The 72,089-nt window shown below is 39.7% G+C and overlaps 2 protein-coding genes and 1 long non-coding RNA gene across 6 annotated transcripts in view; all 3 read left to right on the forward strand.

Annotated features, from left to right (window-relative positions):
* The first annotated feature begins 4,469 nt into the window (after positions 1-4,469).
* LOC123514004 (kynurenine/alpha-aminoadipate aminotransferase, mitochondrial-like) lies at positions 4,470-39,341 on the forward strand. 4 transcript variants are annotated; one of them, XM_045271544.1, is made up of 11 exons: positions 4,470-4,711; positions 12,047-12,114; positions 12,236-12,404; positions 13,216-13,405; positions 15,166-15,297; positions 17,313-17,462; positions 34,460-34,639; positions 34,782-34,908; positions 38,562-38,611; positions 38,748-38,906; positions 39,145-39,341. In XM_045271544.1, the coding sequence occupies exons 1-11, from the start codon at positions 4,653-4,655 to the stop codon at positions 39,214-39,216; spliced, it is 1,356 nt and encodes a 451-aa protein (XP_045127479.1). In that variant the 5' UTR covers positions 4,470-4,652; the 3' UTR covers positions 39,217-39,341. The 4 variants fall into 4 exon arrangements, with proteins under 4 accessions (XP_045127479.1, XP_045127482.1, XP_045127480.1 ...); XM_045271545.1 differs by lacking the exon at positions 4,470-4,711 and adding an exon at positions 4,846-4,930; XM_045271546.1 differs by lacking the exon at positions 4,470-4,711 and adding an exon at positions 8,408-8,458.
* Positions 39,342-59,500: 20,159 nt separating this feature from the next.
* On the forward strand, positions 59,501-62,038 carry LOC123514173 (galactosylgalactosylxylosylprotein 3-beta-glucuronosyltransferase I-like). The gene is made up of 4 exons (XM_045271823.1): positions 59,501-59,716; positions 60,412-60,545; positions 60,854-60,930; positions 61,871-62,038. Exons 1-4 carry the CDS (start codon positions 59,691-59,693, stop codon positions 62,036-62,038), a joined length of 405 nt encoding a protein of 134 aa, XP_045127758.1. The 5' UTR covers positions 59,501-59,690.
* A 6,021-nt stretch (positions 62,039-68,059) lies between these two features.
* The window catches only part of LOC123514101, an 8,664-nt gene continuing 4,634 nt past the window's right edge, over positions 68,060-72,089 (forward strand). Inside the window, exon 1 of the long non-coding RNA XR_006677516.1 lies at positions 68,060-68,644. This is a non-coding gene — a long non-coding RNA (uncharacterized LOC123514101). The remainder of the gene's footprint in view (positions 68,645-72,089) is intronic.

A 72,089-nucleotide genomic window follows, 5' to 3' on the forward strand; every position in this document is an offset into this window, starting at 1 on the left:
GTAGGCTCGAATCGCCTTGATACGTTGCCATTTGTCGAGTGGTTTAAAGTTACCTACATGTCACCATGGTACCCAGAATCTAGGTGGTTACACCAAAGATGCGCTTGGTTGGTGATATGGGCCCTAATATGGGTACCACTAGAAATAAAATTGCCTGCACCACTTATGGGTGGAAGCTTAACAGCGCTTCCAGTACTCTTTAAGTTACCCACATGCGCTATCAAAAAAAAAAAAAAAAAAAAATAGGAATGTGGAAGAAAACGGGTGAGATTTAGGGCCCACTACAGCGGCACTCCCTGATGTGTCCCTTCTCCCTGTCAGGGTCTTCCGTTTCTTCTTTCTTTCCTTTTTCTTTCTATTATCCAAAATTGGTTTAGTGTTCTTTTGCGTATCCTCATTATCTTTATATTAAGTTCCCATGTCCTATTTTAACTATTTCAACAGGTTAAAGTGGAAACTGTTAAAAGGTTTTCATAGATGTAACGAATCTTGTGGTAGTTCCTAACGGACAATAAAAAGTGTTATATTGTTACTAAACTTTTCAATGTCCTACGTCAAATATCACAAACAAACTCTAGTGGATATTGTTGAGGTTTTCGAGGATATTTCTAGTTATTCTAGTGACAAATGTAAAATAGAAAATGGATTGCCTTGTAACGTTTCCTTTCAATTACTGATAGCAGACTCTAGTGGATATTGTCAGAACTTTTTCAGAAGGTAATTCAAATTTCCGTAACAATTCAACCCTTTTGCTGTCCTGCTCGTTTTTTTTTTATCTTACCATTACCAAAACAGAACGAAGACACGGCAGTAAAAAGGTCACAAAGTTATGGTAATTTTGACTTTCAAGCTACAAAAATATTTACGAGAGAACAAAAATAAGGCCAAAATGTTATTTCCATGTAGAAGCAGATAGCCAGATATCTTTACGTCAAAAAATAACACCATAGAAGGTAAACTTACGATCATTTGATTATACTACGAAAGTTTCAAGTTGAACGACCTTCACTTTTTGTGTTTGTTTGTGTCAGAGAGTGAACCGAACCATAATGGCATTATCAACACTACTGGCAGACACAGATACACCAATCGTTTCATAACAGAACACTACCATACATAGGACCCGACTCCCCAAACTATCTTGCTCACGACACTGCTATTACACCTGACAACCACCTCACACTTAACATTGGCATAGAAATACAGACATGTTGGGATGGATTAGTGGTGACTGAGATGGACTGAGATTGGCTGGATGCACTGCAGGGAGAGATTTGGATGGACTGAGAGAGGCTGAGATGGACTGGGAGAAGATTAGGATGGAATGAGAGTGGCTGTTATATGCCGATATAACAGCGGCCTTCGAACGACTCGGCAATCAGCATAAAGGCTAAGTGTAGCTACAGAGTAGGCTTCCTTTGGGAAGATGTGAGGACGAGGCGAGTCGCTTTGGATGATAGCCCGGTTACGCCAGGACAGTTGCTAGGCGTCCTCCTGAGGAATCCATTTATTGATGGCCTGGGAGACATACAGCTGACGATCCACGTGAAACAAACACGTACGGCCAACTTGCAAGAGATGCTGGCACATGTACTGAGTTTAGAGTCAATGCTAACCAGCAGGATGCGGCCAGCGGCTTCTGCGGTGCACATCCGCCGCACGCAACACACTCTACGGGAAGGGTCCTTCTGCTGGAGATACTGGAGATGCGGTAATTGGGGGATCGCTTGTATGATTGCTCCAAGCACTCCTCGCCAGATATGAGCAGCCGTCCGCTACAACTCTGGGCGGAGGACACTTTCGTTGGAGTCAGGCCGATTGTCATCGCCCCGTCAGCCATGGATGATGGACCAGCGGGAAGAGGCCACTATAGGTCGGTCGTGCTAGCATCCGAGTCCTGTGCACAGACTGACACTGGTCAGGGGCAGTACTAGGCTGGGGGACCGGGGCCATCACCAGCCGTTACCATACCAGACCCAGTCCCACTGAATTACTGCACTTTATACTCTGATATTAGCCGAAAAGCAGAGAAGCGATGAATCATCACTGTTCCCCTGCCGCCGCCACCTCTGTCCTCGGCATGAAAGTAGAGGGTGAGGGACGTGTCACTTCACTGTACCTAAAGACTGCGGCAGACGATCTTTAGGAAGGAAATTGTCGCAGTGCTGTTGGTCAGCAAACGATGTGTGGAGTAACGACAGGCATTATGGTGGACTATGTGGTCCCGTTGGGGAATGGGAGGGATAAAGATTAGTGGCGGAGAAGCAGCGCAGCGGCTGCGGGATGACGGCGATGGCGCGTCTTGGAACCAGCCGAAGCCGAAGGAAGAGTCCGAAGCGATGGCAGTGTGTTCCTGTACACTGTGAGAAATGCTGCAAAAGAGAGTGGAACGTTTGGCGCTAAGAGGTTAATTTATGCCATATGCACAGAGTGAAGCCGAAGACAGAAGGAAATGAGCCGTACAGCCGTTCGTAATATTCACCAGCTGCCTCTCTCAAGAGATCGGACACAAGCGGCATTAGACCTGAAGGATTTCAAAAAAATGATTAAGGTAAAATTGCATAGAAACCACGTTGTTACCTTATACTTACGATATATATATATATATATATATATATATATATATATATATATATATATATATATATATATATATTTATTTATTTATATATGCCTGTAACTGTTTAAATATACATTGCAGTTGTTTATTTTTGGAACTGTTAGTCGTCATATTGTAATGTAACTGCTAATGATAGACAAACAGAAATCTCTGATCATATATGAAGAAAAAACATTGCAAAAATAAACTGATAATATAACTTATTATGAAACCATCAGAAGAGGACTTATGGGGCCAGTTACACACACACACTCTCTCTCTCTCTCTCTCTCTCTCTCTCTCTCTCTCTCTCTCTCTCTCTATATATATATATATATATATATATATATATATATATATATATATATATATATATATGTGTGTGTGTGTGTGTGTGTGTGTGTGTGTGTGTGTGTGTGTGTGTGTGTACCATTATCGCTATGGTGCACAATATATACATGTATATATATATATATATATATATATATATATATATATATATATATATATATATATATATATATATATATATATATATATGTGTGTGTGTGTGTGTGTGTGTGTGTGTGTGTACCATTATCGCTATGGTGCACAATATATATATATATATATATATATATATATATATATATATATATATATATATATATATATATATATATATATATTGTGCCCCATAGCGATAATGGTACACACACACACATATATATAGATAGAGAGAGAGAGAGAGAGAGAGAGAGAGAGAGAGAGAGAGAGAGAGAGAGAGAGAGAGAGAGAGAGAGTGTGTGTAACTCTGTATGTGTGTGTGTGTGTGTGTGTGTGTGTAACTGGCACCATAAGTCCTCTTCTGGTGGTTTCATAATAAGTTATATTATCAGTTTATTTTTGCAATGTTTTTTTGTTCATATATGATCAGAGATTAAATTCTGTTTGTCTATCATTAGCAGTTACATTACAATACGACGAGTAACAGTTCCACAAATAAACAACTGCAATGTATATTTAAACAGTTACAGGCAGAGTTACCATGATTTCTGCCGAAACCATGAATTTTCTCCTGCTGTCATAAAACCCCAGCAAAACATGTAATGTTGTCAAACCTATCGACATATACAGTATGTACCTATACTGAGTTTAATAACTATAGGCTACATGTAATGTATGAAGATGACTGCAGTTATAATTTGAAATACTGAGTCATTATCTGTTTCTACCATAACATATTTCTCTGGCGCATGGTGTGTAGTACGACTTAAAACAGTAAAAAATAGATCTTATTAGCACCTATAACAATTATAAATGTGCCGCCAATCGTAATCATTCAAAATTTGCTTCAAGTATGTATAGCTATTTAGAAAATAATCCTGATTTCCATTAATTCCGAGGGAGCTATTGACAAAATCTAAAGGCTACCAATTTTTAGAGAACCAATAAGCTACACATGTGAAATGAGTGAGCATACAATCTTTGCAGTCTGTAAGTCAGGGTTCTCAACCTGGGGTTCACAAACCTCTAGGGGTTGATCTAATAATATTCTTTGCCGTACCATTGCATATTGAGTTAGTGTTAGCCACTAGATTTAGATTAACATTCCATACATGGGTAGCTACTTTAATGGCTGATCTAATATCTTTTGAGATACCATGCATTGCCTATTGAGTTAGTGTTAATCACGAGATTTATACTAACATTCCAGGTACTTTAATAGCTGATCTAATAATATCCTTTGCAGTATATATCATTGCATATTGAGTTAGTGCAGTCACTAAATTAACCTTCTGTTCGATGTCAGATTACAAGGGGGTTCGGGTAGATAGATGGCCTTATAATTCAAGGGATTCATAACGAGAAAAAGGTTGAGAATCCTTAGCTGCTCTGAGTTCAGTGTAGCGAGGATATTGTCCCTTGAATTAACAAAAATAGCTGTAGCGGCAACTTTACGTACTCAACTGTTCTTCCCAGGCCCAACCCGGGCCCCACAGGCCCACACCCTAGTCCCAGTTAAGTGACTGACTGCCAGCTGTATTGGCACGGGAAGTCGGGCTGCTGGCAAATGTGCCAGCCAGCGCCCGCCTGTACCTGTGGTTCTACCTTCTTCACAGCACATGTCACGTAAGGAGCTTGTCACTTTATCAACACAGGAAACCTATTACATTTGCGTATCAAACTGCTGATAAACACTACATGTGTGATAAAAGAGCTTTGTGAGAACTGCTTGTTTCTCTGTTTACTTCGTTCCCTATGACCTGATAAGCAGGGTCCATGTCCTTCACGTCAGGACTGCTGGAGCAGTGTTACGAGTTGTCTATGGAGTTTGTCAGACTGGCAAAGGTCTGTAGCAGTATAGTTTCTAGGTGCTGTGCGAGATCAGCGTTTCTCTATATGTAGGAACGAATGTCTGTGCCAGGGTAACTGTATGGGGTCTTGTCGGTGTGACTCAGGCGTAGTAAGCCCGAAGTACTAAAGTAGGTAGCAGTTACTAAGCGCCGGTGAAGCAAAGCTTGAACTTTCAGTGGTGATGTCTTGTGGCAATTGTTAATCGAACATCATCCATGCCGTAACAAGAGATTCGTAGCTTTGATTTTGCAGTTGTATGGATTAAGATGGATGACTACCGAAGGAAAAGACTTCACAACAAACAGACGGACAATACAGTTTTGTTTCGGATATAACTAGATGTTTCTTAATACTCTTGTCAATGTTTTTTGCAGATTACTCTTCATTTTGTCCACCACTCATTCCACCATAAGGGACATGTATTTCATGACAAAAATTGATTACTAATTTGTAAAAATCCAACAATATATTGCAGAAAAACATGGTTTATTTTGTCTTTGCAAATAAGAAAATATGCATACATAGGCAAATACACTATGTACGGTGGGCTAAGAGAGGGAATGTTGATCTGATGAAGCAGATTCATATTTGGAATGGCCAATATCAACAATTGTATTACAAATTTTTGAAACTATCATTTTACACCATATTCCTCACACACGAGTTTTACATTTATGAATTTTTATTATCAATTCAAGTTGTTGTGCTACTGTTAAATTCATTTTTTTAGACTTTTCTACTTTTCCTGCAGATGGTAGCTATGAGTATAGGTAATTATGATAATTCAAACAACACCTATAAAAGGGTAAAAACCACGGAGCAATGAACTAAGTGTTGTTACGTTGAAGTATACAAACATAACTAAAACAAACTCATTATAACCCAACAAACAAACTAAACCTAAACTGACTAAATCTAACCAAGCCAAACCAGTAAAAGTACAGAATAGGACCTTCCCCTTTTCCTCCATCCCACCCCTCCCCAATCTGCTCCAGCAAGCTCCGGGGACTGTGAGGAATCATGGGGTTTTAGGGGGGAGCCAAAAGAGGCGAGATATGGTGATCCGAGAAAAATCTAAGAACAAAAACAACCATCTTTTAAGGAAAAATTTGGAAAATGTAAAAATTAATAGATAATTTTTGCTGAAATTATTATATCCTAACATAATAACCCTCTAGGATAGTAACCTAACCCTAACATAAACCTGCCCTTGCGTTTTTCTAGCCGGGGATGGCTATTCCCCCCTGCACCCCTCCCTCTAGGACACTAACCTAACGTATTCTAGCCAGGGGGGCTGTGCCCCCCCCCGCACTCCCCTATAGGACACTAACCTAACCTAACGTATCCTAGCCGGGGTAGGCTGCGCCCCCCTGTAGACCACTAACCTAAACTACCGTATCCTAGTTTTGGGGATGCTTTTTCCGCCCCACTGGTTCTCTTATAACTTCACACAATATGCCCTATCTCTACCAATACCCCTCCTCACAATACCTTACCGAAAGGTTGAAGGTCCTGGCTGTGGGACATCCTCTTCTCGATAGTCGTTAAGTTCACTGTCGTCCACGGGGACAGCAGGAGTGATGATTTCCCAGTAATCATATTCGCAATCTTTACAACTAATGTCAATGGTGGCCATGGCTGAACTACACACACAAATGTCTCTGTGCACCTGTCTGCCCAGCTATGCCCCGCCTACAAATACCTATGGCAAATTCCCATTGGTGCAGCTCGTGGTGTTAAAGAGGTGGTGGCACGTCATTGGATAAAAGAACTATGGACACAATAAGAATCCTATTCAGCAGTTACCCACAAACCCCAGCTCTAAACAAATGCAGGTCAGTGTAGAGCTCATTTCCGAGTGTGATGGAGCTCAGTGGCTCGCCGCAGCTTGCTGGACTTAGAGAAAACTCGACGAACACCGCACATTCCCGGACCTATTGCAGCGTTATTATTCATTTGCGGCAGGTTGTGTACTTACTGAAAATGTTGGAAATAGTAAGAACAACAAATCATCTAGAGTTTATTGTACGAAACTGTAACAACCAACCAAATCATTGTGAACTTATTTTCTGCAGGCACCGGAATATTCATTTAATTATTATGGCCTTACAAAAGCCGTCCCCACATTAAAAACATCACAGACATATTGTATAGTAAGTACTCTATCACCTTGCATGGTTGTTTCAATGATTAGAAAGGAGGTGCCATTCTTGACCTTTTCTGCCAAATTAATCAAAACCTTAAATGCTACCTTAATAGAGAATTTTCAGAACTAGTGGTTGTTACCAGGTGGCAGCACAATACACGTCCCCTTCACTGTCACAGAGATGCAACAAGTCAATATGATATATTTTTCTACATAATTCTTAAGTAGTGACACAGTCAAAATCAAACCTTATTCATAAACAAATGTATATTAGTTGATTTTCTTGTGAATTGGCATTGAGGCTTATTTGGTCATATCCACATTTCCAAAAGAGTACACCCTTGATTGGAAGTATATTAATCAAGTTGACAGTAAACATGAAAACAACATGTCTGTGTCACTTAAAAGTCCAACCACATAGCTCAACATGCTAGTTAATGGAAACAACAATTCTAATTAAGAATAGGCAACTCGAGTATCCTGGTGAGAGAGTTGCTGTCTAACCCAACCTGGGCTGCCCACCTGTTTAACTTGACAAACACATTGTGGGACAAATAGTTAATTCCTACTGTAATGACCATGCCACAATGCCATGAAGAGGAGGAAAGCTTCACATATTTCTCTCTTCTCACTCTGCAGCTGTCCAGTGATATGCTTACTTTTGCTTGATTGTTTTGCTGCTTATTGATCTTGATGAAAGCAAAGCTAAAGTCCCCACGAAAATAACTAGACACATATATCATGATGTTATTGAGTAAGCTTGGTCATACTATATAGTACAGTCAAAGTTTTTACCTTTTTCATTGTCCAAATCAATAGACTTTAGACTTGTAATATGTCATATTTAAGATATTGGTAGCAGTATTACAAGATAATTACAAAAGAATATTTGTTTTGACTAACTTCTCCCAAAATCATCCATACAGGATATTTAAAAGTAGATACAGAATGTCAACAGTAACATAATAATCAATATTCCATGCATCTGTATGCACCTGGGATTTAATACAACAATAATTTAGCTCATGTCAGCAGGGGACATGTAGCAGCAGTTACATCTGGTGGATTAGTTCTGAAAACTTCCCATTCTGTTTTTACTGTGTCTTCATTTAGTCATTTGCATCAAGGACACTTTACAGGATGGCATGCTCTGGTATAAATGTAAAAAAATTCTTGATTTTTCTTTGAATTTTGTAACACCCTAGAAATGCTTAATGGAGCAACTGTTGCACTGGGACATCTTGCAAGACTGATTCAAATTTGCCATCCGTCTTCCTACTGAAGGAATTGGATCAGTGTGATGTCCACTCCTGATTGATCCTGCTTTTCAGTGTGAACCATTTGATCCATTGACTGTCTGGCATCTGCATATAAAGGTCTAATCTAAATTGCACTGGTAGCTATAGTGGTTTCATATATTTTTGTTTATTTTACCTTTATATTATTATGTATTTTCTTTTTTTCAATTTTTGGAAAAAGGCTGGAAATTAATGCTCATGTTGCCATTAGTTTTAAAGGTTGTGGCATTGACTATGATATAGTCTGTGTATTTCTTTACTTAGCTACCTATTAAAAATTAAAGCAGAGTATTTCACTAATTGAGTTATTTAATAATTACTAAGCAAGAGTGAGGTTATCTCACTTTAGAAAATGATTTGAGGAGGAGGTAGTAAAAACCTACCGAAATGATAATTTACTCCTAATGAGGTCTAATAGCACTAGTTCCTGGGGTGCTGTGAACCTTCCATTAAAGCTAGTTGTGATCTCGTTGATCATCTCCCTTTGTTTTTCACAACTCAAGGGGGCAGTCACAGCCTGCCCTATTAAGACAACTCTCCTTCACACAAAATTATATGCACTCACCACACATACACCCTTCACTTCAAATTCAAAATTATAAAATGGTGACTCCAAACCCAGCCTCGCAGTCCCCTTCTGGGGACCAGAAATGTCCCCAGGTGAAACTCCACTCTTGATAACGACCCCAAATGTCTTGACACCTCCCTCAACTTTTTCTATATTAACTTCTGCAACATTTGCAGTCTTAGATCTAATTTTCAATCTGGAACACCACCTCTCCTCTGCTTAACCTCATCTTCTTTTCCTCACTGAAACACAGCTGTCGGAGGCAAGTGACAGTAGCCCGTTCTCTGTTCCCTCCTACTTTCTCTATTCTCATTTTCGTTCCAAAGCTGGATGTTGTGTCTATGTGCGCAACGACTTAACTTGCTCTCGTGCCCACTCTCTCGAATCTTCCGAGTTTTCCACCATCTGGTTTCGACTCAACAGTCACTCTCTAACTAAATTCATCTGTGCTATCTATCTCTCCCTTAACTCCTCTGATTAAAGTAAATTCTTTAACTATTTAACTTCCAAAGTGGAGGACATTCTGTCCCGCTACCCTTTTGCAGAGATTTCCATTCTTTGAGATTTCAATGTTCACCACCAGCTTTGGCTTTCGTCTCCCTTCACTGACCATCCTGGTGAACTAACCTTCAACTTTGCTATCCTCCATGACCTAAAGCAACTGGTGCAAATACCCTGCTCGTATTCCTGACCATCTTGGAGACACCCAACATTCTTGATCTCTTCCTCACCTCTAATCCTTCTGCTTATGCTGTCACCCTTTCATCTCCATTGGGCTCCTCCAATCACAATCTCATTTCTGTATCTTGTCCTATTTCTCCAATCCCTCCTCAGGATCCCCCAAAATGGAGGTGCCTCTGGCATTTTGCCTCTTGAGGAGGTATTATGCTGACTTTCTCTGGAATGATTACTGTACCTGTGTCAGAGACCCATCTTGTTGTGCTGAACGCATAACAGAGGTGATAGTGTCTGGCATGGAGGCGTACATTCCTCATTCTTTTTCTCAACCTAAACCTTGGTTTAAGACAGCCTGTTCTCATACTATACGTTATAGAGAGGTTGCCCACGAAAGGTATTTGAGCCTTCCATCTCTTGCATCTCATGCACTTTATATTTCTGCCCAGAATCATCCCAAGTCTGTTCTTCAACTTGCCAAACATTCCTTCATAAATAGAAAATGTCAAAATTGTTCATACTCAAACTCCCCTTGTGACTTCAGGCATCTACCCAAATATATCTCCAATAACTTCATTTCTTCATCTTTCCTTCCTTTATTTCCTGATGGCACCACTGCCATCTCTTCTGTTTCTAAAGCTGAACTTTTCTCTCAAACCTATACTAACAGCTCCACCTTGGATGATTCTGGGCTTGTCCTTCCCTTTCCTCCCCCCTCTGACTATTTCATGTCTTCAATTAAAATTCTTTGTAATGATATTTTCCATGCCCTCGCTGGCCTAAACCCTTGAAAGGCTTATGGACCTGATGGGGGTCCCTTCTATTGTTCCCAAAAGTTGTGCTTCCATGCTTGCACCTTGCCTGGCCAAACTCTTTCAACTTTGTCTATCAACTTCCTTTTCTTCTTGCTGGTATTTTCTCTCTCTCTCTCTCTCTCTCTCTCTCTCTCTCTCTCTCTCTCTCTCTCTCTCTCTCTCTCTCTCTCTCTCTCTCTCTCTCTCTCTCTCTCTCTCCATGTGGGCATTTCAAAGGAGTTTTTGGGCTACAGGGGATACATTCAGCCTGTTCCTTAAAAGGTTGACCGTTCTAATCCCTCAAACTACCACCCTATAGCTTTAATCTCTTGCTTGTCTAAAGTTTTTGAATCAGTCCTCAATAGGAAGATTTTTAAACATCTATCACTTCACAATCTTCTATTTGATCGCCAGTAGGGCTTTTGTCAAGGTCGCTCTACTGGTGGTGATCTGGCTTTCCTTACTGAGTCTTGGTCATTCTCTTTTAAATATTTTGGTGAAACTTTGACTGTTGCATTAGACATATCAAAAGCTTTTGATAGAGTCTGGCACAAAGCTTTGATTTCAAAACTGCCCTCCTATGGTTTCTATCCTTCTCTCTCCAACTTAATCTCAAGTTTCCTTTCCGACCATTCTATTGCAGCTGTAGGTTCTATTGCAGCTGTGGTAGATGGCCACTGCTCTTCTAAATCTATTAACAGTGGTGTTCCTCAGGATTCTGTCCTATCACCCACTCTCTTTCTATTATTCATTAATGACCTTAACCAAACTTCTTGCCCTATCCACTTCTACGTTGATGATACCACCCTACATCTTTCCACGTCCTTTTGAGAGACGACCAACCCTTCAGGAGGTCAACAGATCAGGCAGGGACGCAACAGAACGCCTGAGTTCTGATCTTTCTAAGATTTCTGATTGGGCCAGAGAAAACTTAGTAGTTTTCAATGCCTCAAGAACTCAATTCCTCCATCTGTCAACTTGGCACAACCTTACAGACAACTATCCCCCCTTCTTCAATGACACTTGACCATCTTGCCAAAACAGCTTCTGTGAAGTTAGGCATTCTGAGGCATCTTCACCAGTTTTTCTCGCCCCTCCAACTACTTACTCTGTACAAGGGTTTTATCTGCCCCTGCATGGAGTGCTCTTCGCACGTTTGGGGGGGTTTGACTGTCTTCAGCCTCTTTCTCACCGCCGAAATGTTGCATCCCTTTCTATCTTTTATCGCTATTTTCATGGTAACTGTTCTACTGATCTTGCTAACTGCATGCCTCCCCTTCTCCTGGGGCCTTGCTACACAAGGTTTTCTTCTTTCATTCCTATTCTGTCCAACTCTCTAATGCAAGAGTTAACCAGTACTCTCAGTCATTCATACCTTTCACTGATAAACTCTGGAATTCCCTACCTGTTTTTGTATTTCCACCTTCCAACGGCTTGTCTTCTTTCAAGGAAGAGGTATCAAGACATTTGCTCCTTAATTTTGGCTAATGCTTTTCTTTCTGCTAGAGAACCAGCACCCAAGTGAGCTTTTTTTTTTTTTTTTTTTTTATCTAGCTTTTGGCTGGCCCTCTCTTCTACATAAAAAAGATGTATGTACAGTAATCTTCAGTGAAAGATTTTGTATTTCAGGATGAAGTACTCAAGATTTTTAACTCAGGTGTCAAGGAACCGCCAGCCGTCTCTCATAAGAGAAATGAGTAAGTTTAGTGATCAAGGATATTGGTCCTCCTTTTTGAACAGTTATGAGTTGAAAAAGCACTTGAAAGATTTAAAGCATGAATAGTACTCTTCAAATGACACTTGTGGTGAATGTTACAGCAAATCTGTTGGTACAAGCTTCCCCTGAACTGGTGTTTATGGCTGGAGGTCTTCCCAATGCACAGATGTTCCCCTTCCAAGCTGGCTCCATCACCCTAAAGGATGGCCGTGCCCTCACCATCCATCCAAAGCTGATGATGGACTGCCTTCAATATAGCCCAACTCCAGGGTAAGTTAATGATGCAACAAGCTCATTGACTGAAGGAATGGTGCCTTTAGGTACTCTTTTGTAACTTAGGATTTACATCTCTGGGATACTGTTACTATCCTTGATTGTGAGTGTGTGTGTGGGGGATGTAGATGTGCATTGTAGTTTTGTAGTGTGTTGTTTTTCTTCCCCCTCCACTCTCTCTCTCTCTCTCTCTCTCTCTCTCTCTCTCTCTCTCTCTCTCTCTCTCTCTCTCTCTCTCTCTCTCTCTCTCTCTCTCTCTCTCTCTCTCTCTCTCTCTCTCTCTCTCTCTCTCTCTCTCTCTCTCTCTCTCTCTCTCTCTCTCTCTCTCTCTCTCTCTCTCTTCATGATTGATGAAATGTGCTGTAGGAATGTAACAAATACCAAACAGCCTTGTTCTCATAGGTTGTGAATCTGAACTAATTTTATTCACAGATGTCTTACTAAAAGGTAATGAAACTTACAATTCTTAACCTTTTCAACTCTATAATCCAATGATGATTTATATAGTAATATAGCAAAGTGTTGAGCTCTGAACATTGCAGTCTTGTTTGGTACAATTTAAGACCTTTGGTATGCTGACAACAATGAAAAATATCCTTTGCTTCAAGGTTTTTGGAATACTGGATGAAATTTTATAGGCCTGTGTATTACTTTCTGTGTTTTGAATATGCACCCTTTGGTTGCTTTCGATAACACTTGATTTGAAAGCCACATATGAAAAGAAAAGATGAAATAGGTAAAATGTCAGACACAAATCTACTTATGCTAAGAGGACAAAGACCGTGATTGCATAAAAATTGATCTTCAGTTATCCACCACTGGTCAAGCAACTCAAGACCCTCACTCAACAGCTTCACTCGCCACCACGATGGGCTGAAATGGATCTGATTGTTACAGCTGGTAGCCAAGATGGATTGTGCAAAGCCTTGGAAATGATGATATCTCCAGCAGACTACATTGTCACTCAGGAACCTTGTTACACTGGCACCCTATCAATAGTAAGGACAAACCAGTCTGACCTTTTGTTGTATGTCTTTCAAAATAACAAATCATTACTGTTTGGGATTGAAGATATCTTAAAGATGCATTTGTGGTAGATCTCCAGTGGTCTGGCTACACTGGATTATTAGTTTAGAAGCATTTTACCACTGTGCTCCATGAGTATCATAACATGCAGTGGAAAATAATTTGAGATGATTTTCTTATTTATCTATGTTCTTACAAGGTGTTCCTGTCAGGAGGATGTCAGCTTGTTTTACACATACAATGAGATCTGATAGATTAGCTTGGCATGTAAGTTTGGCTATTTATTCACACACACACACACACACACACACACACACACACACACACACACACACACACACACACACACACCGTATAGTGTAGTGGTTAGCATGCTCGACTCACAATCGAGAGGGCCGGGGTCGAGTCCCGGTAAGCGGCGAGGCAAATGGGCAAGCCTCTTAATGTGTGGCCCCTGTTCACCTAGCAGTAAATAGGTACGGGATGTAACTCGAGGGGTTGTGGCCTCGCTTTCCCTTGTTGTGTGTTGATGTGGTCTGAGTCCTACTCGAAGATCGGTCTATGAGCTCTGAGCTCACTCCGTAATGGGGAAGACTGGCTGGGTGACCAGCAGATGACCGAAGTGAATTATACACACACACACACACACACACACACACACACACACACACACACACACACACACACACACACACACACACACACACACACACACACTGAAGAAAAGATGATTCAACATATGGATCAGCTTCTATATCTGTATAATGAATAAGATAGGATTGTGAACAAGAGCAAAAACAACTGTAGAATATGAGATTGGGAGTGAATGGCTAAGGGTATGAAGGAAACTAAGAAAACTAGGGGGAAAATTTTTTTTTTATAAGCCATGCGTTGAATATTATAGTATGACAATTCTTTCCGACCTTGATGTGCAGTGAGGCCAGGTCTTATCCCCTCCCAAAGGGCTTTCAAATAGCATTTTAGATTCTGTCTATAAGTGCTATGCATTACTAACTATTTGATTAAGTAAATTAACTTATAATGGGTGAATAGGATTATCAATGAAAACTGTTATTTAAGAATAGCACTTTTTTTGAAAGAGTAAGAAATGACATGTTTCCTTGTTTACTCCTATCTTGGTTATGCTTTGTCACTTTCCTCTGTAAATTAAGTGCAAGATGGTACAGTGGTACAGTGGAACCATGCGTGCTTTGGGATCCTAGAGGTCTCCAAGCGCACAGGTTCGAATCCTGTCCATGGTCTGAGTGTAGGTTGGGCTTCCTCACTCGGGACAACGGTTTCCTAGCGGGTGGGCTTTAAGATAGGAGGTACCCTAAAAAGTATCCCCTTTAGCCCATAAATTCCCGTGAAAAGCCCACATGGTATAAAAAAAAAAAAAAAAAAGGTTCATTGGTATGATGATAGTTTGTTATAAAGTTTTGGATGCAGAGCATAATGCAGTTTAGTACCAATCTTTATGAATATGGTTTAATAGTATGCAAAATTAATAAAAGTTGAAGTTGATAAAACACCAACTGTAAATAAAATAATGAGACAACTAAATCAAGGGAAAAAGAAAGAATGGTTATCAACATAAAATGGCTTATTGCCAGGAATGTAGATTGATATTGTTCAATTACTGTAAGTACATTTACATTATCAGGCATAAAAGTTTGAATTCTCAGTCCAAAGGATTGATTATTATTCAATAACATACTGTCCATTCCAACAGCTGAACCCATACAAGCCACAGTATTTGCCAGTATGTGGGGATCAAAATGGCATGTGTCCTGAAGCCTTGAAAGCAGCACTTTCAAAATGGAAGCCAGAGGAAGTGCAGGATGCAGAGAAAGATGTTCCCAAGGTGAGTTATGCATTTCACTTATAAAACAGATTTACACATTAATGTAGCTTGAAGAGCTGTAAACCTCTTTGAAAAGGGCAACTTTTAGACAAGTGTTACAGATAAAGTTCTGTCTCATCATTTTCATAACTAAACAGGTGCCAAGACCTTGTATGTGCAAGAAACATAACTAAAGTGAAACCCTGCCATTCATTCACCTCACTAATTGTACAGCTTGTCATTCATCCAACTTGTTCATGTAAAATTCTACTTGTCATTCATACATTTGCCCTAAGATTCAGACATCATCATCATGCTACTGGCAACGCCACATGGTCACTTCAGGTCAGTCTCATGCTAGCTTCTGTACACTAAGCATCAACTATGCTTCAAAAATTTTTATGCTATTTTAGTGATATTCATTCTTACTTTTATTGATAATCCAGCCATGAATCCAAGAAGTATTTTTTTGTGATTGTCGTTGTTGTTATTATTACGATTATTATTATTATTATAATTATTATTATACATGTCACAATGAGTGGGCTTTTGATACACAGTAAATGTAAGATCATTAACTTGGATAACCAGAATATCAAGAAATGGGAGTGAATTGTTATTCTCCCATTCAATTTTGAAATTAATGGAAGGTACCAATTTGGGAAAAATTAATTTGTTTCTCTCACCAACGGTAAAATGGTGAGCTTTCAAAATTGAATGGGAGACTAACAATTCACTCCCATTTCTTGATATTCTGGTTACCCAAGTTAATGATCTTACATTTACTGTGTATCGAAAGCCTACCCATTGTGACATGTATATTCACTATTTCTCCTACCATAATGATGACATAAAATCATTTGTTATTTCTACCATGTTCCTTAGAGTGTTACGAATCTGTAACCCCCAATACCTAGACAGTGAGAACTCAAATATTTGGTCAATCTTTCAAAAATTACAGTATCCTGATTGGTTCATAAAGAAAGGTTATCTTAAGGCTAGAAAGACGTATTTTGCTCCTAGTTCCCACCCAGACAATACCAAACCATATTTATGTCTACCGTATGTTAAAATCCTTGAGAGTATTAAGCCAGTCAGCAGAGATCTTGATGTAAATATAGCTTTTAAGTACACATCCACAATCAAATCTATCCTTTTTCACAATAATTTGATTGTTAAAGCTGAAGGAGGTGTATATAAAATTCCTAGTAAAGATTGCAACTTAGTTTATATAGGAGAAACAGGCAGATCCTTGGAAGTGAGGTTAAAAGAACACAAGAGAAGTGTAAGGAATTGTCACACTAATAATGCCAATTTTATCCATGCTTTTGATAATGACCACTCAGTTGATTGGGATTCCAGTCAAATGTTATTCAAATGTAACAATTTCAAAAAATGCAAGATTTTAGAATCAGTTTGTATACAGAACCATAAGAATAATAATCTAAATGAAGGCATGTTTAAGCTAGATCCATTAATGGGGACACTGGTGACTAAATCCCTACCAGATCTAGGGATTAGTGGTAAAGACAGGTCAGATCCTGGTAGGGTTTGAGTAGGGTGGAGCTCACAGGTGGGGTTGGCCAATCACACCGTGCCACATTACTCTTATCCTCTGTCCCTCCCCCTTCTCTTGGTTCAGTTCCCTTGTATTTTTCATTCTACCTTGTGCTGCTGAAGATGAAGGCAATGGCCTTCGAAACGTCCAGAATAAATCCTTCGTCTACAACTGTGGGTTTACTGACACGTATTGATGTGTAGTCCCCAGCTAGTTTGGCTGTGTCCAGAATGTCTGAGTTTCCAGTTATGCATTTTCTTACTGCTTTCACAGTTATGATGTTGGTTCTCTCTCTCTCTCTCTCTCTCTCTCTCTCTCTCTCTCTCTCTCTCTCTCTCTCTCTCTCTCTCTCTCTCTCTCTCTCTCTCTCTCTCTCTCTCTCTCTCTCTCTCTCTCTCTCTCTCTCTCTCTCTCTCCATTTCTTCACTACTTCAATATGTGCTGTATACATGTGTTGAAACTGCTTTCTTTCCTGCAGGTGTTGTATGTGAACCCTAATGCCTGCAATCCGACTGGTGTGTCTTTGCCAGCGGACAGGCGACAGGAAATATACAAAATTGCATCTGACTACAATCTCATTATTTTAGAGGATGATCCATACTACTTTGTACAGTTTGGTGATAGGAAGGTAAGAATGGGTTTGTTTATTGGCAAACCACCTCTTTTAATGTTATTTGCTTTTGTTTCATTTTTTCATGACTGATTTACATGTTAGATTGTGTTAAAGAGACATTCTTGGACATCTTGTTGGATCACACTCACATGAGGGTAGGATTGCTAATTTTCCTAAATGTCACACACACACACACACACACACACACACACACACACACACACACACACACACACACACACACACACACACACACACACACACACACACACACACACACACACACAGACGTGCCTCCTGCGCAAGAGCGGCATCTAACTAACACTCCACACGCTAAGCAATGTGCTTGAGTGAGAATAGTTATTGCTATTGAGGGGCGACCAGAGCGAGTGAACGAGTGTACAGAGTGAACGTAGCCTGGTGGCGTGTACATGGGAGTGATCGGAGGTGGGAGAACCTCCACACTCCAAACGACAGAGCGGGAACCCACAAAGGCCAGCCATAGCAGCCGCCAACGCATCCAACCACACACGTAACTACCAGGCCTGGCCCCCAGTGACCACACACCCACATGTTCCCAGGAAAAGTAAGAAAAAATGGATAGACCGGTAAGGAATAAATTACCAAATTCAAAATATGTTGATGAGGCCCAGGGAGCAAAGCCGAAAGTGGCCAGTCAAAGCATGAGTCCAGCTTCAACAGGGGCAACATTGCAAGGTAGATTGGTGATGTTGGAGAAGAGATTTGAGGAGTTAGTGAAGGAATTAAAAGTTCAGAGGAGTGAGGAGGAGCAGGATAGAGAATTCGCAAGGCTTTGAAGGAAAGAGTTAAGAGACTGGAGGAAAATGAAAACGATTGGTGGATGAGAATGCACATTTGAAGGTGGAGGTTGAAAAATACAAGAGACGGTTGGAGGAGAAAATGGATAGAGTAGTAAAGGAGAAAGATGACTTTAAGGAAATGATTAGTGAGCAGAATGAAAGGTTTGAAAGGGAATGGGAACTGAAGAAAACACAATGGACTGAGTCGAGGGAAGCAGAGATGGTTGGATTACAAGAAATAATTAAAGATCAGTTGAAGGAAGACAAAAAAGAAAGGTCCAAGGAACTGGTTAATGTAATGAAGAATAAGGAAACATTGATAAGGGAAATAGCAGAAAAGAAGAAGAGTGTGTTAATATTTGGGATGAAAGAACAAAATATAACATATAAGCCTAAGAGAATTAAGGAAGAATTGAAAACGGTAAGAGATCTGTTCAAAAATCTAAATGATGATGAAAAAAAAGACCTACAAGAAGAAGTGGAAGAGATCCATAGACTGGGTCCGTATAAGGAGGGAGTGAGCAGACCGATTAAAGTAGTACTGAAGTCACAACAATCTGCGGAGGATGTCCTATATAGAACATCAAAGTTAAGAGAGATAGAAGGTTGTAAAGAGGTGTTTGTGAGAAAGAATAGAAATGAGGAAGAGAGGAGAAGATATAAGGAATTGGTGGAAGAGGCGAGAAGGAAAAATGATGAGCGGTCTGAGGAGGAAAGAGAAAAGTTTTTTTGGAGAGTTATAGGAGAGAGTCAGAAAGTGGTATGTGGAAAGAAGGAATACGGAGGAACCCCTAGAGGAGCAGTGGGTGGACCGTAATGTATACTAATATAGATGGGATACTGTCAAGTAGATTGGAATTGCAAGACTATATGATGGTGGAGAAGCCTGATATAGTGTGTTTGACTGAGACAAAATTGCATGAAAAACAAAGATAAATTTGGATAATAAATATAATATATGGAGAAAGGATAGGGAGAGTAAAGGTGGAGGAGGAGTTATGATTATGACGAAGAAATAAATAAATGTGGATAAGGTTTGGTATGGGAAGAACAACGCAGAAGTGATAAGCATAAGGATAAAAAGTGATGGAAAAGAATTAATAATCATGGTGACCTATGTACCTCCTAAAACAAATTCTTGGACATTAAGGAATACGACAATATGATCAAGGATACTTTACAGAGTTTGGAAAGTGTATTATCTGGAAAAAGAAAGGTGATACTAGTAGGAGATTTTAATTGTAAGGAGGTGGATTGGGAAAATCTAGTAAGTGGTGTTGGAGAGGAAGCATGGGAGAGAGATTTCTTAATCTAATGATGGAAAATATGATGGAACAGAGGGTGAAGGAAAATACTAGATATAGAGGAGATGATGAACCGGCTAGACTGGATTTGGTGTTAACAAGAGAAGTGTACCTATGTGGAGATATACAATACAAGTGTCCTTTGGGAAAGAGTGATCATGTGGTTATGGAAATGCAGATAGCAACAACACAGCGAAGGAAGGACGAGACATACAGGAGTGGTAGATTGAATTATAGAAAGATGGACACAGAAAGTTTGAAAAATTATTTCAGAAAATTAGATTGGGAGGAGATGTTACAAATCAGAGAAGTGCAAAAGAAATATGAGATTTTTATGAAATATTATAAAGAAGGAGTTATGAAATTTGTACCAAAGTATAAACCGAGAGAGGAAGGAAGAAAGGATTGGTTTAATGCAACTTGTGTTAAGGCTAAGGAAAAGAGAGATGTGGCTTGGAAAAGATGGAAAAGAGCAGGAATATACTAAATAAGGAGAATTATAGAGTGGCGAGAAATGAGTATGTGAGGGTAAGGAGGAGGAAGAAAGAAAATTTGAAAAGATATTGTAGACAAGAGTAAGGAACATCCAAAATTGTTTTACAGGTTCATAAATGGTAAACTTAAAAGAGAGAGTCCATTGAAAGATTAAAAGGAGAGCAAGGGATAGTAGATGACCCTAAGAATATAGCGGAATTGCTAAATAATAGGTTTCAGCAAGTATTTACTGAAGAAACAATGTTTGTAAAGCCACAGAATGTACAAGGAAATGTGCACATGGAGGACATTAAGATACCTAAAAAGGAGTTATATAAAATGTTGGAGGAACTTAAAGATGATAAAGCGATGGGACCAGATGAAGTTTCAGGAAAATTATTGAAGGAGTGTAGAGAAGAATTGATTGATCCATTATATGATATTATAAGGTGTTCATTAGAAACAGGGAAGTACCAGTAGAGTGGAAGAGAGCTGAAGTGGTGCCCATTTATAAGGGAGGCAGTAAGGAAGAGCCTCTTAACTATAGACCTGTGTCTCTAACAAGTGTGGTCGGTAAGATTTGTGAGAGGGTGATAAAGAAATATTGGATACGGTTCCTGGAGGATCATAAGTTATTATCGGATCATCAATTTGGCTTCAGGAAAGGGAGGTCATGTGTAACAAATCTACTGAGCTTTTATTCAAGAGTGGTTGACAAAATACAGAGAGAGAGGGATGGATGGACTGTGTATATTTGGATTTAAAGAAAGCTTTTGACAAGGTACCTCACGAGAGACTGTTATGGAAAGTAGAGATTTATGGAGGACTGAAAGGAAAAGTGTTAAAGTGGATGGAAAACTACTTGAGATGGAGGGAGATGAGAACGGTAATAAGGGATGCAAAGTCGGACTGGTTGGTGGTGGAGAGTGGAGTCCCACAAGGCTCAGTGCTGGCACCAATACTTTTCCTGGTATATATTAATGACATGCCAGAGGGAGTAAACAGTTATATTAATTTGTTTGCGGATGATGCGAAGTTGTGTAGGTGTGTGAAGAGTGAAGAAGATTGTGAAATTTTACAGGCAGACCTGGATAAGATTTGGGAGTGGAGCAAGAGGTGGCAAATGGAATTTAATCTGAGCAAAAGTCATGTGATGGAGATGGGAAGAGTGGAAGACGGCCAAGAGGGTCATATAAGATGGGTGAAGAAGTAGTGTTGAAAAAGGTGGAAAAGGAAAAGGATTTGGGAGTGATAATACAAGACCATGGGCAGTTTGAGGCTCATATTGATAAGATGTTTGGAGAAACGTATAATTTGATAAAAATATTGGATTAGCCTTCCATTATATGGATAAAGATATGATGAAGAAATTAATTAGTATGGTAATTAGACCAAGATTGGAATATGCTGGAGTGGTTTGGTCCCCTTATAAAAAGAAGCATATAAGGAAGTTGGAGAGATTGCAGAGAATGGCAACAAAATGGTTCCGGAATTGGCAGAAATGACCTATGAGGAGAGATTAAAAGAAATGAATTTGCCTACCTTGGAACAAAGAAGAGAAAGAGGAGATTTAATACAGGTTTATAAACTGTTGAATGGACTGGATGAAGTGGATAATGAGCAAATGATGTTGAGAGAGGAAAACTTAAGTAGAACTACAAGATCGCATAGTAAAAAGATAGCCAAGGGAATATGCTTGAAGGATGTGAAAAAATATAGTTTCCCACAAAGATGTGTGGAGGTGTGGAATGGTTTGAGTGAGGAGGTGGTGTCAGCAAGGAGTGTGCATAGTTTTAAAGGAAAGTTGGATGTGTGTAGATATGGAGACGGGGCCACACGAGTATGATACCCAGGCCCTGTAAAATTACAACTAGGTGAATACACACACACACACACACACACACACACACACACACACACACACACACACACACACACACACACACACACACACACACACACACACACACACACACACACACCAGAATGTCTGAGTTTCCAGTAAATCAAGTGGAGTTTGGGGAAGGAAAATCAGAAATATTGTATATTAAGATACATATTAATAAAAAGGAGTTAACAATCATTGGAACATATGTACCACCAAAAAAAAATTCATGGGCCAATCAAGAATATAAAGACATGATAAATTACACAATAAGGAGTCTTACGAGAATCATTAAAGAAATGAGAAAAGTGATATTAGTAGGAGATTTCAACTGTAAGGAGGTGGACTGGGAAAATTATGAAAGTGGTATGGGGGAAAAAGCCTGGGGAGACAGATTCCTGAATCTAATGATAGATAATATGATGGTCCAAAGAGTAAAGGAAAACACAAGATTCAGAGGAAACGATGAGCCGATGAGATTGGACCTAGTTTTTACAAGGGATATACAAATGAACGATGATATAAGATATAAGTGCCCATTGGGAAAGAGTGACCATGTAATATTAGAAATGGACATAGAAGAGGGATAGGAAGATAGAGACGAATCATACAAAGGAGACTGATTAAATTACAGAAGGGCTGATATTGAGAACTTCAAGAGCTATTTTAAAAACGTAAACTGGGAGGAGATGGAAAACTCAGAGACGGTGCAAGAGAAGTATAACTTATTTTTGGAAATATACAAAACAGGAGTCAGGGAATATGTCCCGAAATATAGACCTAAAGAAGAAGGAAAGAAAGATTGGTTTAATGCAAGGTGTGCTAGGGCAAAGGAGAAAAGAGATGGAGCATGGAAAAGGTGGAGGAGAAACAGAAATCCAGAAAATAAGGAAAACTTCAAAACAGCAAGAAATGAATATGCTAAGGTGAGAAAGGAAGAAGAAAGGAACTATGAAAAGGACATTGTCGAAAAGTATAAGGAATAACTGAAATTGTTCTACAGATTCATAAATGGAAAAATAAGGCAAAAAGAAACAATAGAAAGGTTAAAAGGAGAGGACGGGATGGTGGAAAACCCAAAAAGTATGGCAGAACTGTTAAATAGTAATTTTCAGGAGGTATTTACTAAGGAATCCAAATTTGAAAGACCACAGGGTAATAGAGAGAGTGTCCATATGAAAGAGATTAAAGTAACCAAGCTTGAAATAAAAGAGTTGATGACGGAATTAGATGAGAAGGCAATGGGACCAGATGAAGTCTCAGGCAGAATGTTAAAGGAATGTAGGGAAGAACTAGCAAGTCCTATATACAACATCATAAAATGCTCAATAGAAAATGGAACAGTACCAGTAGAATGGAAAAGAGCTGAGATGCTTCCCATATATAAGAGTGGAAGGAAGGAAGAACCTCTAAATTACAGACCAGTATCACTAACTAGTGTAATATGCAAGATGTGTGAAAGAGTAATAAAGAAACAATGGATTGAGTTTCTTGAAGACAACAAATTATTATCAAATAGCCAATTTGGTTTTAAAAAAGGTCGGTCGTGTGTAACAAATTTATTGAGTTTCTACTCTAGAATAGTTGATAAAATACAAGAGAGAGAGAGGGATGGATTGACTGTATTTATTTAGATTTAAAAAAGGCGTTTGATAAAGTGCCACATGAAAGATTACTATGGAAATTAGAGGAGAAGGGTGGCTTAAAAGGAAGCACATTGAGATGGATGGAAAATTACTTGAGGGGAGAGAAATAAGGATGGTAGTTAAAGATATGAAGTCCAAGTGCAGAGCAGTAGACAGCAGAGTGCCACAGGGGTCAGTATTGGCGCCAATACTTTTTCTCATATACATAAACGACATGCCAGAGGGAGTGAACAGCTACATAAATCTGTTTGCATACGATGCGAAACTGTGCAAAGTCATAAAACAAAAAGAGAATTGTGAAATACTGCAGGAAGACTTAAACAAGATCTGGAAATGGAGTAAAAAATGGGAGATGGAATTCAGTGTGGACAAAAGCCATGTCATGGAAATGGGATAAAGTGAAAGACGACCAGTGGGAATCTATAAAATGGGAGATGGAGTAGAACTAGAAAAAGTAAAAAAGGAAAAGGACTTGGGAGTGATGATGGAAGAAAACACTCAACTGGTGAGCCATATTGATAGAATTTTCAGAGGGACATATAATTTGCTAAGGAATATTGGATTAGCATTTCACTACATGGACAAAGAAATGATGAAGAAATTGATAAGTACTAAAATAAGACCCAGATTGGAATATGCAGGACACAAAGAAATTGGAGAGACTACAAAAAATGGCCACAAGAATGGTTCCAGAATTTAAAGGGATGACATATGAGGAGAGACTAAAAGCTATGGATCTGCCTAGCCTGGAACAGAAGAGAGAGAGGGGATCTGATACAAGTTTATAAATTGATTAACGGAATGGATCAAGTGGATAATGAGAAATTGAGTTTTTACTCTAGAATAGTTGATAAAGTACAAGAGAGAGAGGGATGGATTGACCGTATTTATTTAGATTTAAAAAAGGCGTTTGATAAAGTGCCACATGAAAGATTATTATGGAAGTTAGAGGAGAAGGGTGGCTTAAAAAGAAAGCACATTGAGATGGATGAAAAATTACTTGAAGGGGAGAGATATAAGGACGAAAGTTAAAGATATGAAGTCCAAGTGGAGAACAGTAGACAGCGGAGTGCCACAGGGGTCAGTATTGGCGCCAATACTTTTTCTCGTATACATAAACAACATGCCAGAGGGAGTGAACAGCTACATAAATCTGTTTGTGGACAATGCAAAACTGTGCAAAGTCATTAAACAAAAAGAGGATTGTGAAATACCACAGGAAGACTTAAACAAGATCTGGAAATGGAATAAAAAATGGGAGATCGAATTCAATGTAGAAAGGTTGGTAGCTGCGGTGGCGAGTGGACGTGTTGTGTGTGCGCTCCGTTTTTGGCTGTGGTTTTTATAGTTAGCGAGTGGTGTTTGTGCTTGGTGTCTGTGTGTGGTGCTTTTGAGTGTTAGTGAAGTGAAAGTGTGTACTGCAAGTGTTAGATTAGAGTGAAATAGTGGTTAGAATCAGTGTTTGTGAGTTAAAAGTATTTTGGTAGAGCGAGGAGACTAGGCTTGTAACTGTCAAGTTGACCTTGAAAGAGGATTAGTTGACCTCACTTAGGCCCCCCACCAGGTTAGTCACCAAGTATTTTTATTTGTTTGTGAGTTAACAGATTGTAAGTTAGTATGGCGGTAGCTACTGAGGTATATCAGAGTGTGATTGAGTGCGTGAAAGAGAGTGTTGAGATGGGATTGGGAGAGTTTGTTGTGTGTGAGATGTGTGGGCATGACAGGAAGGTCGTTGACTTTTCTGAGTGTATGATGTGTAGGCTCAAGAGCGAGAATTTAGTTCTTTCTCTTGAGCACCGAGAATTGTGAGAGGAAATCAGAAAGCTAAGTGAGGGGAAAAGTGCGAACGAAGTTCTCATCTTTGAGTTGAAGGAGGAGGTAAAGAGGCTTGGGGAGGCAGTGGAAAAAATTAGGCAGGAGATCAGTGTTAGGCCGAAGGTTGGACCTTCTGAGGGCGACAGGGTGGCTTGGCCCTCTGTTGGGAAGAGCAGAGTGGGAAGAGGAGCAGGCGAGCCAGACGGGAAAGATAATAGTCAGGATGGGCAGAGATGGCAGGTTGCGAGGGGAAGGAAAGCGGAGGCAGTTAGGGAGGATAGGACTAAACCTGTTGAGTGTGAAAATAGGTTCGGTTTGTTGGAGGGGGAGGGGGAGAGTGAAAGTGAGAGTGGAGTGAATGAAGTGGTTGTGGTGAGTGAAAGGAGAAAGAAGGGAGTAGAGGAGAGGAGGAGGATGGTTGTGCCTAGCACACCTCAGGTGTGTGTGGTGGGTGACTCTCAGGTTAGGTATTTAGATAGCACTTTCTGTGGGAAAGACAGGGATAGGAGGACGAACGTGTGTATGCCTGGTGCAGGTGTGAAGGCAGTGAGTGAGGAGGTGCAGAAGAGGGTTGGGGGGATGGAGAGGAGGGTGTAGTAGTTTTGCACGTAGGTGGGAACGATGTCAGAGCAGGTGGGTCGGAGGAGTTAGTGGCAAGATTTTGGGAAATGTTAGGCAAGATAAGGGAGAGTGGTAGGAGGTGTGTAGTGTCAGGAATCTTGCCTCGTGTGTATGTTAGCAGGGAATGGTTATCTAGAGCCATTGGTGTGAATGATCGGGCAAAAGGGATGTGTAAGGATGTGGGTGTCAGCTTTGTGGATGTATGGGATAGGTTCTATGGGCGAAGGATTTGTATGCTAGGGATGGTGTGCATCTGAGTAGGAAGGGTGTGGATGTGCTGAGTGGATGTCTGGAGGGGAGTTGGGATGGAGTGTAGGGGGTGAGGTAGCAAATGTATTCCAGAAGAAAGATGCTAGACATAAATTAGATAGGATAAACAGAGATAGTGAAAAGATTAGGAAAGATTTCCATGTGCAAATAGGAGAGAATAAGATTAGGATTCCAAATAAGGAGACAGCATCTAGGAAGGTAGCTGGACTTAAATGTTTTTATGTAAATGCCAGTAGTCTTAGGAACAAGAAGGACAAGTTATCTAGTTATATAGTTGAGGAGGACTTAGATGTTGTATGTGTCACAGAGGCATGGGTAAATGAGGAAAAGTTTAGGGAAAATAGGAAAGAATATGAAGTAGATGGATACATTATGTATTTACACCAGAGAATTGGTAGGATAGGTGGAGGAGTAGTTATTTATGTAAAAAAAATCCTTCATTTCCAGTCAGGTTAATGGTATTAAGGTAGATAACAGAGTAGAGTCCTTACGGCTGTATGTTAAAGTAAACAAAAGTAAGGTTATTAGAGTAGGAGCTTTTTATAGACCATCTAACCAGTCAGCAGAGGTAGACAACCTTATGGTAGATGAGATAAATAGGGGGTGTACTAGTCAGACAATTATCTTAGGGGATTTTAGTCTTAAGTCAGTAAACTGGGAGAGGATGGTAGGAGATGCTAGTGAAATAAGTTTATGGAAAGTTTTCAGGATAACTATTTAGTGCAGATGGTAGATAAACCTACTAGGGGGAGGAAGGTTTTAGACATAGTACTAACAAATACCTACTAGGTGGTTTAAAGGAAGTTGAGGTAGGAGAGACTTTAGCAAACAGTGACCATCATATAATTAGATTTATCATTAATTCCAGTAGGGATAATATAGTGAATAAGACTAGAGTCCCAAACTATCAGAAAGGCAATTATGGTAGGTTACGTCAGTTATTAGGAGAGGTAAACTGGGAAGATAGTTTTGGAAATAAAACTGCACAGGAGATGTGGGATATTTTTAAGTTTGTAGTAAAGGGTATAGTGATGCAGTGTATCCCTTACAAAGATATAAGGCAGAGAAACAGGAAGCCATTATGGTGGACTCATGAGATAGGTAGCCAGATCAGAGAGAAGAAGAGGGCATACAGAGAGTTGCAGAAAAGTGGGAAGATGTAGATTTGATTAGGTACAGACAGGTCAGAGATGATTTGAGTAAGGTTATAAAAAAGTAAAAGGCAGGCAGAGATAAAACTAGCTAGAGCTGGGAGTAAAGATCCCAAAAATTATATAGTTATTACAAGGTCAGTGATAAAAGAAATAAGGATAGGATTGGACCACTCAGAAAAGATGGTGTAGTAGTGGATCAAAATGAAGACATAGTAGAATTATTGAATGAACAATTTTCTTCAGTATTTACTAGCGAAAGAATAGGAAATCCTGTTACAAACAGTGCGACGAGTACTTTAAGAGCTTTAGAAAATATTGATATAAAACTGGGAATTATTAGGAAATTTATTCTTGAACTAGACGATAGGAAAGCTAGTGGTCCTGATGAGCTACATGCCAGAGTACTTAGGGAGGGTGTAGACAGTATTTCTGAAGCACTTAAGTTAATCTTTGAAAGATCACTTAGGTTTGCTGAGATACCACAGGACTGGAAGTTAGCTAATGTTATTCCAATATTTAAAAAAGTTAGGAAGGATGATGCGAATAATTATAGACCGATCAGTTTAACTAGTATAGTATGTAAGATACTAGAGAAAATCATTAAGGGTAGTATTTGGGAGCATTTAAATGAGAATAGATTAATTAGAGATACCCAATATGGCTTTAGGTCAGGGACGTCTTGTCTTACAAATTTGCTTGATATCTTAGAATATATTACCAAGGAGTTAGATAATGGAAATAGCATAGATGTTATATATCTAGATTTTAGCAAGGCATTTGATAAGGTACTGCATAGAAGGCTAGTGTACAAATTGAGACTACATGGGATAGGGGGTAGGTTAGTTGATTGGATTAGTGAATGGCTTTCTGATAGGAAACAGAGAGTAGTATTAAATGGGGCAATGTCTGAGTGGAAGGAAGTGGTTAGTGGAGTACCCCAAGGATCAGTGCTAGGACCTCTTCTTTTCTTGGTGTACATTAACGATTTAGATATAGGAATTAGTAGCAAAGTATCAAAGTTTGCAGATGATACTAAGATAGCATGTGCAGTACAGGGTGAAAAGGACAATTACAGAATACAACGAGACCTGGACAGGCTGATAGCATGGGCAGACAGGTGGCAGATGGAGTTTAATTTTAAAAGTGTCAGGTTATGCATTTAGGTAAAGACAACACAAACTTTAACTATGAGATGGAGGGATGTTGGCTAGAGGCAGTAGAGGAAGGAAAGGATTTAGGAGTAGTGATAGACAGGACTATGAAATTTTCAAAGCAATGTTTAGAAGCAAGAAATAGGGCAAATAGGATCCTGGGTTTTATAAATAGAAATGTTAGTTATAAAAGTAAGGAAGTGGTGCGTAGCTTATATAATTCCTATGTTAGGCCCCATTTAGAGTATTGCATACAGGCCTGGTCACCCCACTATAGGCAGGATATCAACATGTTAGAAGCAGTTCAGAGAAGAGCAACTAGGATGATACCAGCTTTGAAGCGCCTGGAGTATAGAGATAGATTAAAGGCATTAAACATGTTTTCATTTGAGAGGAGATGTATAAGAGGATATGATAGAGTTATTTAAAATGTTCTCAGATACAAACTACATAGATGTGAGATCTTTCTTTACCTTAGAGGAGGAAGTAGAACTAGAAATCATGGCAGGAAGATTAGAAAGCAAGGCTGCAGGTTAGATATAAGAAAATATTTCTTTAGTCATAGGGTGGTAGACTTCTGGAATGCATTGCCAGAGACGGTTGTAAATAGCACTAGTTTGACAATGTTTAAAAACAGATTAGATAAGCACTTAAATTTATTAGATTTATAATTATGTATAGCGCTGCATGATAGTTTTTATAAGAAATTTACTATAGTTAAACAAGACATGATCCCCATGTATGGGGACCACAAATTGTAGAGGATTTCGCTGCAGGACTTAGCCCTGTTAATGGGCCAAATATTTAGAATTAGTATATAATGTATTGTGTACTTGTAAGTGTATCTTTAAGTACTGATGACGAGGTCGCTGTGCGACTGATACAGGATAACCTAGATGGACCCTGGTGGCCCTTTGTTATCCTATTATTTATGTTATGTTATGTTAGATAAAAGCCATGTCATGGAAATGGGAAAAAGTGAAAGATGACCAGTGGGAATTTATAAGATGGGAGATGGAGTAGAACTAGAAAAAAGTAAAAAAGGAAAAGAACTTGGGAGTGACAGTGGAATAAAACAATCAACCGGTAAGCCATATTGGTAGAATTTTTAGAGAGACGTATAATTTGCTAAGGAATATTGAGTTAGCATTTCACTATATGGACAAAGAAATGATGAAGAAATTGATAAGTACTAAAATATGACCTAGATTGGAATATGCAGGAGTTGTGTGGACCCCCCATAAAAAGAAACACATAAGAAAATTGGAGAGACTGCAAAAAATGGCTACAAGAATGGTTCCAGAATTTAAAGGGATGACATATGAGGAGAGACTAAAAGCTATGGATCTTCCAACATTGGAGCAGAGAAGGGAGGGAGGGGATCTCATACAAGTTTATAAATTGATAAATGGAATGGACGACTACTTCACTACTTAAGAGAGTATTAAATATTGAATATAAACTAGGTAAATTGATAAAGGAGAATATGGAAATGAAAGTGAATGAAGAACAGGATAAAGAGTTTATAAGACTGAGAGAAAGGATAAAAAAAAGTGGAAGAAAACGAAGCTAGGCTAAGAGCAGAAAACGAAGAACTTAAAAAGGAAGTAGCTAACTACAAAAAGTAGATGGAAGAAGGACTCGGTAAAGCCGAGAAAGAAAAAGAGAAGCTGAAAGATCTAGTAAACAAGGAATAGGAAAGAGTACAGAACGTGATTAAAAAAGAAGTACAAGCATGGAGAGTCCAAGATAAGAAAGATAAGACTGATTTTCAGAAAGATAAGGCTGATTTTCAGGAGGTGATTCAAGAACAACTTAAAGAAAAAGAAGAAAATATGACAGCAAAATGATAGGAGTCCTCAAGACAAAAGAAAATTTAGTTAGAGAAATTGCAGAAAAAAAGAAGAGTGTAGTTGTATTTGGAATAAAAGAAAAGAAATTAAAATATAGACCAAAAAGAGAGAAAGAAGAAATGAAATCAGTCAAAGACCTACTGAAGAATCTAAACGACGAAGATAGGCAGAACTTGGAAGAGGAAGTAGAAGAAATAAACAGAATGGGACCATATCAAGAAGGAAAAACAAGACCAATTAAAATACTACTAAAATCACAAGCAGCAACAGAAGAAATATTATATAGAACAACAAAACTTAGAGAAACAGAAGGCTGCAAGGATATCTATATAAAGAAAAATAGAAATGAGGAAGAAAGGAAGAGATACAATGAACTGGCAGCAGCAGTAAGGAAAAGAATAATGAAAGGTCAGAAGAGGAGAAGAGGCATTTTTTGGAGAATTCTAGGAGACAGGATAAGGAAATGGTATATAAACGAGAAGGAAGAGAAAAAGTGGAACAAGTTTAACTAAAAATGATAAAGGCAAAAAACTAAAAATGATGTATACGAACATAGACAGGGTTTAATCAAGTAAACTAGAATTAAGAGATTACATAAAGAAAGAAAATCCAGATATTGTATGCCTGGCTGAAACAAAACTAAATAAGGCAATCAAAATAGACTTGGATAATAGATATAATGTATGGAGAAGAGACAGAGTGGGTAAAGGAGGAGGAGGAGTCATGATTATGTTAAGGAAGGAGATAATGATAAACCAAGTGGAATGTGGGGAAGGAAAAGCAGAAGTATTGTATATTAAGATGCATATTAATAAAAAAGAGTTAACAATCATTGTAACATGTGCCACCAAAAACAAATTCATGGAACAATCAAGAATATAAAGACATGATAGATGACACAATAAGGAGTCTAATGAGAATCGTTAAAGAAAGGAGAAAAGTGATATTAGTAGGAGATTTCAACTGTAAGGAGGTGGACTGGGAAAATTATGAAAGTGGTATGGGGGAAGAAGCCTGGGGAGACAGATTCCTGAATCTAATGATAGATAATATGATGGTCCAAAGAGTAAAAGAAAACACAAGATTCAGAGGAAACGATGAGCTGATGAGATTGGACCTAGTTTTTACAAGGGATATACAAATGAACGATGATATAAGATATAAGTGCCCATTGGGAAAGAGTGACCATGCAATATTAGAAATCGATATAGAAGAGGGATAGGAAGATAGAGACGATTCATACAAAGGAGACCGATTAAATTACAGAAAGGCTGATATTGAGAATCTCAAGAACTATTTTAAAACATAGACTGGGAGGAGACGGAAAACTCAGAGACAATGCAAGAGAAGTATAACTTATTTTTGGAAATATACTAAACAGGAGTCAGGGAATATGTCCCGAAATATAGACCTAAAGAAGAAGGAAAGAAAGATTGGTTTAATGCAAGGTGTGCTAGGGCAAAGGAGAAAAGAGATGGAACATGGAAAAGGTGGAAGAGAAATAGAAATCCAGAAAATAAGGAAAACTTCAAGGCAGCGAGAAATGAATATGTTAAGGTGAGGAAGGAAGAGGAAAAGAACTTCGAAAAGGACATTGTCGAAAAATATAAGGAGCAACCAAAATTGTTCTATAGATTCATAAATGGAAAAATTAGGCAAAAGAAACAATAGAAAGGTTAAAAGGAGAGAAAGGATGGTGGAAGACCCAAAAAGTATGGCAGAACTATTAAATAAAAATTTCAGGAGGTCTTTACTAAGGAATCCAAATTTGAAAGGCCACAGGGTAATAGAGACAATCTATATGAAAGAGATTAAAGTAACCAAGCTTGAAATAAAAGAGTTAATGAAGGAACTGGATGAAGAGAAGGCAATGGGACCAGATGAAGTCTCAGGCAGAATACTGAAAGAATGTAGGGAAGAACTAGCAAGTCCTATATACAACATCATAAAATGCTCAATAGAAAATGGAACAGTACCAGTAGAATGGAAAAGAGCTGAGGTGGTTCCCATATATAAGAGTGGAAGGAAGGAAGAACCTTTAAATTACAGACTGGTATCACTAACTAGTGTAATATACAAGATGTGTGAAAGAATAATAAAGAAACAATGGATCAAATTCCTTGAAGACAAGAAGTTAATATCAAATAGCCAATTTGGTTTTTAGAAAAAGACGGTCTTGTGTAACAAATTTATTGAGTTTCTATTCTAGAATAGTTGATAGAGTACAATAGAGAGAGGGATGGGTTGACTGTATTTATTTGGATTTAAAAAAGACGTTTGACAAAGTGCCACATGCAAGATTACTATGGAAGTTAGAGGAGAAGGGTGGCTTAAAAGGAAGCACATTGAGATGGATAGAAAATTATTTGAGGAGGAGAGAAATAAGGACAGTAGTTAAAGATATGAAGTCCAAATGGAGAGCAGTAGAAAGCTGAGTGCCACAGGGGTCAGTATTGGCACCAATACTTTTCCTCACTTATATTAATGACATGCCAGAAGGAGTGAACAGCTACATAAATCTGTTTGCAGATGATACAAAACTGTGCAGAGTTATAAAGCAAAAAGAGGATTGTGAAATACTGCAAGAAGACCTAAATAAGATCTGGGAATGGAATAAAAAGTGGGAAATGCAATTCAATGTGAACAAAAGCCATGTCATGGAAATGGGAAAGAGTGAAAGATGACCTGTGGGAATCTATAAGATGGGAGATGGAGTAGAATTGGAGAAAGTTAAAAAGGAAAAGGACTTGGGAATGACGATGTTAGAAAACAATCAACCAGTAAGCCATATTGATAGAATTTTTAGAGAAACATATAATTTGCTAAGGAATATTGGAGTAGCATTTCACTACATGGACAAAGAAATGATGAAGAAATTGATAAGTACTATAATAAGACCCAGGTTGGAATATGCAGGAGTTGTGTGGACCCCTTATAAAAAGAAACACATAAGGAAATTGGAGACAAGTTTATAAATTGATCAACAGAATGGACCAAGTGGATAATGAGAAACTGATCCTGAGAGAAGAATATGACATCCAAAGCACAAGATCGCATAGGAAAAAGCTGAGAAAAGGAAGATGTCTGAGAGATATTAAAAAATATAGTTTCCCGCAGAGATGTATTGAGACATGGAACAGTTTAAATGAAGTAGTGTCTGCAATGAGTGTGCATACTTTTAAAGTAAGATTGGATAAGTGTAGATATGGAGACAGGGCCACACGAGCATAAAGCCCAGGCCCTGTAAAACTACAACTAGGTAAATACAACTATTGGTAAATACACACACACACACACACACACACACACACACACACACACACACACACACACACACCAGAAAAACACATTTATATAAATGAGTTATTTGCTTCAACAAACAAGACACCAACAAATATCACGGTGGCGTTAAACTACGTGAGTAAAAGTATGATGAAATAGATTATAACCACTAAAATAACACCTAGACTAGAATATGCAGCAGTGGTGTGGTCACCATACATGAAGAAAGACATCAGGAAACTGGAAAGAATCAAAAGGACCACTACAAGGATGGTGCCAGAAATAAAGGATCTTCCCCAATGAAGAAATACTGAGGGAAATGGAACTGCCAACTTTGAAAGATAGACAGGAGAGAGAGAGAAGATCTAATAATGATGTATAAGTTAGTAAACCATATGGAAAAGATAGACAAGACCTGGTATTACTGATGGAGGATGGAGATAGATGGACAAGAGGACATTCCAAGATCATGAAAAGTCAGTGTTTGAGGAATATTAGAAAGTTTAGTTTTCCGCATAGGGTGGTGGACATTTGGAACAGACTGAGTAAAGAGATTGCAGCAGCAGAAAGTGAGCATAAATTTAAGGAAAAGTTAGATAAATGTAGATATGGAGACAGGTCATTGAGCCTTTTTTGAACCCTGTAATGCATAACTGGGTAAACACACATACATGCACACATACTTTATTTACTTAGTATGATGAGATTGTATAGTAAAAGATAATTTCACCAACAGAACTTTCCTCCGAGCTTCCTGAGTATGGATGTTGATTGCCGGGTGATCAGATTTGATTCATTTTCCAAGATCTTGAGCTCTGGCATTCGTGTTGGTTACGTGACAGGACCCAAGCCACTTGTGGAAAGAATTCTTCTGCATGCTCAGGTGTCTCTTCTTCATGCCCCTGCCATGTCCCAGGTAAAACAAAGGATAATTAATTTTCGTGCAGTATTCTTCCCATGAGAGAAAAATAATTAGGGGAAGCCAATGGTTCACCTTTGTCTTGATAAAACCAAAACCATTTATATCAAAATTTCATTGTATATTCCTTCTCATTCAGGTATTGGTGAGTGAGCTGCTTGAACTGTGGGGTGAAGAAGGTTTCTTCAAACACACAGAGGCAGTACAGGCCTTCTACCTTGAGCAGAGGAATGCTATGATGGAAGCTGCTGAAAAACATCTCTCAGGTCAAGATTTGTTGACTGCCCTGTATGTCATTGAATTTCACTTCAAAATTAACAAGAGAAATAAGTTCCTGACGTCGGATATTCTTGGGTTGCTATTGATGGCTGGCTGTTTTAATATACGACTCGGTATACAGCCAGCCAGCTCACAAGAGACACACATTCTAAAATTCATATCATAATAAATCTTGAGGTATTGAGTCTTTGTACTGCAAAACATTAATTCCAAGTGTTTATCCTAACATTATCCATATGATCTGGTAATACACACTCGACAAAACTGTTATTATATGCTTAATACTCAGTCACGGTTTCAATGCTCTCGCATTTTTTACTAGTCTCAACTACATATTTGGTTTGAAACATTTTTTCATATAGTTCAACAGAGAGCACTGTTTCTCCTCTAAATATTACAAAGGGCCGCCGTGGTACAGTGGAACCATGCGTGCTTTGGGATCCTAGAGGTCTCCAAGCGCACGGGTTCGAATCCTGTCCATGGTCTGATTGTAGGTTGAGCTTCCTCACTCGGGGCAACGGTTTCCTAGCGGGTGGGCTTTGAGATAGGAGGTACCCAAAAAAGTATCCTCTTTAGCACATAAATTCCCGTGAAAAGCCCACATGGTATAAAAAAAAAAAAAAAATAAATAAAAAATTAATAAATAAATATATATATATATATATATATATATATATATATATATATATATATATATATATATATATATATATATATATATATTCTGTAATAATCTTGGTAGAGCAACATTTTTGCGGCTGAAGGCATATCAAACCAAAAAGACTTAACTGAACTCGGGAACACCGAGTCCTCTCAAAAACACCAAAACAACTTTGCGGCCCGCGGTTGTTTGGAAGCTCGTGTGGAGTAGGGTTACCAGACGTCCCTGGTTTCTGGGGACAGTCCCTGATTTCAGTGACCTGTCCCCAGCTACTGCTGTCCCCAGTTTTCTGTAACTGAAAGATCACGATGTGTTAAAAAATATTTGATTATGATAATTATGTCCTTTTGTCATTACTCTTTTAGAATGTCAAGAATAAGGAGAAGGCCTTAGTTTCCGTGAAGACGGTGAAGTGTATGGCGGACACATTTTAACAGCTAATGGGTGTTCATGATCTCAGATATTTCATCAGGTAGAGATTTTTTTCTTTGCAACTTGGGTAAATAAGGCAAGAGAAACTTTTGATTGCTGGTTTAGGAATGGTACGGATAGTGTCCCCGTTTTAGTTTTTCCATTGCAAAAACACTACATGTTTTTACCTCCCTGAACTGAAAATGTCCCCGGAATTTGTCTCAGAAATCTGGTCACCCTAGTGTGGAGTGTTCTTAGAGCTGGAACAGAATGCCGGTTTATACATGTGCTGTAGCTGACTGCAATTCTATATCAAAAAAGAAAAACCAAGGTTTGAAAGGATGGACTGTGTTTCCCAGGAAGAAAGATGCGGCTTGAAGAAGATTATGGGAGACACGATGTAAACGAGGCCCGACGTGGAGAGTTACCAAGGACTATGCTATCTACTCAAAGCACTTCATAGATTGGTGCAAAGGACTGTCAGCATCGCATCCAGATCCTGAACTGTTTGCCTATAACCGGCGGGGGGCAGATAGAAACCTGCTTGTTGTTTACATACAGAACGGACAATCTTTCACTGAAGTCATATAACGATTTTGCATCAAAACATCGTGTTTATTTGATATTGGTCACATTTTCTGGATTTGATTGCTAATTAATTAACTTGAACCAATGAAATGTGCTTGCTTACTGAAAATAATGTAATTCACTCAAGGTGATGAAGTGTCCCAAAACTGAGACCATGAACCAAGCATTTTTGGCTCGTTTTGCCATATTACGTTCTCTGTGCTTGGTGAAGCTGATTAGAGATGTTCTTAATAATTAATTACTTAGTTTGATAGCACATAAATGACGTAAATTTTTTTTCCGGCATACCGAGTTGAATGTGCTAAATTAAGTTATCTGGCGAATCTGGCAGCTTTTCAGCACTTTCCGACGTCGGGAATTGAGTGATTTTTTAGGTTGTGTGGTTTTTAATAATTTTGATCTAATAAGTTATATGTAGTCCCATCCTGTCTGCTAGATCATCACCATTATCATTTGGAAAGGCTTCATACATGCTTGGTTTATCATCTACATAACTAATTTGATAAGAGGTACCATGTTCTGAGATTTCTACCCATCTTGATAGTTTATTCCATGTCAGCAGACCAGTACACTCAGTGGTTATCCTCAGCTTCATTTCATAATCTGTGTTCTTAGCTTTGCTTTTTAATGGACATTATCCTCCTTCACTGCCCAGTTTTTATCATCACATATCATTACACTCACTCAGATCACACCAGAAAATATACTTGTAATGGCAGCATATCTGAATGTCCATAGTCAATTTCAATATCTTCTCCTGTACATTTGTCGGAATCAAATCACTTAAGATTAATACAGTAAGGCCCCGCACTGGGTGAATTAATTAGTCTGGCAAAACTACCGCCAAATGCGAATTTTGCCAAACACGAGTTCTTTATACCATATAAATTGCTTAAAAAATGCCTCAATAAGTCTTTGGTCATTGCCAAAGTCCCTCTTTTGACCCCTAAAATACTATCTTTTGAGCTGAAATAAAATCTTTTGCCTTCACATATTAGAACACATGTACAAAACAGACCAATAAACAAGCATTTGTGATGCTTTCCTCATCTGTCCTCCTGTTTTTCCACCCATTTCCCTCCCACTTTCGTCCTTGCTACCACCATCGAAAGAGGCCATGTTGGCGATAAATCGCCAGAATTCGCTCCCACGCTAGCAGAACAGAGAGTAGCACAAACAAAATGGCTGAAAGGGACTCTCACACTGCGTTCTGATAGGTTTAGAGAGAGGTCTGACGTCACAGGGGAGCCGCATGGTTTGCCGTGCGGCCGCCAGGGGACTGCTAAGTTTTAATTCAAATTGCCAAGTGTGCACTCGGTGGTCTGTGACTACCCTACTGCCAAAAGTGAATTTCGCCAAGCTGAGATTCGCCAAGTGTGGGGTCTTACAGTTCTTCATCTCTCCTGCCTCTACCCTTGAAATAGCTTTTCTGCACCCTATCCTACTCTTCTACATCACTTCAGCTGTATTATGGTAGATAAGTTACATAAAGCAGTCTCACATGATTTTTGCAGATTGTAAACAACTGTGTGCTTTAATTTGTTAGATTTACCATCCTCATTTATCCTGAGCTTCATGTATTCCATTATCCCTCTCCATTGAACTTTTGCCACAGCTGTTCTCATGAGAGAAAGCTTTGTTACCAACAGTGTGTTCCAAACAGATTTCTGGTGCACACATTATTCATCATTGGTTATTTTTATTGTTTTCTTCAAACTTGTCACTACTCTGACTATTCAGTCATTAATTACACTCACATGGAGAATTTCTTTTGATCAAGTAAAATTAATAATTCTTTTCTCTTATGTTTTTGCATTTGCTGCATAGTAAATACAGCATGAGTCTGATGCAGACTGCTTATATGTATAATTTAAGATAGTAGTTACATAAAGCTTCTGCTAATTCTCTTGCAAGCATTTGTGAGACATGAGTATTTTCTGCTCATCAAAAGACTAATTTGATTCACCCTTTGATTTTCAGATTTGTGTGAATGGGCAGTCCCTACAGGAGGCATGTTTCTGTGGCTTAAAGTAAGTCTTTGAAGGATTAGAAAAGGCTAGTGACATTCATTCAGGAGTTATGATATTATGTAAGGTATATATATATACTTAAATTTATGAATAAGATTTCACAAATTAAATTGTAATCTTTTCTTTCCACATCAAGGTGCCCAAGATCCATGACACATGGGACATGATTCTGGAGCGTGCCCTTACCAAGAATGTGATTCTTGTTCCTGGCAAGGCATTCATGTGTGACTCATCCAAACCCTCCCAGTACATGAGGGCTGCTTTCTCTATTGTGTCACCAGAGAATATGGATAAGGTGGGTTACTTACACTTACTATGGACTAGGAAATTTTGTCTAGTGATTGTCATAACTAATTTTATTATGCAATGTGGGAAAAGTAGAGATTAATCACATTAGGCAACTTATGAGTATAAAAATGAAAATCTTGTATGGAACATATAGTGTAGGTAGCAATTATAAATAAGAAAATGCTTATGTTGGGTTAATTTGGGAAAGTATGTAATTCTTTATATATCTACTTTAATTGTTTCAGGGATGCAGAAATCTAGCTGAATTGATTCGTGAAGAAATGGTTCTTCAAAAGACTGTTGGCAACTCTGATTGATCATTGTGAGTTGTGTCCTGTGGTGTTGTATTTAGAGAGCACTCTGGTATTAGATTGATGCTGTAGTACTATATTTTGATGTATTAAAAAATCAAGATTCCAGGAATAAACTATTTTAACAAATATCTACATGTGTAGCCTTCTCATAAACAGTAATTTTTAAGAAATAATAGGTTTTAAGGTGGAAGTTGCAAGTTGAAACTCTGGATTTGTTTAAGAATCAGCAAGATACATTTTGACCTAAAGCATCAGTCCAAATACAAAATATTTTGTCTCTTCATTTGGTGTATGTAGTTGACTCCATCTTTGTCACAGTTCAGTGTATGTACAGTTAGCTCCACTGCTTTATGGCTTATGAATATTAGCTGTTAAGTGAGAACCTGTCATAACCACTTCACATAAGAATCTCAATAATGCTGCCTTAAATCCACAAATTTGATACTCTTGACATCTTTCACACTAGAATGGTTAAATTACATGGAAATGTGGATATAAACAAAATGGTAGAAAACATGAATGGCTGGCTGTGATAAGGGGCCAAGCACCAACCACCATGAAAAAGTAAAAAAGGTATTCTACTGTATAATTTCTTCTTACAAATAACATTGCACCACTATAATTAATGAATGTTTGTTGCATGCACAATAGAGATACAATCACATACATGTTATTTCTAAGATGTAGGGGAAATTATAGAATAGAATATATTTTCAACTTCATTTCTTGGTGGTTGGTGCTTGGCTCCCAGTAATAACCAGTGACTCATATGTTGTATGAAAAAATGAGCACTCTTTCTTGTAGATACTTTGTATGAAACACTTTACCTTCTGGGTTATTATGTTGTACTGTTACTGCAAATGAAGGCTTATAATGAGGTAAGTGTGACAAGAGTGACAAAGATGTATAAACAATCCTTTTAGTATGTGAATGTTTTGGATGTGGTATAGAAAAACAAGAACATGTCACCTAATGTACCTCTACTCCAAGTGATACCACCTTTTGGTATTATGGCAGCTTTCAAGAGAATATTATTTAATGTTTTTCTTGGGAGATATCCTGCATTTGATAATCTATCAATATCTAGTGTCCTTTTAATTAGAGGCAAGAGCATGTAGGTGATATAAGAAATTCTGAAAGCTGATGCAGAGAGAGAATGAAAGAACAATGTGTGTTGTTATGATTCATTGTACTGTAGGTTTAAGAATACTACAAAATAGCATGCTTGAATTTTTCATTAGTTTATCATTAATATATGAAAGATAGCATGCTCTGTTTTCCAGCATAGTTTTTGCCTAAAGCAGGTTAGATCTAAATGATATGGGTGTTAGGAGAGTGGTTGTGAGTGTATGAGTGTTGTGTAGCCTATAAGTTTTCTGTAGAATTATCTGATCAGGTCAGATGGAAGGAAGGAAAACGATGTTATAATGCAGGAGGAAGAAATTGGTTATATTTTCTGTCTGTGAGGTGGTGCATTTGATCCTTGCACAGTGTTTTCAGTGAGGATCAGATTTTTATTTCTCCAACTGCTCTTCTTTATCTAAATAAATGAAATTATTTTCCCCTTATCCTGGGAATTCAGAAACTTACAGCAAGATAGCATTATTAGTGAATGCTCATAGGTTTGATGGTTAGTGTGCATGTGAGTTCATGAGTTCACAAATTAATTCACACCAAAACTTTCATCTTGCTCTTTGTTATGTAACTCCTCTTAACTTTCGAAGGAAGGGAATGTCCCTTTTAGCTGGACATATTTTTGACATTTTTGTAAATTTTTGACATTTTTGTAAATTATGCAATTTTCTGTCACCAATTTCTCTGTTCTGCCTAGATTAATTGATGAAAACAATGGCATCACACTCATCAATCCTTCCTCTTCAATCCCCCATTAACTTCAACTCTCTAGGTGAGGTGGTGTGTCTATTGAAATGAAGTAACTTTTCATCCTATCTCAGCCTGTGTTCAAATGGTTGTGTGCTGTGCAACAGCCTGGCTGGGTTCCTAACTGGATCTCAAACCTTTCTTCACTAGTATCTGTGTCACTCACTCATATTAATGCTTAAATTCAACATTCTGTAGATGCATTAGAGGACATTGTATCATTGTCTGTCACTTGTAACATGCAAGAAAAAAATGGTACTGTAATTGTCACATCTAGGAGGATGTTCATGAATGAAACACATTCTACTACTGTTTATTTTTCCGTGAAGCCACTTTTGAGACTTGATTGAGTATCTTTTAACTTTTTCCCAATTGTATATTAAATACAAGGCTGCTTTGGACCATATTTGGCTTTCATATGAAGTGGATGTCACTGGCGACTTATCCTAGTCTGAGGATTGAGAGATTATTTTCCCTTGTTGCTAATAGTACTAGGGTTTATAGAACATTGAGGCTTAGAGGGAGATATCATTGTGAGGGAAGGATGTTCACTGGCCAAAAAATTCTCATGGAAACTTGAAATCTAGCCTGCAAAATGCAGATCAACTGAAGACTCCACCCTTAGTTGATTACATCTACTAAAGATGCCACCTGCCCTTTTGAGGTTAAAACCATATACTGTTGGCTCCTTACTTGATGAAACAGTTTTCCTACTTTTAATTCTAACAGAAGTGGTCATTTTTTTTTTTTTTTTTTTTTTTTTCTCATGGTAGCTATCAATGGCTAAAGGCGGGTTCATACATGCCAATTTTCGACTGAAATTGCAAGTCGGTAGAATTTCGACTGAATATCGAAACCAGTCACAAAACAAGACCAACGTGTGGATACGCCTGGGGCATATCCACGTGCATTTTCTTTTCTGTTGACATTTCCGGTACGCCAAAAGAAGAGCAACCACTGCTTCAGCATCCTCAGCGGAGGAAGCCATCTTGGCGGCTAACTGTTTGTTTACACTCACTTCCCGTCAATGCGCAAAATAGTCGATACTCTTCAGTCGCTATGTGTGATGTTTTTCGATACTTCTAGCGACTTGCAATTTCAGTCGCAAATTGGCACGTGTGAACCCGCCTTAAAGCTAGGTTGCCTTTAATGTGCCTTTAATGTGTATCATAGGTCTGCCTTCCTCTTTCTCTCCACACATCCTTCCACCTCCATGCTTCTCATACCCTTTCTCTCTCTCTCTCTCTCTCTCTCTCTCTCTCTCTCTCTCTCTCTCTCTCTCTCTCTCTCTTTTGGTGGCTCGTATTCGGGCCTCCGCTCTTGGCGGCCCGGGTTCGAATCCTTGCCAAACCTAGTTGTCCGGTGGGAGATGTAGCGTTCTCCCGTCAACCCTAGCGGTTCCATATGGCATAAGCTGTTGCGGCGCTTAATGGAATAATTTAAATTAGCTTAACTACCATTCTGTCGCACAGTCGCAGCCAAAGTGGCAGTTTCCTCTGTTATTTAGAGCAAGTTTGAGTGTTTTGCAGGTGTTTCCGAGTGAGAGGCTCACTGTGTTGGATGAGGAGGGAAAATGAGTGTTAGTGGGAAGAAGAGGAGATGGACCCGTTGAGAAATTATGCTTAAAAACTTCTGACTTAATATCACATTTTTTTTTCTTTCAATAGGGGATTTGCATTGCTTTGGTTTTTCATTCATAGATAGAAATACAAGCCAAGTTACAGTCCTTTATAAAATCTTGTCTATCTATGTTTTTTGTTTATCGTTGAAATAATACTTTTGTCATTCTATCATTTTATTGGTTTTTAATTACCATGCTCAGGATTGTTTTGGTGTTTGATATAAGACTTAAGAAAACCAGAAACATGACCATAGTAATAACATCCAATAATATCTACTTTAGTCTAATTATACTTACTTTCAAATTAGAATTATGGCGAAATATAAACTTTATTTTATGACGAGGAATTCGTGTTCTTTATTTGGCTGGAGGGTTAAGAAATGCATTGAGAAACTGTAGTCCAGCAGTTTCCCTTCTTGACATCACGATGTTTTTGTGGCGCCGTTGGTGAAAATATAAACACTTTGTTGGATTTCCTTCTGTTGATACTGAACCCGGTGATGTCATATATTGGTTGGTTGTTAAAGCATACACCTTGTTAAAAAGTGTAGTGCATTTAAGTCTGGGCATCTCCCTTCTTTTCGCGATTTTTAAAATGAATTACATTCACTATATTGGGGCACAGAGGCACATCACCGGTGCCCTCCTCCCCATGTCATCATAGCAATGTTTTCCTAAACTCCCATGTGTTTCCAGGCCTAGATAGTGAAGGAAAGTCAGAAATAACTACCAAAATAGATGAATGACTATCCATTGTCTTTATATAAGGCAATATATCCACGTTGCAGACCACCCGGTGCCCACCATAATGGCGGTGGATCTACGTATACCCAACAGTGTATCAGTCAAAACTAACTTATCCTTCTTTCTTCCACGTTTCAACTCGTTAATATGTGGAATGGAATTGTGTGAGTGGGTGTAATATTACAGTAGTAGGTACTGGTGTTGGTGGTGGTGGTTAGTGGTAGTAGCGGTGGCATTAGTAATAGCAGCAGCAACACTTTTATCATTAAATTATTGTGTGTGTGTGTGTGTGTGTGTGTGTGTGTGTGTGTGTATTTACCTAGTTGTAGTTTTACAGGGCCTGGGCTTTATGCTCGTGTGGTCCCGTCTCCATATCTACACTTATCCAATTTTTCTTTAAAACTATGTACACTCTTTGCTGATACCACTTCCTCACTCAAACTGTTCCAAGTCTCAACACATCTTTGCGGGAAACTAAATTTTTTAACATCTCTCAGTCATCGTCCCTTCCTTAGTTTCTTACTATGCGATCTTGTGCTTCTAAAGTCATATTCTTCTCTCAGGATCAGTTTCTCATTATCCACTTCATCCATTCCGTTAATCAATTTATAAACTTGTATCAGATCCTCTCTCTTTCTCTGCTCCAAGGTTGGTAGATCCATTGCCTTTAGTCTCTCCTCATATGCCATCCCTTTAAATTCTGGAACCATTCTTGTAGCCATTTTTTGTAGTCTCTCTAATTTTCTTATGCGTTTCTTTTTATGGGGAGTCCACACAACTCCTGCATATTCCAATCTAGGTCTTATTTTAGTACTTATCAATTTCTTCATCATTTCCTTGTCCATATAGTGAAATGCTACTCCAATATTCCTTAGTGTGTGTGTGTGTGTGTGTGTGTGTGTAATTCACCACGGTCGCCTGCTGGTCACCCAGCCAGCCTTTCCCATTATGGAGCGAGCTCAGAGCTCATAGACCGATCTTCGGGTAGAACTGAGACCACAATACACACCCCATACCGGGAAAGCGAGGCCACAACTCCTCGAGTTACATCCCGTATCTATTTACTGCTAGGTGAACAGGAGCTACACATTTACAGTCTTGCCCATTTGCCTCGCCGCTTCCGGGTGTGTGTGTGTGTGTGTGTGTGTGTGTGTGTGTGATTCATCTACGGTCGTGGTGATCGCCCATCCAGCCGCTAACCTACAAAGAGCTCAGAGTCATAATAATCGATCTTTGTGGTCAGTGTGGTGGTGGTGGTGGTGGTGGTGGTGGTGGTGCTGCTGCTGCTGCTGCCGCCGCCGCCGCCGCCGTCGCCGCCGCAGCTGCCATAGCGGATGAGGTGGTGACTGGTGAGTGAGGGATCAGGCAGACGTCCACGTGTACTTACGTTCGAATCCCACCACATACCGCTTTGAAGCTATGCCATTTGTCGAGTGGTTTAAAGTTACCTGCATGGCACCCTGATACCCAAGATCTAGGTAGTTACACCAAATATGCGTTCGGGTGATAATAATGGGCCCTAGTATGGGTACCACTATAGATAAGATTGCCTGTGCCACTAATGGGCGGAAACTGAACAGCACTTCCCACTTTAAATATGCTCACATGCGCTATAGGCCATAACATGAAAAAAAGAAAACTATTGCAGGTTGAACCTCCCAAATCCGGCAATCGCCTGACCTGGTTTGTGGGATTACGCAAAACTCCGGACTACAGGTGGTCAATCCTGTTCTCAAGTGTCAATATGCGACTGAAATTACAAGTAGCTAGAAGTATCGAGCGCCCTTCTAGTTGGAACACGTTAACATATTGGCCTTGCTCAGTCGATTTTGCCACTATTTTTTACGTCTCTCTCTCTCTCTCTCTCTCTCTCTCTCTCTCTCTCTCTCTCTCTCTCTCTCTCTCTCTCTCTCTGTCTGTCTGTCTGTCTGTCTGTCTGTCTGTCTCTCTCTCTCTCTCTCTCTCTCTCTCTCTCTCTCTCTCTCTCTCTCTCTCTCTCTCTCTCTCTCTCTCTCTCTTTATTTAAACAAAACTTTGTACAAAGGACCATGTACCAAAAGGCGCACTGTCGTGTGCTACCTATTCTAAGGGTACTACAATCTATTTGTTTACAATATTTACAAAACTCTTAAGATAGATAATATACAAAATGGACAGTATATAAATGGAACACTATTCACTTTCACTGCACTGCACTGCACTGAGTGTCACGTCACGATGAATGTCAGAGGAGTTGGCAGTGTCTGTTTCCACTTATAAGCCATCAGTTTGACACTGTGAGTGTTCATCTCCTGGACGTGAGGCACCGCGGCTGTGAATAAATTCCACATCCTGGAGACGTGTCCTGCGAAGGTGCGTTGGTGTTGATACCCTTGGCATCGCGGCACCTCTACGGCGTCACCACCATTGAGCACCATTCTCGTGCTCCGTGTGGAGACTCTTAGAGGATGACTCAGCCCTGCCAGATGTGGCACTTTTTGCACCTGTGCCTTGTGGAACACTACAATCACCGCCACGTCTCTGGGATGTTCCAGTGAATTGAGAGGACACTCAGGCTCTGGGTGAAGTGGGAGTGCGACATCTACTAGCCGTAAGGATGCTGTCCAGTCTTCTTCTGTGTGTGGCGGCACAGGACATCCAGGAGAGTGCTGCGTACTCCAGGTGGGGCCGTACCTGTGCCTTGTACAGCAGTAATCTCCCTTTCCTGTCGAGGAAGCTGACCATCCTTCTCAGAGCGGAGATCCTGTGAGAAGCTTTCTTGGCAATGGTTTTGACATGTCTGTCAAACCTCAGCCCTCGATCCCCCTCCACTCCAAATATCTTGATGTCTTCTGAGTGGGAGAGCAGCAGTGCCAAAAGACAACTTTCCTGCCATTGCTGCCATGGCGGCTGGGGACCGAGAGACCACCATTGCCTGTGTCTTCTCTGGGGCAAATGTCACTTGCCAGCGAGCACCCCACTCCTCTATCACTCGTAGCTGCTGATTGATGGCCTCAGCAGCCCACCCACTGTCTTGGCGTGGATAGGTATGGGAGGGTGCAGTCATCGGCATAGGCCATGACTCCTGGCAGTAGCTGGAGAAGGTCATCCACGTAGATATTCCACAGGAGTGAGCCAAGAATTGAACCCTGTGGCACTGATGCCTCCACAGACAGGGACTCAGATATTTGCCCATCGACAACCACCTTGAGGCTTCTGTCCTGCAGGTAATTTCACAGGAGTCGTAACAAGCCACCCTGGATGCCTTTAGCACGGTGCTTTTTTAGTAAACCTCTGTGCCATACTTTTTCAAATGCTCTTGCTATGTCCAAGGCAACCACGACAGTGTCCTTGCTGTCGTCTAGGGCGTCCTGCCACTGCCTGGTGAGGAACATCATCAGCTCTCTCTCTGTCTGTCTGTCTTCCTGGCTGCCTGTCTGTCTGTCTGTCTGTCTGTCTGTCTGTCTCTCTCTCTCTCTGTCTCTCTCTCTCTCTCTCTCTCTCTCTCTCTCTCTCTCTCTCTCTCTCTCTCTCTCTCTCTCTCTCTCTCTCTCTTTTATTTAAACTATCATACATATATGAGTTGTGTACATTATTTTAGTTCTTTGCTAAAGATACATTTGCCTTTTGCTACTATCTTAAAGTATGTACTGTACATTATAATGTGTAACCATCTGTGTGTGGTCTCCTTCATCTGCTGTGTGGACAGACGTCGCACGTCCATCACAGCAGTGAAAGCATTCCACTACACTACATTGGCGGAAGAGAAGGCCCGTTTGTGGGTGCTGGAGCGAGACCTTGGTGCTTCAAGGAGGAGGTCGTTGCTCAATGCTCAATACCGTTCTCGTATTTCGCTCAGATCTCCTCCAAGTAGCTCTCAGGTCCGCTAGGTGAGGAACATTCTGGATCTGCGCTTTATGCAGCACTGTCAGCGCCGCCACTTTTCGGCGGTTTCGGCTCTCTCTCTCTCTCTCTCTCTCTCTCTCTCTCTCTCTCTCTCTCTCTCTCTCTCTCTCTCTCTCTCTCTCTCTCTCTCTCTCATTTAAACATAACTTTATACAAAGGAACATGTACCCAAAGGCACACTGTCGTGTGCTACCTATTCTAAGGGTACTACAATCTATTTCTCTACAATAATTACAATACTTAAAAATTGATAATATACAATATGGTCAGCATGTAAATGGAGCACTATTCGTTTCACTTCACTAGCACTATTCAGGCTCTGCACTACACTGAGTGTCACGTCACAAAGAGTGTCAGAGGAGTTGGCAGTGTCTGTCTCCACTTATGTGCCATCAGTTTGACACAGTGAGTGTTCATCTCCTGGATGTGAGGCACCGCGGCCGTGAACAAGTTCCACATCCTGGAGACGCGTCCTGCGAAGGTGCGTTGGTGCTGACACCCGTGGGATTGCGGCACCTCTACGGCGTCACCACCATTGAGCACCATTCTCGTGCTCCATGTGGTGACTCTTAGAGGATGACGCAGCCCTGCCAGATGTGGCACTCTTTGCACCTGTGCCTTATGGAACACTACGATCGCCGCCACGTCTCTGCGGTGTTCCAGTGAATCAAGAGGACGCTCAGGCTCTGGGTGAGGTGGTAGTGCAGCATCTACTAGCCGTATGGCGCGGCGTTGGATGCTGTCCAGTCTCCTGTGTGTGGCGGCACAGGACATCCAGGAGAGAGCTGCGTACTCAAGGTGGGGCCGCACCTGTGCCTTGTACAGCAGCAGTCTCCCCTTCCTGTCGAAGAAACTGGCGATCCTTCTGAGAGCGGAGATCCTGTGATTAGCTTTCTTGGCAATGGTTTTGACATGGCTGTCAAACCTCAGCCCTCGATCCACCTCCACTCCAAGTATCTTGATGTCATCTTGGAGTGGGAGAGCAGCAGCACCGAAAGACAACTTTCCTGCCATTGCTGCCATGGCGGCTGGGGACCGAGAGACTATCATTGCCTTTGTTTTCTCCGGCGCGAATGTCACTTGCCAGTGAGCATCCCACTCCTCTATCACTCGTAGCTGCTGATTGATGGCTTCAGCAGCCCGCCCACTGTCCTGGCGTGGATAGGTATAGGAGAGGGTGCAGTCATCAGCATAGGCCATGACTCCTGGCAGTAGCTGGAGAAGATCATCCACATAGATATTCCACAGGAGTGGGCCAAGAATTGAACCCTGTGGCACTGATGCCTCCACAGGCAGGGACTCAGATGTTTCCCCGTTGACAACCACCTTGAGGCTTCTGTCCTGCAGGTAATTTCCCAGGAGTCGTAGCAAGCCACCCTGGATGCCTTTATCACGAAGCTTTTCTAGTAATCCGCTGTGCCATACTTTATCAAAAGCTCCTGCTATGTCCAAAGCAACCACTATAGTGTCCTTGCCATCGTCGAGGGCGTCCTGCCACTGCCTGGTGAGAAGCATCATTAGGTTGGAGGTTGACCTTCCAGGTCTAAACCCAAACTGTTGGTCTGAGAGGAGGGCATTGTCCTTGAGATGGCTACACACCACCTCTGCCACGACCTTCTCAAACCTTTTACCCACCACTGACAACAGGGATATGGGTCTAGTTTTTTGGGTCCGTCCTGGAGCTTTTTTTTGTGTACAGGAACTACTCGAGCCTCCTTCCACACTGAAGGCCAGACGTTTTCCCGTACACGAGTTGTGAATACTTGGGTGAGAGGGGCAGCCAGTTCCTGGGAGCATCGCTTCAGCAGGTGCGGGCTGATGTCATCAGGGCCGGTGGCTTTCTGTGTGTCCAGCCCCCGCAATAATCGCTTCACCTGCCGGTGCGTCACCTCCACCATGATGACAGTCTTTTCACATTGCTGGACCAGCTGAGGCGGTGGCTGCTGTGGATTCCCCACCTTCATTTTTCCAGCAAACAAGGAAGCCAGCAACTGCTGATGGCGACAGTACCGTCCTGCTTGCTGAGGGGAGGGATGGATTCATGGTGGCCAGTTCCTTGTTTGTCCTTAACAAGGGACCACCAAGTTTTGTTTCCTACGCCAGTGCCACACAGTTTCCGGCACAGGCTTTCCTCCCACTTTTTTAAGGCCTACTTGCTGGTTACCACCATCCTCCTGCATGCAGCCCTGTGCAGGTCCTTGTTGCGCAGAGTCGGGTTCCTCTTGTAGCGGAGCCAGGCAGCATACTTTGCCTCGGCACCAACACGGCAACGGTAGCCAAACCATGGCTGATCCGTCGGTCTGGTGGTGTATTCCCTGTGTGGGACGTGGCATCTCTGGAGGGCGAGAAGGTGAGAGGTGAGTGCAAGTGCTTCACTCTCTGCTCCTCCCTGTATCAGAGTGGGCCATGGGGTGTGGGTCAGGTCGTGGCGCAAGGAAGCCCAGTCTGCTTTGTTCCACAGCCAGATGGTCCTGAGCCACGCCCACTTCCAGCTGTGTCAGTACAGCGTGATGGTCAGAGCTGGCCATGAGCTCCAGCTGATGACACTGAAGCTTGTCTTCCTGGTAGTCTGAGATGACAGGGTCTAATGTCCCTCTTCGTTCATGTGCGGGGAAGGTGACATGCTCTGTCAGACCCTGCACCTCCAGGAGATTCTCGTAGGCGTCTCTTTCCAGGTGGTGATTGAGATCCCTCACAATCAGCACGTGGCTGCAGCTGTGTGCCATCATCAGGTTGTCTAAGGCCTCAGTCAGGTACAGGAGTGAGTCAGGCCCTTGTCGCGGGGGGCGATACAGGGCACACAGCAGGAGGGCTGAGCGGTCTGCCAGCATTACTCGGAAGTACATCATCTCCATCAGTGGAGGCGTGTCTATGTCGAGTAGCTGGGCGAACAGAGGTACCGCGATCTACTCCGTTTGCTGTGTTTATGGAGGAAGAGTCCCTGCTGCTCGGTGTGGCGGTAGACGTGGTAGTGAGTACCGAGCAGTCACTCTGTGTGGCAGAAGGAGTGACAGTGGACGCTGGGGAGGTGTTACAGTCGCTCTGTGTGGCGGTGGAAGCAATGGAGGTAGGCGAAGCGGTCGTTGTTTCCCGGGCAGGCGAAGGGAAGGTGGAAGTGGAGAAAACAGCTGCGTAGCGGAGTTGTTGCGGTTTACCCGAGCTCCACCACGTCCTCCACCTCTCAGAGTCCTGACAAACCACCTCCCAGTGTTCGTCAGTTGACTCAGCGTGGGCGCTGACTGCCTGAGAGCGTGTGGCTACTTGCGTCTGGCGCTGTTTTGACGCTATCAGCCTGTCTGCTACTCTGAGAGCCGCAGCAAACACGTCTCTGTGGTGTATAATCAAGTCCTGGTCGTCCTGGAGTGACTTAATCACACAGTTTTGTTGAGAGGCTTCCTCAGTGAGCTTCCCAACTAGTGAAACTAGCTCTCCTCTCTCCAAGCCCTCCCACTGACACTCCCCAATATCGTCCGGTAGTGGCGTGGGGGAGGTGTCAGTCTCCTCGCTGATGTAGGTGATGGGGACCGGGATGTTTGCTTGGAATCGTAGCTGTTCCGTGTAGCTACAGTTGAAGACTGGCGTATCACCAAGGCAGCTGTTGTGACAAAGGTTACGGCAGGTTTCCTCGTCACAGCTCACGTGTTGAGTCTTAAGTGTTGCTTTGCCACAAACGCAACACCAATTCTGTGGCTGGTAACCAGGCAAGTCTCGCCTGGCTATGGGGCGGTGGGTGGGGCTAGACATTGAGGGAGAGGATTAGTGATTCCCTGGGAAATTGTGGAGCCAGGTGTGGGGGCGACAACGAATGTTGGCTCTAAACGACACGTACGACACTAACACACTCGTGAACACAGACACTGAACACTGGCACAGAACACAAAGCACTTCCCCACAGGCGCACAAAAAAACACACGACACTAACTACCTCTCCCACAAGTCAAGCCAAACCAGCCATGGAGAGAGAGATACAGGTTGTTTAAAAAACTACCTTGGAGAGATTTGGCAACTGTGTGCTGCCTTAGGCCTTGCGTCAGGTCAGGCCCGGGTCTCGGTCACTGCACGGGTACAAGCACTCTTTTCAAGTGATTTTTCAACACTATTGCAAGGCTTAGCACACCTTACACTTTTACATGGACACCAGGACACTTAACACTTCAAGCACTGAAATTTTCACAACACTGCACTTTGTTAAACCACTGTAACACCACGAAAAACACGGAGCTACCACGTGCGTGACTCCTCTCTCTCTCTCTCTCTCTCTCTCTCTCTCTCTCTCTCTCTCTCTCTCTCTCTCTCTCTCTCTCTCTCTCTCTCTCTCTCTCTCTCTCTCTCTCTCTCTCTCTCTCTCTCTCTCTCTCTCTCTCTCTCTCTCTCTCTCTCTCTCTCTCTCTCTCTCTCTCTCTCTCTCTCTCTCTCTCTCTCTCTCTCTCTCTCTCTCTCTCTCTCTCTCTCTCTCTCTCTCTCTCTCTCTCTCTCTCTCTCTCTCTCTCTCTCTCTCTCTCTCTCTCTCTCTCTCTCTCTCTCTCTCTCTCGTGGAGATCTCCATTCTTGGAGACTTCAATGTTCACCACAAGCTCTGGCTTTTCCTCTCCCTTTACTGAGTATCTGTGTGAACTATAGCTTTTATTTTTATTTTCCATGATCTAGTTCAACTGGTGCAACAATTTACATGTATTCCTGACTATAGCGCCTGCAGATATACTTGAAGAGTATGGGTATCGCTATTCAGCTTCCACTCATTAGTGGCCCAGGCAATTTTATTTATTGTGTTATACTATTAGGCCTCATATCACTACCCAAGCACATCTTTGGTGTAAGGCAATTACACCCCCTCCTAGAACTTGGGTGCCATGGTGACATGTAGGTAACTTTAAACCACTCAACAAATGACAGTTTCAAGGTGGTACATGGTGGAATTTGAACCTACACATGGACATCTGCCCGATCCCACCATCACCATCACCTTTATCCACTACGCCACCGGCTCCCTTGACTGCCTTGGAGATCCATCATTCTTGACTTTACCTAACTTATTTATGCTGTCACCCTAGCTTTTCTGTTGAGTTCCTCTGATAACAATCTCATATCTTTTGTTTTTTTCTTTTCACTCCAATCCTTCTTTCGGATCCCTCAAAGCAGAGGTACTTCTGGTGGTTTGCCTGTGCTAATTGGTGGGACCCGAGGGGGTATTACTATGACTTTTGGATTGACTACTACTTCTGTATGCTGAGCCTATGATAGAGGTGATTGTGTTTGGTATAAAGGTGTATATATATTCCTTGTTCTTTCTCTCAATCTAAACTTTCCAAACCTTGGTTTAACACAGTATGTTTTCCTGCTATACATGATAGAGACTGGCTCACAAAAGGTACTGGAGCTTTCCATCATCTGAATCTCATGTGCTTTATATTTCTGCCTGGAATCATGCCAAGTCTGTTTTTTAACTAGCCTAAAACTAAGTCATAAATTGAAAGTGGCAAAATCTTTGAGGATCCAACTTCCCATGTGACTTCTGACATCTTGCCAAGAAATATATCAAATAACTTTGCATCTTCATCTTTCCCTCCTTTATTTCATCCTGATAGCACTATTTCATCCATTTCTAAAGCTGAATTCTTAGCTCAAACCTTTGCTAAAAATTGTACTTTGGATGATTGTACTTCCCTCTCCTCCACCCACTTGACTATTTCGTATCGATGTTTTTCATGCTTAACTGTTGAAAGGCTTATGGACGTGATGAGACATCTTCCATTACTCTCTGTAACTCTGATTCCGTGTTTGCACCTTGCCTAGTCACACTCTTCAAACTCTATCAACCTTTCCTTCTTGCTGGAAATTTGGCTACATTCAGTCTGTTCCTCAAACTGTCGACCTATTGCTTTGATTTCCTGCTTATCTAAATTTGTTTATATATATCCTCAACAAAAAGATTCTTGAACATTTAACACTTTACAACTTTCTATCTAATCGCTAGTTTGTTTGTTTGTTTGTTTGTTTATTGTCATATTACACATACACATACAAAACAGTTACAATTAGGCAACTGCCCAAACACGTCGATAATATGACAAAGAGGACTAGATACCCGAAGGTATATGTGTCCTAATATACTCTTACTGAGATTGTAAATAATCTCAGAACAGACTCAAAACAGACAGGGGGGAAGAAACGGAAAAGAAACATATTGGTATTAATGAATGAATAAATAATTAATAATAATGATAATAATAGTGAATAATAGTAACAATTACAATGATAATAATAATAATAATAATAATAGTATATAATAATAATAACAAAAGTGATAATAATAATAATAATAATAATAATAATAATAAAGTTAATGATAAAGGTAATAAGAATAGTAATAATAATAATAATAATTGCAATAATACAGAATAATACTAATAATGATAATAAGGAAAATACTAGATATAGTAATAACTATAACAACAACAATCCAGATTGTATTTGACTAAGAATCACTGTTATATCTGTCCAATAGAAAAGTCTTAAGTTTATGCTTGAAAGTTGATAATTTACAATCATAAGGGATAGATTTGGACACATGGTTCCATATAATTGCTCCTTTATATCTGAAAGTATTTTGAAATAAAGTTGTTCTACATTGTGGTACATGTATTTCTTGGTTATGCCTTGTTGAATGAGAATGAACCTGTGTGTTTCTAATAATCATATCATTAAATATTAAGGGTAAACTGTTGTTACTAAATTTATACATTAATTTACTTATAGCAAATACATAAATCTTTTCAAGGGGTAATATTTGGTGAGATAAGAATAATGGTTTGGTGTGCTCTCTGTAACTAGCAGAAGCAATAATTCTGATGGCTTTTTTTTGCAACTTAAAGACAGTATCAAAGTGACATCTGCTAACTGTTCCCCATACTTCAATTCCATATAACAAATAGGGATAGATAAAACTATTATAGATTGTGACAAGTGTTGATTTATCTAAAAGTTTCTTTACTTTTGTAAGTATTCCTACACCTTTAGCAATTTTGTTTTTTACTAATTTAGTATGTTCAGACCAAGACAATGTGGAGTCGACTATAACACCTAAGAATTTTATGGAATTAACCCTTTCAATTACTTTATTGTTTAGGTTTACATTATAATTTAATGAAAATTTTCTACCCTTAGTATGGAATATAATGTATTTGGTTTTATCTATGTTTAGTGACAGTTTATTTGCATTTATCCAATCCATTATTCTTAGCATTTCCCTATTTATTTTAATGATCATATCATTAATGTGGTTACCCTCTAAGAAAATGTTGGTATCGTCGGCAAAAAGTATAGGGGTGAGCGAGGTTGAAACATTGGCAATGTCGTTTACATACAGTAGAAACAATAGGGGGCCTAATATTGATCCCTGGGGTACACCACAGGTAACACTAATGGTAGAGGAGCTAACATCATTATATGAAACATATTGAGATCTACTAGTGAGGTAGCTTGCAATCCAGTCGTGAGCAACTCCCCTGATTCCAATTTTATACATTTTCTTTAACAAAATTGCATGATTAATGGTATCAAAGGCTTTGCTAAAGTCTAAGAAGATCCCTAACATGTATTTACCATTTTCTAATGCATTAACAATTTTATCAACTAATGTAATTAATGATAAGTTAGTGCCATACCCCTTTCTAAAGCCAAACTGATATTTATACAAGATGTTATGCTTACTAATAAAAGAATACAATCTACAGTGATACAGTCGCTCAAAGATCTTGGAGAATGCAGATAAGACAGAGATTGGTCTATAGTTAGACATGAGTTCACAGTTTTTACCTTTGTATATTGGTATGACTTTAGCTAATTTCAATTCTTTAGGAAAAACACCTTGCCTGAATGATAGGTTTACAATATGTAATAAGGGTTGGCATATATATATGCGAGTCTCCTTTAGAATCTTTGTGGTTATGCCATCCCAGCCTGGGCTTGTATTCTGAAGGTTCATAATGACTTTTGAAATTTCATCAGCATTAGAGGGAGATAAATAGAGAGAAGCCATGGTATCATTTGGCATATATGATTCATAACTGTTATTACTCGGAGGAATAATTTCATTCAACTTAGATCCAATATTAGCAAAATAGTTATTAAAAGTGTTTGCAATGGCTTCGTTTCCAGTTAACTCCACTCCATCTACTACAAATTTATTAGGTTTGATGTTTGGCGGCTTATTTCTATTTATTATGCCTTTAAGAATTTTCCATGATTTCCTAATGTTGCTGGTGCTTTCTTTGAATAATTTATCATAATGATTTCTTTCGGCAGCTCTAAGTAACCTTTGCAGGTTTCTTTTATAATCCTTGTACTTATTAATGTTATATACTGAGGGTCTCTTGAGGGAATTAACATATAATTTATTTTAGTCTTGATAGAATTTTTCAAACCAGTTGTTAACCAGGGCTTTCTATTTCTATAGTTATTTTTAAATGATGTAATTGGGAAACATTTGTTAAAGCATTCTAGATATATATGACAAAATTTAGAAAAGGCTTCTTGACAGTCATTTACCAGTGTTACTTCATGCCAATCAATTTCTTGTAGCATATTTTTAAATTTTATAATATTGGCTTGACAAAAATTCCTACTTTTTTTAGCTCTAACTTGACCTACATTAACACTCTCGGTCAAGTTAAGGCTAAAATTGGAAAATGGTCAGAAATATCATTATATAAGATTCCATTAAGGAGAGTCACATTATACACATCATTACAAAATATATTATCAATCAATGTAGAGGAGTTTTGGGTAATTCTGGTGGCTTTGTTTATCAATGGCATATAATAATGAGAGAAGAGCGTTTCTATAAAATCGGCTGTTGGTTTGTGACAATCAGCGTTTAGTAAATTTAGATTAAAGTCACCCATTAAATACACAGTTTTATTTTCATGGTCGTCAAGTTTCTCTAGCAAACTGTTCAAGTGAGAGAAAAAATGTTCCAAGTCAGTTCTGGGTGGGCGATAAATTACACCCACTATAACATTTTTCTTGTTGTTTACACATTGTTTATCTAGTTCGATAAATACAGACTAGTATGGGTTCCATCAAGACTGCTCCAGTGATGATCTGGTTTTCCTTAAAAAGTCTTGATCATCCTTATTTAGAAAATTTAGTGAAACTTTTGCAGTTGCCTTAGACATATCAGAAGATTTTTATTGAGTTTAGCACAATTCTTTGATTTACAGACTATCCTCCTGGGCCTTCTATCCTTCTCTTTTTAAGTTAATCTCTGGTTCTTTCTGCAAGTCCCTTTTAATGCTGAGGTAGATAGTCACTGATTCCTTAAATCTGTTAAGTGGTCTTCCTCAAGGTTCTCTTCCTATTGTTCATCAATGATTTTCCAAGCAAAATTCCTTGTCTGTCTACTCTTATGTTGTTGATATCACTATGCATAAAATTTTCATAAGGGCAGAGCAAACTTCTGAATTATGAGTCGTCTCAACCATGAACTGTAGTTAGTTTTCTCCCCCACTCTTCTCACGTTCCCTTCCAGTTGTTAACTCTGTACAGGGGCCTCATCCGTCCATGTATGTAGTATGGTGCACGCGCAGGAAGGGAATGTTCACTGATACCACTGCTTGGTAGAATCAAAAGCTTTTCGTCTTAACTCCTCTCCTTTAACTGACTTTTCCCAGGTTCTCATCGCTGCAGTGTTGCATTTATTGCTATTCTCTACTGTTATTTTCATGTGAACTCTTTTTCTGACCTTACTAATTGCATCCCTCCGCTGCATCCTTGTAGTATAAGATTATTATCTTTGTTATCCCTATTCCGTTCACCTCTCAGAATTAACAAGTATTTTTGATCATTCATCCCTTTCTTTGATAAACTGTGGAACTTCCTGCATTTGTTTCCTCCTTCCTGACTTGCACTCTTTCTAAGAGGAAGGTTTTACAGACAATAATACTATTCTTTGTTATTTGATCATTCTATTTCACGCTGTGTTAGGAGCTGGCATTTGAGTGGGCCACTATATTTTATATAAAGTCTTTATTGCCCTTGACCGGCGACCCACCTACAGAAAAAAAAAAAACCACCGCGTGGTTATTCACAGTTCAAAGTTATTTGAATCATGAATTATGTTAGTTGCGTATTGTTTTCATTTTCTTTCATTCTTATCGAGATATAAAGCAGGCGGCGGGCCACATGACACCCACCACTTAAAGTTATCGCTACATAATCTTATCGTGGTTGTTGCCATAATATAAGTTAACGTGTCCCTGACAAGAGGGAGTGTATTTATATACGGGATGTCCAAATTGTATGCACGCCCTTAGCAGCGATTACGCAGTACTTTTCACAACAAACTTTATGTAAGTTCATGAATTAAGTTTCCCGTAAGTTATATAAATTTTTCGCCAGATAAAAGGCGTCTTTTTTCAGTTCTTGACACGTACTTCGAATAAAATTTTTTTTACATGTTTCCATCGCTGCCAATCATAGACAGCGATGGAAATGTTATAATAGGTGAAAACGAGCCGATGTGTAGGTATTGTTTTTAGTAAAATTTCGAGCTCACTGAATTACCTTCACAGAAGTCAGTCATGCATGGGTATCAGTCATTATTAAGACTATGTAGTGTGACTTGTTTCAAATTAAATGAGTGGTAACAATTAATATGCTTGCGAAGAGTGTGGAACAGTGAAGCCATCCATGCAGCGCCATGCAGCATTCTAGCAGGGTAGGTAAAGGTGTCTCAATGGCCTTCCTGTCATGCGCCACGACTTCCAACACATCTTGTGCCATAATGCAGCCTGAAGTCATGAATAATAGGGTCAATTCACGCAAAAATGCACTACAGAGTGGGTTGTATTTGCACAAGTGGTGAAGTAAGACAGGTCTGAAGAAGCGATACACGAACGTTGCCTTAACATGGCGGAATCTGAGGAGCCAGGTTAATTAAGGGACCTCGCTCTCCCATTTGTGAATGACCTGTGACCTGGGACAGCTGCTGTACAGACGTGCTCCCTACATCATAGTTTCCCCTTGCTACAAAACAGCTATTGATAGAACATATTTCGTTATATTTTGACACTTAGAGTTTATCTAGAGAAACTAGAATAATAAATAGGAACACTTAAGATATGAAACGCAGCCAAAAAAGCGGAAATAATGAAAAATCTTTTTTTTTTAATGTAACAACTATTACACAATGATAATCAATGTGTGCTTGCCTCCTCCAATCTGAAAAAAAAGATAAAAATCATCCCTAAATTTTTACTTTTGTTCAATTGACAATAGACTATCACAAAGCCAGGAAGACGCTATTCACTTATAAATTGCAAAAAACTTCAAGAAGCAATTATAATAACATCTTTTGGTCTGTTTTTGAGCTCGCCAGTGGATGGAGCTTACAATCCCTTAGAAAGTTACAATATAATTCCTTGTCAGAACTAAAAAAAAAAAAAAAAAAAATAACGCCTATATCATATATCTAGACCGGTTTTCATTCGTTAACACACACACACACACACACACACACACACACACACACACACACACACACCGCGTAGTGTAGTGGTTAGCACGCTCGACTCACAATCGAGAGGGCCGGGTTCGAATCCCGGTAAGTGGCGAGGCAAATGGGCAAGTCTCTTAATGTGTGGCCCCTGTTCACCTAGCAGTAAATAGGTACGGGATGTAACTCAAGGGGTTGTGGCCTCACTTTCCCGGTGTGTGGAGTGTGTTATGTGGTCTCAGTCCTTCCCGAAGATCGGTCTATGAGCTCTGAGCTCGCTCCGTAATGGGAAGACTGGCTGGGTGACTAGGAGGCGACCGAGGTGAATCACACACACACCCACATGGAACTACCCGATATCAAAGTGGTTAGTAGTGAAAGGAAGGTTACAATGAGTCACATTGTTTGTTGTCTATGGTCAATAGTAGAACATTTCAAACCATCGGACAACTAAGAAAGTCTCGTGTTTTCATTTACTGTATCTTTCCACTTGTTCATGCTGTTACTGGAATAGCTCTCTCTCTCTCTCTCTCTCTCTCTCTCTCTCTCTCTCTCTGCTTTATACCTAATAGTTTTCTTTCATTTTATTCGGTTTATATGCAGATTTGTAAAACACTTAATCTTACGGCGCCCTTTTCGCCCGTTATCTGATATAATTTAATTAATGTGGTGCATACCAACTTGTCACACACAGACACGCAATCATACAACCTTACGTTCTTGCCAATATTGCCTCACTGTCAAGAAATAGAGATGGAGAGAGACGAAGCAGCTGGTGAAGCTGTGGAAGGCAGGTAGAACATTTGGTGTCTACAGCTCTGGCTGTGCCTATGGGTGGAGATAACAGCTAGCATGGCATCCATTCGACGCAGACTCAGGTATGTGCCATGGTGCTGCGCTATATACGTAGAACTAAATCGTGTGGAGGATGTTATGAGGTCCTTTTTAGTCGTACCAACCTGTAGCAGCAACTTGTTAAATGATTATTTTATATAGAATAATGTGCTGGTTCTCAACAAACAACCTGCATACACACATCAATTGACCTGATTTCATACCATATATTTGCCATATATGAGAGAACTGCACAAGATGGATAGGGGGTTGTTTATGAGGGCAATATACTCGTACTTGCATGTTTGCTTTATTTTTTCTGTTTCGTTGTTTTCTTATCTGTGAGAGATAAAAGTATACGTTATCGCTGTTCTGTGTCAGGATTTAAAGTGCGGTGTTGTCAAATGTTCGTTGACTCTAAGCTCCTCGCGTACTATGTGGTGCTCAATATAGTTGTGAGTGGTGAGACCCGCGGCCGATCTTTATTAGCTATTATTATGCAAGTACAAGAGAATTCCCTTATACTTTTAATACCTATGCATTTTACCAAGTCTCTCTCTCTCTCTCTCTCTCTCTCTCTCTCTCCTGTATCACTTATTGTATTATATTGATAATTATCTTTTTCAGTTAATTAATTAAAGTTTTGTTTATTTTTTTGTTTCCATAATTATTGATATTATAACAATTTCTACTTGTTTATTCATGAATTGTTGTATTATTCACTTTGTGCTTTTTTCAGGAAGCAGGTGGTGGTGTTGGTAGTACTACTGGGAGTAGTGCTGATGGTATACTACATGTTGCTCTTCTCAGGTCCTGTCACCACCACTACTACATCCACTGTCTTCCCTGTAGTTGTCTTCAGCTGGCTAGGAGGTAAACTATCCCCTACCCCACACACATCAGATTGTGAAGTCTTTGCATTGTAGCCTCTGCTTATCTAGGTAGTAGACTCATTCCTTTGGAAGGAAAAACAAACCCCCTACAAAATATATATGGGTTGGTCTAGTTTTTCTGGGTCTACCAGGTTTGTCATTGCCAAGTGGCAACCATAGTATAAATGAGATATTTCCTTATATGTATACTTAGGATGTAGTATGTATGTTAGTAGGTAAGTTAAGATGTAAAGTGAATTGTTAACCAATAAGGCTACCAACAAATGAACTGATTGTTATTTTTTCCAGATTATGGTGTTGAGGGTGTGCGGCCAGAGCTCCCCACAGTGTATGTCATCACACCTACATACAGACGGCCAGAGCAAGTGAGCTATGTGACCACTTCATCTCACTCCACCTAACAACACAAATGGGTCTCCATATCCATAACAGAATAGAAGCAGCTGCTATTGTAGTGTCTGTAAAGCTAGTGATTTACATAACTTCCCTTGACATTACAAAACTTTTATAACCATTTTATCTGGAGAGATGAACGTAATGAATAGAGTGTAGTGAATCATAAATTTTCAACCCTTATTCTCTTAAGTATTTTTTTGTGTATTGTGCTTCAACACATTATTCTGACAACACATTACTAAACCTATTTTCTAGGTCATGTCCATACTGTTGGGCAAACCAGACTGGCACTGGTTGCTTATTGGGTTTTTTTGCTTTTGGAGCAGTGTTACCAGCCGTAGTAAAGGTGCAAAATCATCTCTTGAATAAAGCCAGTAAGAATTGTAGTGGACAGAGTTTGCATATATTATCTATTTCACACCACTTGAGAGACAATTTAGTCAGGCAAATGTAATTCAGTACAGTAAATGATTAATTTGCACTAGCAAGATATGGTTGTATACACAGACCTGTTCAGATGTGAGACCAATAACCAAATAGATCTTCTTAAGTGTTTTGTACCACCTACCAGACTGTTTCTGGTGTTTGTTTCACTCACAAACAGCTACTCATTCAAGTTTACCTGTCATTTCCTTGCTTCTGACATCATCTCCATGCCTGCCATTCACCCTTCCCAGCTTGTGTATTGTAGCAAAATATGGTAACAAACAGCTTTTTTCTGTTGTGCATTGCCTGATACTGTGGACATGGCCTTAGTTGCCCATTTTTTTCTTGGACACCAGTGTCACTCAAGCATTGATCTTACAGTATGATCACTCATGCACTCTCCATACATTGCTTAGTTCGTCTCTTCGTATTCAGGGCTCACAATTGGCTTTCTCTCTCTCTCTCTCTCTCTCTCTCTCATAGATTCCAGAGCTTACTCGCCTTGGCCAGACTCTGATGCACGTCCCTAAGGTGCATTGGCTGGTGGCTGATGATGCGACCTTCATTAACCAGCTGGTGGTGGATTACCTTAAGAGTACAGGCATACACTTCACCTACCTCCTCAGTGAGTACACACAACTAGGATACTAATAAGACATCTTGGAGTGTTCCTTTTTTAATTTTATTTTCTATGGTGATTCGTGTGTGTGTGTGTGTGTGTGTGTGTATTTACCTAGTTGTAGTTTTACAGGGCCTGGGCTTTATGCTCGTGTGGTCCCGTCTCCATATCTACACTTATCCAATTTTTCTTTAAAACTATGCACACTCTTTGCTGACACCACTTCCTCACTCAAACTGTTCCACGTCTCAACACATCTTTGCGGGAAACTAAATTTTTTAACATCTATCAGACATCGTCCCTTCCTTAGTTTCTTACTATGCGATCTTGTGCTTCTAAAGTCATATTCTTCTCTCAGGATCAGTTTCTCATTATTCACTTCATCCAATTCGTTAATCAATTTATAAACTTGTATCAGATCCCCTCTCTCTCTTCTCTGCTCCAAGGTTGGTAGATCCATAGCCTTTAGTCTCTCCTCATATGTCATCCCTTTAAATTCTGGAACCATTCTTGTAGCTATTTTTTGTAGTCTCTCTAATTTTCTTATGTTTCTTTTTATGGGGAGTCCACACAACTCCTGCATATTCCAATCTAGGTCTTATTTTAGTACTTATCAATTTCTTCATCATTTCCTTGTCCATATAGTGAAATGCTACCCCAATATTCTTTTGCAAATTATACGTCTCTCTGAAAATTTTATCAATATAGCTTACTGGTTGATTATTTTCTTCCATTGTCACTCCCAAGTCCTTTTCCTTTTTTACTTTTTCTAGTTCTACTCCATCTCCCATCTTATAGGTTCCCACTGGTCGTCTTTCACTTTTTCCCATTTCCATGACATGGCTTTTGTCCACATTGAATTCCATCTCCCATTTTTTGCTCCATTTCCAGATCTTGTTTAAGTCTTCCTGTAGTATTTCACAATCCTGTTTTTGTTTAATGACTCTGCACAGTTTCGCATCGTCCGCAAACAGATTTATGTAGCTGTTCACTCCCTCTGGCATGTCATTTACGAGAAAAAGTATTGGCGCCAATGCTGATCCTTGTGGTACTCTGCTGTCTACTGTTCTCCACTTGGACTTCATATCTTTGACTATCGTCCTTATTTCTCTCCCCCTTAAGTAATTCTTCATCCATCTCAATGTGCTTCCTTTTAAGCCATCCTTCTCCTCTAACTTCCATAGTAATCTTTCATGTGGCACTTTATCAAATGCCTTATTTAGATCTAAATAAATACAGTCAACCCATCCCTCTCTCTCTTGTACTTTATCAACTATTCTAGAGTAGAAACAATTTTGGTTGTTCCTTACATTTTTCGACAATGTCCTTTTCATAGTTCCTTTCTTCTTCCTTTCTCACCTTAGCATATTCATTTCTTGCTGTTTTGAAGTTTTCCTTATTTTTTGGATTTCTGTTTCTTCTCCACCTTTTCCATGCTCCATCTCGTTTCTCCTTTGCCCTAGCACATCTTGCATTAAACCAATCTTTCTTTCCTTCTTCTTTAGGTCTATATTTCGGGACATATTCCCTGACCCCAGTTTTGTATATTTCCAAAAGTTATATTTCTCTTGAATCGTTAATGAGTTTTCCCCATCTCCTCCCAGTTTACGTTTTTAAAATAGTTCTTGAAATTCTCAATATCAGCCTTTCTGTAATTTAATCGGTCTCCTTTGTATGATTCATCTCTATCTTCCTTTCCTTCTTCTATATCCATTTCTAATATTACATGGTCACTCTTTCCCAATGGGCACTTGTATCTTATATCATTGTTAATTGGTATATCCCTTGTAAAAACTAGGTCTAATCTTGCCGGCTCATCGTTTCCTCTGAATCTTGTGTTTTCCTTTACTCTTTGGACCATCAAATTATCTATCATTAGGTTCAGGAATCTATCTCCCCAGGCATCTTCCCCCATACCACTTTCATAATTTTCCCAGTCTTTCTCCTTACAGTTGAAATCTCCTACCAATATCACTTTTCTCCTTTCCTTAATGATTCTTGTAAGACTCCTTATTGTGTCATCTATCATGTCTCTATATTCTTGGTTAGTCCATGAGTTTGTTTTTGGTGGCACATATGTTCCAATGATTGTTAACTCCTTTTTATTAATATGTACCTTAACATACAGTATTTCTGATTTTCCTTCCCCAAACTCCACTTGATTTACCACTATCTCCTTCCTTAACATCATCATGACTCCTCCTCCTCCTTTACCCACTCTGTCTCTCCTCCATATATTATACCTTTTATCTATGTCTATTTTTTATTGCCTCATTTAACTTTGTTTCCACCAGGCATACAATATCTGGTTCCTCTTTCTTTATGTAACCTCTTAATTATAATTTACTAGATAAAATCCCATCTATGTTTGTATACATCATTTTTAATCTCTTGTTCTTATCATTTTTAGTTAAACTTGCTCCATATTTTTCTCTTCTTTCTCTTTTATATACCATTTCCTTATCCTGTCTCCTAGAATTCTCCAAAAAAAATGCCTTCTTCTCCTCTGACCTTTCATTATTTTTTTTCTCTTGCTTCTGCCACCAGTTCATTGTGTCTCTTCCTTTCCTCCTCGTTTCTATTTTTCTTTATATATATATCTTTGCAACCTTCTGTTTCTCTGAGTTTTGTTTTTCTATATAGTACTTCTTCTGCTGCTGCTTGTGATTTTAGTAATATCTTAATTGGTCTCACTGTTCCTTTTTGATATGGTCCCATTCTATGGATTTCTTCTACTTCCTCTTCTAATTTCTGTCTATCCTTGTCATTCAGATGTTTTAGTAGGTCTTTTACTGATTTCATTACGTCTTTTTCCCTTCTTGGTCTATATTTAACATTTTTTTCTTTCAGTCCAAAAATAATTACACTTCTTTTTTTCCGCAATTTCTCTTACTAAATTTTCTTTTTTGTTGAGGACTCCTATCATTTTGTGTGTGTGTGTGTGTGTTTCACTGTTTGATCTGCTGTGTGTGTGTTTCACTGTTTGATCTGCTGTATGTGTGTGTGTATTTACTTAGTTGTATTTACCTAGTTGTACAGTACCCTCCCGAGTTTAGCGCTTGCTTTCTTCTTAAGATATAGCTCCAAACTCGAGGATCGCTAAACTCGGGGTATTGAAAACAATGTAAAAACGCTTATTCATTCTGGCCCGGGACGAAGCTGATTTTTTTCCTCCCCACTTTACTCCCTTATTTCAAAATACCAATAAATTGGTGGGTGTATTCAGTTTCAGTGAAGAATGCTCTTGTTAAGACGAAAAAAACTGGGACACACACTTTATTGAAAAGAACAAAAAGAGACAAGAAATAATAAGAACTCTAACAGCACATAATCTCACTCTGGGGCATGGTCCGCTAGCGCAAAGCCTTCAGATTCGTTGCCCAAATCCACGGGGGCTACATTATCGTCGACCAGCAGCTCATCACCATCATCATCCTTCTCAGCAACAACAGCAGGTGGTGTGTCTTCTCGCTTGTCACGGTTACTGAAGTATCTTGTGATCAAGGCCTGTTGTCGTTTTTTCATTCATGCTTCGTACATCTGTTTGTATTCATTTAATCCCTTTTGAACTGCGTGGATGCATGTCACACATCGGTCAGAATTTGAATCAAAATTGCAAATGGCCTCCTTTAATTTTTCTGTAATTGCAAATATTTCTGTTAATTGGTAAACAGTTAGCTCATCTTCCTTTTCCTTTTCCTCTTCTTTTTCTTCTTCCTCGTGCTCCTCTTCAAGCATGTCTTCCGCACTAGGTTCGGCGACTCTCTCTCCAATAAGATTTTCTATGTCAGCAGCACTGACAATGTCATACCTACTGATGGGTAATGTTTTGGCCAGCTGAAGCAGTGAGCCCATAGCGACTGCTACACTCTGTCTCTCCTGTGTTGTGCTGAGCTCACGGGCACCGCTACTCGTTTCTGCCTCGATCCACGGGAAAACTCTCCTCCAACCGCTCTTATTCCTCTAACAATAGACTCACTAATGTTGAACAAGTTTCCAACGGCAACAGGTCCCATTCCAGCATCAAGCTTATCCAACACTTCGCCTTTTTTCTTCATGTTTAACAGTCTTTTCTTCTTACCCTGCCTCTCTGGCATGCTTCCTTTTGCAGTCAAGGTTTCTTGAGCCACATGCTGCAGTGCCTCCTTTATTTCCTGACATCACAATTAATTAGCTTGCATATAAGAACTATCAAGATGCTGGTGGAAGAGGGCTAAGGACGCGTGCACACGTGGTCAGCTCAGTCAGCCAACTGCAGGAGTCTTGGGGCAGCATACGTGACGCCGCCCGGAAGTAAACGCGACCGATACTTGTCAAAGCAGCGCGAAAATCGGGGCGATACATCGCCAAACTCAGGATGGTAAGAATTTAGGACTAAGCGCCAAACTCGAGGATCGCGAAACTCGGATAGCACTAAACTCGGGAGGGTACTGTAGTTTTACAGGGCCTGGGCTTTATGCTCATGTGGCCCCGTCTCCATATCTACACTTATCCAATCTTACTTTAAAAGTGTGCACACTCGTTGCAGACACCACTTCCTCATCTAAACTGTGTGTGTGTGTGTGTGTGTGTGTGTGTGTGTGTGTGTGTGTGTGTGTGTGTGTGTGTGTATTTACCTAGTTGTATTTACCTAGTTGTAGTTTTACAGGGCCTGGACTTCATGCTCGTGTGGTCCCGTCTCCATATCTACACTTATCCAATTTTTCTTTAAAACTATGCACACTCTTTGCTGACACCACTTCCTCACTCAAACTGTTCCAAGTCTCAACACATCTTTGCGGGAAACTAAATTTTTTAACATCTCGTCCCTTCCTTAGTTTCTTACTATGTGATCTTGTGCTTCTAAAGTCATATTCTTCTCTCAGGATCAGTTTCTCATTATCCGCTTCATCCATTCCATTAATCAATTTATAAACTTGTATCAGATCCCCTCTCTCTCTTCTCTGCTCCAAGGTTGGTAGATCCATTGCCTTTAGTCTCTCCTCATATGCCATCCCTTTAAATTCTGGAACCATTCTTGTAGCCATTTTTGTAGTCTCTAATTTTCTTATGTGTTTCTTTTATGGGAGTCCACACAACTCCTGCATATTCCAATCTAGGTCTTATTTTAGTACTTATCAATTTCTTCATCATTTCCTTGTCCATATAGTGAAATGCTACTCCAATATTCCTTAGCAAATTATACGTCTCTCTGAAAATTCTATCAATATGGCTTACCGGTTGATTATTTTCTTCCATTGTCACTCCCAAGTCCTTTTCCTTTTTTACTTTTTCTAGTTCTACTCCATCTCCCATCTTATAGATTCCCACTGGTCGTCTTTCACTTTTCCCATTTCCATGTGTGTGTGTGTGTGTGTGTGTGTGTGTGTGTAATTTACTTGTACATGTAAACTATTGTGTAATTTAGTTCCCCAAGTCTGTTGCCCCAAGTAGAAACATATATTTCTGTTGATCTTTGTCAGATATTTAGTGATTTATTATCATTCTTGGTTCACTGATCACAGTTGTTTCATACTCAGCCAGTTTTCAAGTATGGGCTTTGCAGTTTTAGTAAGTGTAGGCCTACATCTATTTTGAACACCTATACCACCAACAGTTGAAGTGGTTTGTGTAATGCATTACATAAATAGGTACTCCACCCACACACACACAGAAAGAGGAGACCTAATTCCTATATACAGGCCATGGAAGGGAATGGACGCAGTTGACAAAGAAGACCTATTAGTGTGGGACTCAAGAAATACAAGGAGACATGGCATGAAAATGAGAAAGAAGAGACATTAAGAAATACAGTGGTACCTCGACATACAAATTTAATTCGTTCCGTGACAATTGTTGTATATCAAATCAATTTTTCCCATAGAAATTAATGGAAATAGAATTAATTTATTCTTGTGATACGAATTTACCCACCCCAAAAAATAAACATGCTTTAAATACCAACCAAATATAGATTTAATATAAGATAAATACAATATTTATTGTATGCATGATATAAATGTACTATATTGCCCAAAATAACAACTTCGCCCGCAAAACTCGGGACATGTTGATAGACATTCATCACGCAAGACTTTTAGGCTTTTTACGGCTATATTTTGGCTATTTTCTTTCCGTTTTCTTTGCTTGTGAGCTGGCAACACTCATCAGGAGTAAACTGTGTCACCAACGATTGATGGTGGGAGCAACAATGATTTCATGGTGTCTAATTCCACCACCTCTCCCGCGCGCCTTCTATACCTCAGGTCTCTCGCCATGTTGCGGGGAGACAACTTTTGAAGGAGATGTTTGTTTGGGCTGCCATATTGTCAACACAGCAGATCACAGCACAGTTAGTGAGGCATGATAAACGTCATCCGTTCGCTTTACAGAAATTCATGCAACGAACGTTTTTTTTAGGAATGTAACCCTTTCGTTAAGCAGGGGTTGCCTGTAGTTTTTTTAAGAGTTGAGTAATAAATTTTCACAAAAAAGAGACTTTCCTAGTGGCCCGGAATGTAACCCACCTATTACCATATTTTTCTGTGGGAAAATTGTTTGAGTAATGTGATTTTGAATAATATGACACCTCCAGGAACATAACTCTTGCATTAATTGAAAGCTGACTGTATGTGTAAATATATTTTAGTATTAATTAGGTTACTCCATCTCCCATCTTATAGGTTCCCACTGGTCGTCTTTCACTTTTTCCCATTTCCATGACATGGCTTTTGTCCACATTGAATTCCATCTCCCATTTTTGCTCCATTTCCAGATCTTGTTTAAGTCTTCCTGTAGTATTTCACAATCCTGTTTTTGTTTAATGACTCTGCACAGTTTAGCATCGTCCATAAACAGATTTATGTAGCTGTTCACTCCCTCTGGCATGTCATTTACGAAAAAGTATTGGCGCCAATGCTGATCCTTGTGGTACTCTGCTGTCTACTGTTCTCCACTTGGACTTCATATCTTTGACTATCGTCCTTATTTCTCTCCCCCTTAAGTAATTCTTCATCCATCTCAATGTGCTTCCTTTTAAGCCATCCTTCTCCTCTAACTTCCATAGTAATCTTTCATGTGGCACTTTATCAAATGCCTTATTTAGATCTAAATAAATACAGTCAACCCATCCCTCTCTCTCTTGTACTTTATCAACTATTCTAGAGTAGAAACAATTTTGGTTGTTCCTTACATTTTTCGACAATGTCCTTTTCATAGTTCCTTTCTTCTTCCTTTCTCACCTTAGCATATTCATTTCTTGCTGTTTTGAAGTTTTCCTTATTTTTTGGATTTCTGTTTCTTCTCCACCTTTTCCATGCTCCATCTCGTTTCTCCTTTGCCCTAGCACATCTTGCATTAAACCAATCTTTCTTTCCTTCTTCTTTAGGTCTATATTTCGGGACATATTCCTGACCCCAGTTTTGTATATTTCCAAAGTTATATTTCTCTTGAATCGTTAATGAGTTTTCCCCATCTCCTCCCAGTTTACGTTTTTAAAATAGTTCTTGAAATTCTCAATATCAGCCTTTCTGTAATTTAATCGGTCTCCTTTGTATGATTCATCTCTATCTTCCTTTCCTTCTTCTATATCCATTTCTAATATTACATGGTCACTCTTTCCCAATGGGCACTTGTATCTTATATCATTGTTAATTGGTATATCCCTTGTAAAAACTAGGTCTAATCTTGCCGGCTCATCGTTTCCTCTGAATCTTGTGTTTTCCTTTACTCTTTGGACCATCAAATTATCTATCATTAGGTTCAGGAATCTATCTCCCCAGGCATCTTCCCCCATACCACTTTCATAATTTTCCCAGTCTACCTCCTTACAGTTGAAATCTCCTACCAATATCACTTTTCTCCTTTCCTTAATGATTCTTGTAAGACTCCTTATTGTGTCATCTATCATGTCTCTATATTCTTGGTTAGTCCATGAGTTTGTTTTGGTGGCACATATGTTCCAATGATTGTTAACTCCTTTTTATTAATATGCATCTTAACATACAGTATTTCTGATTTTCCTTCCCAAACTCCACTTGATTTACCACTATCTCCTTCCTTAACATCATCATGACTCCTCCTCCTCCTTTACCCACTCTGTCTCTCCTCCATATATTATACCTTTTATCTATGTCTATTTTATTGCCTCATTTAACTTTGTTTCCACCAGGCATACAATATCTGGTTCTTCTTTCTTTATGTAATCTCTTAATTCTAATTTACTAGATAAAATCCCATCTATGTTTGTATACATCATTTTAATCTCTTGTTCTTATCATTTTTAGTTAAACTTGCTCCATTTTTTTCTTCTTTCTCTTTTATATACCATTTCCTTATCCTGTCTCCTATAATTCTCCAAAAATGCCTTCTTCTCCTCTGACCTTTCATTATTTTTTCTCTTGCTTCTGCCACCAGTTCATTGTGTCTCTTCCTTTCCTCCTCGTTTCTATTTTTCTTTATATATATATCTTTGCAACCTTCTGTTTCTCTGAGTTTTGTTTTTCTATATAGTACTTCTTCTGCTGCTGCTTGTGATTTTAGTAATATCTTAATTGGTCTCACTGTTCCTTCTTGATATGGTCCCATTCTATGGATTTCTTCTACTTCCTCTTCTAAGTTCTGTCTATCCTTGTCATTCAGATGTTTTAGTAGGTCTTTTACTGATTTCATTTCGTCTTTTTCCCTTCTTGGTCTATATTTAACATTTTTTCTTTCAGTCCAAAAATAATTACACTTCTTTTTTCCGCAATTTCTCTTACTAAATTTTCTTTTTGTTGAGGACTCCTATCATTTTGTGTGTGTGTGTGTGTTTCACTGTTTGATCTGCTGTGTGTGTTTCACTGTTTGATCTGCTGTATGTGTGTGTATTTACTTAGTTGTATTTACCTAGTTGTACAGTACCCTCCCGAGTTTAGCTTGCTTTCTTCTTAAGATATAGCTCCAAACTCGAGGATCGCTAAACTCTATTGAAAACTTCGCTTATTCATTCTGGCCAGCTTGATTTTTTTCCTCCCACTTTACTCCTTATTTCAAAATACCAATAAATTGGTTGTATTCAGTTTCAGTGAAGAATGCTCTTGTTAAGACGAAAAACTGGGACACACTTTTGAAAAGAACAAAAGAGACAAGAAATAATAAGAACTCTAACAGCACATAATCTCACTCTCATGGTCCGCTAGCAAAGCCTTCAGATTCTTTCCCAAATCCACGGGGCTACATTATCGCCGACCAGCAGCTCATCACCATCATCATCCTTCAGCAACAACAGCTGGTGTGTCTTTCGCTTGTCAGTTACTGAAGTATCTTGTGATCAAGGCCTGTTGTCGTTTTTTCATTCATGCTTTACATCTGTTTGTATTCATTTAATCCCTTTTGAACTGCGTGGATGCATGTCACATCGGTCAGAATTTGAATCAAAATTGCAAATGGCCTCCTTTAATTTTTCTGTAATTGCAAATATTTCTGTTAATTGGTAAACAGTTAGCTCATCTTCCTTTTCCTTTTCCTCTTCTTTTCTTCTTCCTCGTGCTCCTCTTCAAGCATGTCTTCCACTAGGTTCATCTCTCCAATAAGATTTTCTATGTCAGCAGCACTGACAATGTCATACCTACTGATGGGTAATGTTTTCCAGCTGAAGCAGTGAGCCCATAGCGACTGCTCACTCTGTCTCTCCTGTGTTGTGCTGAGCTCACGGGCACTTCATCGTTTCTGCCTCGATCCACGGAAAACTCTCCTCAACCGCTCTTATTCCTCTAACAATAGACTCACTAATGTTGAACAAGTTTCCAACGGCAACAGGTCCCATTCAGCATCAAGCTTATCCAACACTTCGCCTTTTTCTTCATGTTTAACAGTCTTTTCTTCTTACCCTGCCTCTCTGGCATGCTTCCTTTTCAAGTAGGTTTCTTGAGCCACATGCTGCATGCCTCCTTTATTTCCTGACATCACAATTAATTAGCTTGCATATAAGAACTATCAAGATGCTGGTACTCTGCACACGTGGTCAGCTCAGTCAGCCAACTGCAGGAGTCTTCAGCATGACGCCGCCCAAGTAAGCGACCATCTTGTCAAAGCAGTTGTCATCACATCGCCAAACTCAGGATG

Source organism: Portunus trituberculatus, chromosome 37 (assembly GCF_017591435.1).
Source record: "Portunus trituberculatus isolate SZX2019 chromosome 37, ASM1759143v1, whole genome shotgun sequence".
In the NCBI taxonomy this organism is placed as follows: Eukaryota; Metazoa; Arthropoda; class Malacostraca; order Decapoda; family Portunidae; genus Portunus; species Portunus trituberculatus.

What these genes read in the sequence shown, in the direction of transcription:
- LOC123514004 (XM_045271544.1), top strand. Translation starts at nt 4,653, where the DNA reads ATGTGCCAGCCAGCGCCCGCCTGTACCTGTGGTTCTACCTTCTTCACA. An exon ending in TTCTTCACAGCACATGTCAC is followed by an intron (nt 4,712 to 12,046) that starts GTAAGGAGCTTG and finishes TTTGTATTTCAG; the next exon opens with GATGAAGTACTCAAGATTTT. An exon ending in GTCTCTCATAAGAGAAATGA is followed by an intron (nt 12,115 to 12,235) that starts GTAAGTTTAGTG and finishes TGAATGTTACAG; the next exon opens with CAAATCTGTTGGTACAAGCT.
- LOC123514173 (XM_045271823.1), top strand. Translation starts at nt 59,691, where the DNA reads ATGGCATCCATTCGACGCAGACTCAG. An exon ending in TCCATTCGACGCAGACTCAG is followed by an intron (nt 59,717 to 60,411) that starts GTATGTGCCATG and finishes TGCTTTTTTCAG; the next exon opens with GAAGCAGGTGGTGGTGTTGG. An exon ending in TGTCTTCAGCTGGCTAGGAG is followed by an intron (nt 60,546 to 60,853) that starts GTAAACTATCCC and finishes TATTTTTTCCAG; the next exon opens with ATTATGGTGTTGAGGGTGTG.